We start from the raw sequence: 72089 nt of genomic DNA, 5'->3' as shown, positions 1-72089 counted from the left end.
GAGATCGTTGACTTCCAGGCACATGAAAGGGATGCTACCAAAGTAGCATGCATCATGATGGCCACCATGATAGCAGAACTCCAAAAGTCCTATGAGGACTTTTACCCTTTTGAAATGCACCAAGATCTGATGGAAAGATACCATCAAAGTGCACAAGAAGAGAGGTATGAAATCATTTGCTCCATGATAACAACCATGATGAAGGATAGAGAGTCCGTCATGAGCCACATGCAGAAAATGCAAAGATATGTGGATTGGTTGCTGAAGCTTAATGTGAACTTCCCTGAGGAGCTTGCAATAGATATCATTTTTCACTCCTTACCATCGTGCTATGATCAATTCCGCATGACATATCACATGAATAAGGAAGAGATCACACTCAGCAAACTTCAGGGACTTCTCAAGACCGCAGAAACATGTTTTAAGGGGAAGTCCGTGGTTAACTCTCCTACTCCAAACTCCGCCCCGGTTTTGGCAATCGGGAAAAGTCGAGGGAAGAAAAGAAAGAGCTCTTCAAAGGGTACCAAGGCTAGTACCCTTGATGGCTCTTCTTCAAGTGGAACCAAGAAAGGTTTTATCACTCCTTCTTCTGACCCAAAAGAGGTTGAATGCTTCTATTGCCATGAAAAGTCACATTGGAAGCGGAACAGCCCAAAGTACCAGCAAGATGTGAAGGATGGGAAAGTTAAACCCAACCATGCTGGTATTTACACTATCTTATCTAATAACTCACCCCATTCTAACTCTTGGGTCCTTGATATTGGATGTGGTATTCATACCTGTTCTGATTTGCAGGGACTAAGAAGAAGTGAGAATGTGGAGCAAGGAAGAATAAACTTGATCATCGGGAATAGGAAAGCTCTACATGTCACCAAGATTGGAGTTTATACATTATCACTAAGTAGTGGGTTTAGTTTAGATTCAAATAAATGTTGTTATTCGCCAAAAATGGCAGGATACATTATTTCCTTTCATGCATTGTATAAACAAGGTTTTACCTTTTCATTTGATAATGAAGTTGGTTCGATTAATGATTTCTTTAATAATGTTCTTTATTTTAAAGCATTACCTTGTGATGGTGTGTATGAAACTATATCTGTGGTTGATAACTTAGGAAATAATGTATTGTGTATTGATTATGTTAATGATAATAACTTGGATAAAGCATCATTATGGCAATGTCGTCTTGGAAATATAAGCATGAAACACATAGGCCAACTCCAAAAGGGTGGAGTCTTGGAGTCATTTGAACTTAAGTCAGATGATAGTTGCGAATCATGCTTACTTGGAAAAATAACATAGTCACCCTTCACGGGTTCTTGTAAGAGCGGTGAAGGTTTGTTGGATCTTGTACACACGGATGTGTGTGGGCCCTTCAACCATGCCACAAGGGATGTTAATCGTTATTGTTTGACTTTTACTAATGATTACAGTAGATATGGATATGTCTACTTAATCAAGCATAAGTCATAGACATTCGAAAGGTTTAAAGAGTTTAAACAGGAAGTCAAGAATCAATTTGGAAGGAACATTAAGATGCTTCGATCTGATCATGTAGGTGACTATATTAGTTCAGAGTTCCTCGACTATCTTAGGGAATGTGGGATTGTCTCACAATTGACACCTCCCAGGACTCCGCAGTTGAATGGTGTGGCTGAGAGGCGTAATCGAACCTTGTTGTACATTGTTCATTCCATGATGAGTCGAGCTTCGCTACCAATCTCATTTTGGGGGTATGCCTTAGAGACTTCCGCCCATATCCTTAATCCAGTCCCTACAAAGAAAGTTTCCAAAACTCCTCATGAGATGTGGACTGGTAAAGTACCCAAACTAGACCACATCAATATTTGGAGTTTCGAGGATTTCTTGTGATGCGGGACTCATGATAAGCTCGAACCTCGAAACGAGAGGTGTATTTTCATCGGCTATCCACAGCAATCCTTTGGTTACCTCTTCTACAGACCTAGTGAAAATGTGGTCTTTGTAGCTAGGAGGGCATTCGAGAGAGAGAGAGAGAGAGAGAGAGAGAAAGAAAGAAAGAGAGATAGAGAGAGAGAGAGAGAGAGTTCATAAGCCAAGGAAACAATGGGAGGCAAGTTGACCTTGAAGAAATTCAAACCCTAGCACTCAACTTGAGGAGGAAACTCATGTTGAGCCAATTAACAAGGCTTTACCTCTGAGGCATTCCACAAGGGTTTGGAATGCACCTGAGCATTACTATGGATTCCATATTATTGCGGAAGGTGATACACTTATCAGTGATGAGACACTGATAGGTCTGGATGAACCTAACAGTTATGCAGAAGCCATGGTAGGCCCTGATTCAGCCAAGTGGAAAGAGGCAATGAACAGTGAGATACAGTCCATGTATGACAATCAAGTTTTGAACTTGGTTGATAATGTACCAGGTAATGTACACACTTATAAGTGGATCTTCAAGAAGAAGACCAACATAGATGGTAATGTACACACTTATAAGGCACGACTGGTTGCAAAGACTTTCTCACAAACTCCGGGAATTGATTATGATGAGACCTTTTTCTCCAGTGGCCAAGATTATGTCTATTAGGATTCTGTTAGCCATAGCTGCATTTCATGGATTAAAGAAAGCACCTCGCAGATGGAATCTTTGCTTTGATGAGAAAGTCAAGGAATTTGGCTTTTCTAGGAGTGAAGATGAATCTTGTGTATATGTCAAGGCTAGTGGGAGTATAGTTAGCTTTTTGGTATTGTATGTGGATGACAAACTACTCTTAGGAAATAACATCCCAACTCTGCAGGAAGTTAAGTCCTGGCTTGGGTGGTGCTTCTCTACTAAGGACCTAAGAGAAGCTGCCTATATTCTAGGGATAAGGATCTTGAGAGACCGGAGTAAACAACTAATTGGACTTAGTCATAGTACCTACTTTGCTAAGGTGCTGAAGAGATTCAGCATGCAGGACTCTAAGAAAGGAGAGTTACCTATCCAGAGTAATGCCAGATTGAGTAAGACACAAAGCCCTAGTACTGAGGCTGAGATAGCAGAAATGAGTCGAATACCTTATGCTTCGGCTATAGGATTGATCATGTATGTTATGATGTGTACTCAACCTGATGTAGCCTTTGCCTTGAGCATGGTTAGCAGGTATCAGGGGAACCCTGGCAAGGCACACTGGACTGCGGTAAAGAAGATTCTCAAGTACCTACAGAGGACTAAGGACTGGGTCCTTACCCTCGGTGGGAGTGAAGACTTGAGAGTTGTAGGGTATAGTGCTGTTAGCTTTTAGAATGATATGGATAATTTCCGCTCTCATTTAGGCTGGGTCTTTACCCTAAACGGAGGAGAAATTTCTTGGAAGAGTTCCAAACAAGAGACAGTGGCTGATTAAACTTGCGAATCAAAGTATATAGCAGCTAGCGAGGCAGAAAAAGAGGCGATATGGCGAAAGAACTTCATTGGAGACCTTGGAGTTGTACCAGTTATTAAGGAGCCAATGGAAATTTTATGTGATAGTGAAAGTGTTGTTGCCTTAGCCAAGGAACCAAGGGATCACTGGAGATCTAGACACATCAACAGAAAATACCATTTCATCAGACATCGAATAGAAGAAGGAATTCTCGTGGCAAAGAGGGTATCATCGGATGAGAATCCAGCAGATCCCCTCATGAAGGGACTGACTCGGGTTAAGCATCTCCAGCATGCTTGGAGCATAGGGCTGAAGGATGATATTAGATTTAGTAGTTAGATAACCTCAAAATTTGCAAAGTGTAATTGACATTAGATGATGAATAAAAAGTGTTTTATTTATGAGTAAAGTGTTGCTATCTCTTGTCGATCCTTTACTATATTTCTTTTGCATGTTTTGACTTCCAGAATAATTATGTTTGGTATATCATATTATTCAGACCTCCACGGTCGATCAAATGTCAGAAGTAGGTATCAATCAAGACTGTCATGATTGGTTGCAGAGGTTTAAGGTGTTGGACATGGCTACAAGAATCATGAATGCTCATAAGTTCTGAACATTGGACTCAACCCACGCTCACTGGAATCACTTCATGGAATTTATCTTGAGTGATCGTGAGACGGTAATATCATATAAGTCTTCGAACCTAGAGATATGATTGATTACTTATGAGTTGGTTATGCATTTATTGTACGAAAATGCATTGGTAACTCGATGTTATAAAACGTGCTCTTGTGTATAATTCAATGAGTGGTACAACAAACATATGATTTGAAGATTATTTGTTCCTTTTTGGATTAGATGCTGATATCTGGGCCCCTCGATGATTTTGTTTTGACCTATGTACCAGGCCCGGTCAGAACTAACTTGATGTGTTCAATTAAGTTCTTTGTCAAACAAATTGGCAATCGGGAAACAAACTGTTGGACAATAAGTAAGACATTGTTCCATGTATGTTTTTTCGGATGATATCTCGAACAGAGGATTATATGATCACTTATCTTAAATGGCGTATCATCATCTTCTCAATTCTGAGATACCTTGAAAGAGCTACGATTGCCGTTCGGTTCCTGAAGTATTACAATTATAGTTATTAGACTTATCCAAGTGGGAGACTATTGGATAAGGTGTCTAAGTCAATAACTATTTCTGGAATGTACTTGACGCGACCCGGCATGGTCCATTTGGGTTACATGGCACCAAGCAATTGGATACACTAAATGAGAGAAATAACACTTGTGGTTTATTAATATATTATAAGTTCTAATATATTAATAATATTATTTAATTAGTTTGATCAAGAATTAATTTATAATTAATTAAGTGATCACAAGATAACTAATTAAATATATGGGTTGATTATGTAAATCATCCATAACTTGTATAGTGGGCTAAGAGGCTCCATGGATTATCAAGTTGGGTTCCACCCATAGGATGCTCCATGGGAGTTACAAACCAATGGGTCATGGAAATGAAGAGTCATGACACATTAGGGTTTACATGGTGTAACCCTAGATGTGTCAACACTATATAAAGAACATATTCTCTACCAAAATTGGCTACACATAAGAAACAAGAGGGCTAGGCCGATTTTAGAAGTGTGTATTCTCTTAAAAGTCATTCCAAAAGCATTTGGTGTTGTGTGAAGCATTTGAGGCATCACACTTGGGGTGCTAGGATCAAAGGGTGTGAAGGATCATAAGCAACAACAAGGTATCTTATTCTATCTTTCATTCAAGTTAAAAAAATCGTTCCCCGTATATGCTAGATAGGAATATAACCTTGGAATTCAACTTTGCATGATAATTAGAAAAACATAGATCCAAGGTTATTAGGGTTGCATGTACATTTAGGAAGTGTTAGAATGCTCAAAAGCCATTAAACACGTTGGACACTTACTTATCCAACAAGAACAATGACTCTGAACGAGGTAGATTTCGAAAGCAACAAACATGGATGTAATAGTGACATCTACCTAGACCCTTCTATGACATTAAAGGGATTGTATGAATAACTCCCTAGAGTGAAAATAGGGAATCAATATTTCATGTCAGCTCATGTGCAGAAAGATATCATGTTAAGTTCTCACCTACACTTTTAAGGACACAAATTTTACCGAGTAGAACTAATATGTGTAAATTGTGGGCATCAACTATGCTTATCACTCGACTTGAGAATCAATACAGGCGTTTCTCATAAGTGTATGTTACCAAGAGATGATGTAGTAGTTAGAAAGATTAAAGATAAGTTATTTATGTAAATAGTGAAATTGGGTATTCTGAGAAGAATTGTCCAAGGCTTAACAACCAGGAGGTAACAGCTCAAGTCAGAGCAATCTCAATAAAAACAAATAATGAAATCTAGGAGCTATCAGTAGTAACTAGTGTGTCACTCATTAACCACTCCTATGATAGAGTATTTGTATTTCAGGTGTGTGTTGAAATATTCGTGAACCTTAAAGTTGAACCTATTTTACGTTATGAACCCAATAGATTGGACAAAACCAGTAAAGTAGCAACAACTAGTGAGCTATCCAAAATCTACTCGCAAAATTTTTATAAATTTCTTTCTAAAACATATCCAATCATATTTTCATGTCAATATCGTGTGTATGTCAACCTACTCTTACCAAAATTGGTGAATTTAAGAAGTCTGGATTGCCTTGTATCTGGAATTTTTTATTTGGAATATATCTTCGTTGCTTGACGGGTAGAACTGTGGGACTGGATAAAGCTAGATTGTAGGTGTATGCTAGGGTCGCAGGTATCTATTATGATTTGTCAGTGGATTATGCAACTCAACTTTGGAATGAGTTTGTGAAGAGTATAGGGATTACAAATGTTGTAGATGGGATTTCTTGTGCTTGATACTGGAGTCTCATTCTGCAATTTTTTTATAAGAAGAAATGCATTATGCTTTCTAAAGGTAGCATTATCCAAAAACTGTCGAAGATAATTCAGACATGTTTCCGGCAGTTGCTCGTATCCCAGATGCAATGTTGAGCAAAGTTAATCCAATGAATCTAATATTGGTACCTTATTTGCATACTATCAATCCATAAATTCATACTAGAGTTTTCTTACCACAATCTAATGAAGGTTCTTCGAAGAAATGCAGACGATCGAAGAAGGATGATCATGATAGTCCTAAGAAATTTGTTAAAACGTCTCCAAAGAAAGTTGTTCAAGAAGAAAAATCTTTAAAGAAAACTCCCAAGCCTTTTGTAAAATAAACTAAAATACCTTTAATGGAAGTGATACCTACACAATCAAGTTTGTTCAAAAGGTTGAAGAAGATGACTCATAAACCACACCATTCACCTAAAAGGTCAAAAAAAATGTTACCATCATTTTACGTTCAACCCTCAGGTTAATCGAAAAGGGGTTGTCTTTCGCAAAATTCCAACACTAGTCTCACCAGCATCGAAGAAAATGCTTGGAGAATACATGGCCAAGCGAATTTCAAAGAAGCAAAAGAAAAAGAGGAAATTTGTTATCAGTGAAGAATCAATGGATGAGGAAGTAGTCATTGAATCTCCATTTGGAGATAATAATATGGGTATTCCATCAACGACGAGGAATTCTCCAATCAATTTGAATTTCGAGGAGATTGAAAATTTTGGTGACTCTGTGAAAGCATCTATTTTGGACACAACCACTAATTAAGGTGATCCTTCGCAAATATCCACTCCTGAGCAGACAATAGTCATACCACTCGAAGTTTTGCATATTGAATCAGTTATCGAGGAGGTTCGAACTTCCGCATCCCTGTAAAAATATCTAATATGGACACAAATGTCGGCATGGGTGATGGAGTGTCGAATAATGAAGCCCAACTTAATCAAGATCAAGGTACTCCGAATCTTATTTTTCATCATCTTTCAAAACTTCTATCGTTGATACTTCAACTTCTCTACCACCATTTCTTTCAACCATCTCTACATCTGCTAACTCACCCACTTTCGAAAACATCATCAATCAACCAATAATCTCTCTGTTTTCGTCTCAATCTACTGAGTACAAAACTATTCAAGAAGATGATCAAACTGAAGATAATGAGTTTGAGGGCACTATTGCTGAAATTGAATTTGATCAAGCAGAAGAGGATATTCCTGATAATATGTTGATGTCTGGGAAATAATTCAAAATCCTCGATAGAAAGATCAATTCTTTGCTACAATTACAAGCTGATGCAGGAGGAAAACATTCAGTTTCCGGCCTAGAAGTGATGTGATGCTGAAAGCTCAAGAGTATCATCTTCAAGATAAACTTGATCAAATGGACAAATGAAATGATTTACGAGTCAAAGCTCAATCAGAGTCCTTTAATGGAGCACTTCTAGATTTGAAGGCTATTGCAAAGGAAAGGCATGTTCTGTTTAATCAAGATGTTAAGAAAGTTCATGAATATGTTTACCATAAAATTGAAGAACTTTGTGAAGACATGGCAAAGGAAGTTGCAGCATTAGAACACAATTCTTCCTCTCTTCACAAGAAGGTTGGTATTATTGATGATGTTGTAACTAACTATGTTACTTTGTATGAAAATTTACTTTCGAAGGTTGCAACAAAGGTCGATGAAAATGACACGAGTCTTGGCAAGATTGATAATATTTTGGTTGAATTGAAGGGGTTGGTGGTGAAGTCCATATATGTTTCCTCTTCATTAATAACTCTAGAGCTTCTTTCTAAAAACTTTAATTATTGGATTCCACGATCCAGAAAGAGCTTGCACAGCTTGCAAAACTCATAACATGATGCCAACTACAGCCCCACTTCTTTCCAAACGGGTGTACGGGGGAGAAAATGGGGTGTTGGCATTGGTTCAAGATTTAGTGTTGGAGGAAGTGCATCGAATAAAACAGATGATGATGCGAAGGTTGTTGGGAAGGTTTTGTCTACTCAAATTCCAACTTCCTTTCTCAAGGTGCCTACAATTTCATCCTCTACAACAACAACTTCTATACCAATTCCCAAAGGAACTGTAATTGGGTCTGCTAAGGGAGGTTCAAGTTCTTCGAAACCACCTCCTTCTACTGAAGAAATGTTAAATAAAGGGAAGGGAATTTCTATAGAGACATATAAGGAAGAAAATAAAGTAGCCATCAAACAAGAAATGGAGAAACAACGACAAATTCAAAGCATTCTTCGACAGAGCTAATGATCCTCCTAGTCTAAACAAATGTGATCCTTCGAAACATTATACTTACGAATATATCGAAGCTTCAGTTGTTACAGCAGAGATGCATGACTTTAAGAAACTTCCAAAGAAAAGTTATGATACAGAGAACACTAAATTTAATAAGTTGACTTTCCTATCAATCATATGATGTTTCTGGAAAAGCAATTTGTGATAGCTGATAAGTTCAAAGATAAAATTTTATTCAAGCAGATGAAGTATAGATTCCATGTTGTACTTGTAATAAGGGAAGAGGAAATCCGGTCCTTAGTCAAAATAGTTCGGGTTCTCAATATATCGAAACACATTTTGTTTGAGGTTATGTTGCAGAATTTTTGATATAATGTAGTCCGAGCCAACAATGTTACTTTTAATTTCTCGGTTGTAGACTTTCCCTTGATGAACCTTCATGATTTGTTGGTCGTTATGGAGATCTTGAAGTCGGTTGATGTGTCCAAGTTGCAAGTGACCAATAAAAAAGATTTTTTACTTGGGTTCGCGTATATAAAGATTTTCATTGATGGATACTATGGTGCTTTAGCTTTAACTGAAATTAAGTTAGCTACAACATTGGGAAATCAGATTTCTGTTCCTAAATCATTAACGAAGAACAAAGTAAGCTTGAAATATTATGAAGATTGGGAGATTTGTCTGAAACCACTGAGAATTGTGTTTGTTGTTAAAAATAAGAAGGGAAACAACACAAAGTTTTTATTCCAAAGTGTGTGATGTTGAGACATACACTTCTTCTCATTATACAAATCTCTTTGTTTGAATGGATAGTTGTCCCAAGAATTGTTGGGTTTTGAGCATTCTAACACTCCTAAGTGTACATGCAACCCTAAATACCTTGGATCTATATTTTCTCTATTATACATGCAAATATGAACATCCAAGGTATTATCCTAATCTAGCATATAAAAAAACAATGAATATAACAAGATAGAATACATACCTCTTTGATGTAGAATGTCTTCATGAAGCTTGAGTGCCTAGTGCCCCAAGTGTGACACCTCAAATGGCTCACACAACATCATATGCACTTGGAAGACTTAGAGAGAAACACCACACTTCTAAAATCGGCTAGCCCTTTCTTATTATTCATAGTGGCCGATTTTCCCAAAGAATATGATCTTATATAGTTGTTACAATTAGGGTAAACCGTAATTGTCATGACCTTCCATTTCCTTGGATCCATGGGTTCAAATACACCATGGACTATCCATGGAGCATCATATGGGTTTTAGACCAACTTGATAATCCATGGAGCATTAGCCCACTATACAAGTATGGATGATTTACACAATCAACCCATATATTTAATTAGTCTTCTTTTGATCACTTAATTAATTCTAGCTTAATTCTTGATCAATACTAATTAAATAATCCTATTAATATATTAGAACTTATAATATATTAATCAACATTAAGTGTTATTTCTGTCATTATAGTCTATCCAAGTGCATGATGCCACGCAACCCAAATAGACCATGACGGGTCGGGTCAAGTCTTACCAATTATAGTTATGGACTTAGACATTAATCCAACAGTCTCCCACTTGGATAAGTCTAAAACTATTATTGCGTATTACTTCAAGAACCAACTGGCAATCGTAGCTCTCAAAAGCTTCCGTCGAACTCTGACCTCGTAGATGAACTCTGACCTTTGTCAATGACTTGTCCATTAGATAAGGGATCATATATTCCTCCATTATAGATATCATATGGACTAAGACATGGATTGTAAATCATTCTCTTTGTCCATTTGTTGTTTCCCGATTTCCGATTTATGACGACTGACTAACTGAAGAAATCAAATCAGTCCTGGCTTGGCCAAGTACTCACATCTATCATCATTAAATCATCGAGGGGCCCACAGATATCGCTTTTATCCCGAAGGTAAAAGGAATGGATAAACTTCGACTCATATGGCTTGTTCTGCTACTTGTTGAATCATACAGAAAGACACGTTTTATAACATTGAGTTACCAATGTGGTTTCGCGCAATCAATGTATAACCAACTCATATCTCTAGGTTTGAAGAATATAAGATATTATCGTCTCATGATCACTCGTGATAAAATCCATGAAGTGATTCAAATGAGCGCGGGTTGAATCCAATACTCAGAACTTATGAGCACTCATGAGCGTTGTAGCACAACTTTGTCCACCAACTTGGATCTCTACAAGCCAACCCATGACAGTCTTGATTCATATCTACTTCCAACATATGACCGATTGTGGATGGTTTAAATAACTTAGTCATTCTGGAAGAATAACCTAGTTATTATGGAAGTTAAAACATGCAAAGTGAAACACAAGAATAAATGAATCAAATATGGTATCAAACCCTGTGAATATAAATAGACCACTTCTATTTATCACCATACTGATTACTCATTATTCATTGTTTCGGTTTTATCAACTTTATACTTGAATTAAAACACTAGGTATCCCATGCTCCAAGCATGTACACTATGTTTTCCTAACAATAGCTTTGCCATACACAAAGTATGCACTCTATGTCTAACTATGATCCTTACTTTGTGAAATAACCAGTTGACCAAACTTTCAATGATTCTAATTTCACACTCCCAAATCGAAATCTTTTAGATTTTAAACTTAAATGCACCACCCTCTTGAAATAAGTGTTTACAAAGTCACAAAGACTTGTCAACAACCATTACAGGGTATTCCAATGAAGACCTACTCCATGGACACAAAGCCTTATGTTCAAAGTATGCATTGCTTTGAACATGCTTCTTGCACTAAGTTCTTTCTAATCTTACACAAATTGCTTCTATCTATAGAGACAACTCTATTTCCCATTTTGACTACTACTTTTGAAAAAAAGTTGCCTCTTTTTAGTCTATGTCAATATGGCCCTTCCAAAATTCACACTATACTTCCAACTATCCTTGAGCAACCAATATTTGGTAAACCTTAGATTGTCCTCGACAATTGCTTAATCACTTTAGTCATATCCAATTCTATACATTTTCCTCCTTAATGCCCCAAGGCATTTAGAAAATTCATAAAGAATAAATATTATAGCACATGTAATTGATCTTGTACCCAAAGTAAATGGGACACGATTCATGATGTTTCACATAAAGACATGGTTCTAGACCAGTCTTATGCCATAATAATTTTGAGAACGCAATATATAGAATTTTCTTAAGTTGAACCAATCGAACATGAAATTCATATATATATATATATATATATATATATATATATATATATATATATTCTTGACTAATGGTGATTAAAATCTTAATATAAGCTCTTTAGAATGATTATAAACTCAATCTAAGCATTTCATAATTGAAATGAAGTATAATTTCCTCTCCCTTAAATATAGCAAAACAACATTTTCAACCCTTGTAACCTCACGAATTGAAACTTTTGTTTTCTATAATTAATATTGCTAACTTGCAATACTTATCATAATTATCATTCTCCCACTAACATGATGATTATTAGCATAACACTTATACTCCCACTATCTTTGACATGTACTCAAAACTCAGCCATTGACTTTTTTACCAAAGTTCGGATTTCTGATACTAGATTGCTTTGATAAGACTCTATCAAAATCATACACCTTATCTTAGATAGCTCAAAGGTGTGTCTAAACAATTTCAAAACTATGAAAAGGGATTCCGTAATCATAGTCTTAATTGTTTAGACCTTTGCTATTTCTCATAAGTTCATGTTAGTGTGCCTATTAACAACTTTGAGAATGCACAGATTACTATCTACTTACAAATCTACTTAGTGGAAGTGTTTCCTCACCATCATTTTTCATGAATTGGAGAGAAACCTTATGACACTTAGATTTTTATGGTGTATGAGTTCCTACCCATATGAATTTGTCAAAACCTTAGTTACAAGACATGGATAATGACAAATCCAAACACATATGGATTGAACTTGTGCAATCTTAAGTTCTTTCCATTTGGCAGCACAAGGGCCTGTCATTGCTTCCAAGTAGCTGTGCAACCAATTGAGGACTCTAAGAACTAATATGCAAAGCCAACTTTAAATGGAATGGCCACAGAAATGTCAACACAATAGGTTATACACCTCAAGTCGTGTGCTAGTGAAGAACCTCATGTTTTATTCTTGATTAGTTATTGAGACTTTCAAGACCTTTAAGACTCCCACTGTCCTCTGGACATATAAGACTCTCTTGTCAAATATTCAAGGGATAGTGAAAATTATTTATCAAGACAAACACTTCACTCAATTGGCCTAAGTTGGTCTCTGTTGTATCCAAAACATCACAATTTACCAACTTCAAATGTACAAAAGTAGGACACTTTTACTCTTACATTTGACACGTGTTTCTAAACCTTTCTTTAAGATATGTCACTCAAGTTACATTCTTAGAGTATAACTCTAAGGATTGTTTTGGAACGAAGTATGAATCATCTTCTTGATTTAACCACTTCAACAATTCATAACTCCTCTTCTTAACAATCAGAATGCACTTAGAGGATGAATTGCGATAAGGTCTCAAAATCATTTAGATGACCTTAAAACATGATACTAAAGTACTCTCCCATCTTTTTAGATTTGAGAAACTTTTATCCTTCTGCTTAATTTGATTCTTCTTATTCGTTCTGTCATACATTGAAAATTTTCCAATGTTTCAGAATTATACTTAAGCTTATAAGTATAACCATATTTACTAAACCTTAGTAAATCATGATGAATAGTCTTATCCATCTTTTGTGGTGGACTTTGACAAGTGCACATGAATGTGTACTCGATCCTTTAGTCCTTTATTTGAATCACACATCCATGTGAACAAGTAATTAGTCTTAATTTTCCAATGCTTGAAAGTTCTCATTCATCATACTATACAACATGCATGATTCCAAGTTTCGGTTCAATTGAAACTTGGGTGATGAGAATCTTTCCTTATTTGGTAAATTTAGACATTACCACAAATGAAAGAATCAACTTCATATTTCCAGTCTTGCTATTAATGGAATTTCATAAGTAACAATAATTTCCACAGATAACATTGTAAGGATATTTTGAAATAAATAAAATCAGAAATTTTCCTTTTATTTTAAAAACTTTGCGGAAAAACTAATCCTTACAATCCATATGAAAACTTGTTGTTATCTATTCCTAAGCAATATCTCATAACTCCTAAGAAGTAGCTCAACAATCCGATCTTCAAACTATGCGATAGAAATCCATCTACGCAATCAGATTCAGCATATTCTTTCTTTAAGTTTCTTTACTTTTCTTTGATTCTTAAAACACCAAGATCTGAACCAGTCAAATCATGTAATAAGAATCTCCAAATAGGAACTTAATAGAGTTAGACAACGGACTTTACCTAAAATAAAGTCAAACTCATTGACTTTACCATCCTTAGGTAAGTTTGGCAGCTTCGTAACCAAAGCCTCTTCCTTTGGCAATAGAAACATATGGACCCTTAGGTAATAGTACATGAGACTATCTCATACTTAGCCTTTCTCTTTACCATTTTGTCAACCAAGTTGACTATGGCCAATCCCTTTTCATTGGGAATAGAATGCATTTCTAGATTTCCCGTGTCACTATTTTCAATGTCCATAAAGTTTTGGGAAGTTGATCTCCTAATCACATTTGCTTTACTAGCCTTCCAAATCATTGTTGATTCAGCAGTACAAAGCAAATAGATAAGATCATTAAGGGTATTTTCATAGTATGGTTCATAGGAGTCCTAAAGGAACTCACTATGTGACTTAGAAAGTGATTGAACCACCAACTTTCTCAAGACTTTGACACCCAACTCTCTCGGCTTGTTAATATGTGACTTCATCTCCAAGATGTGATCACACCTAGACCTTGTCTTGCCAATAGGGCTTGAGTGACCTTAAACTTTTCAATAAGTTGTGGGTTAGGGAGAATAATTGGAGGAGGTGAAAGAAGTAAAGTTCCAAGAGATTTGGGAAGATCATAGATGTCTGAACTAGACATATTTTGGGAGATATTCAAGTTTAGTTGATTAAAAGTCCTTAATATAACACCCAATATGAAATATTAAGGCTAGGACCCTACAAAATATTTTATAACTCGGAAGAGGGATGCCGTAATCCAAGCTATAAGATATTTGAAGGTAGGTGAATGACGATTCACCAATTTCCACCATGGAAAAACGAAATAATTTATTAAGTTTTAATTGGATTTGAAACTCGTAGATCTTTTGAGATTCATTGAACTTTTCAATGGCATGTTCCAATCTCGAATGTGCCCTTCAGGTTTTGTGACTGGGATGCCGAGGATCACAAAACAAGGTGTGAAATAACCATGCAAATTACTTGGTACGCTTAAATGTTTATCACCCAACCGATGTGTCAGTAAACCACACACACACCACCGGCCTATGATTAAACTTTAAGAAAACCCTTTGCCTACCTTGTTAAATCAAGCCAGTGTTCCGGTAAACCACACACGCTCAACGAACCGACTTAAGCAAAGTGCAAAGTGTAATTTCATGGGTTAGCACCTTATTCACATTTTCCTAAGTAACTAAGATTAGGAATTATAAGTGTTTAGTTAATTACTACTTATCACTAATACTTTTAATGAAGGGAGAACTTATAGTCTTTATCCTACCCATTCGGCTAACAACCCTCCACCAGTCAAGGAAGTGGTGGGTGAGAGTGGACACACATTAAACTGCCATTTTATAGGCAGTAACCTTATACCCCCCTTATAGACCGGCTTCGTGAATGAGGCCTACTAACGGTAAGACTGACTTTACACTTATACAAATATATACATATTATTAACTTATAGTATTATAAAGTATAAGGGTTGAATTTTAACTTTTAAAATTCTAACGGCTTACTTGGAATTAAAGTACTCATAAGTGAAACTTTCACTACTAGAAAAACATCCTTTTACGATGCGCAATACGTGTCGTAAAACGCTCAGACGACACGCAAATGCGTGTCAAGAAAGGCCATGTCATAACGAGAGACGGCACGCTTTTGCGCGTCGTCTACAGACGACGCGCATTTACGACACGAATTTAGGACACGCATTTACGACGCACATTTACGACGTGCAATGCGTATCAAGGAAGCCCCTGTGAATATAAATAGACCACTTCTATTTATCACCATACTGATTACTCATTATTCATTGTTTCGGTTTTATCAACTTTATACTTGAATTAAAACACTAGGTATCCCATGCTCCAAGCATGTACACTATGTTTTCCTAAACAATAGCTTTGCTATACACCAAGTATGCACTCTATGTCTAACTATGATCCTTACTTTGTGAAATAACCAATTGACCAAACTTTCAATGATTCTAATTTCACACTCCCAAATCGAAATCTTTTAGATTTTAAACTTAAATGCACCACCTCTTGCAATGAGTGTTTACAAAGTCACAAAGACTTGTCAACAACCATTACAAGGTATTCCAATGAAGACCTACTCCATGGACAGAAAGCCTTATTTTCAAAGTATGCATTGCTTTGAACATGCTTCTTGCACTAAGTTCTTTCTAATCTTACACAAATTGCTTCTATCTAGAGACAACTCTATTTCCCATTTTGACTACTACTTCTGAAAAAAGTTGCCTCTTTTTAGTCTATGTCAATATGGCCCTTCCAAAATTCACACTATACTTCCAACTGTCCTTGAGCAACCAATATTTGGTAAACCTTAGATTGTCCTCGACAATTGCTTAATCACTTTAGTCATATCCAATTCTATACATTTTCCTCCTTGATGCCCCAAGGCATTTAGAAAATTCATAAAGAATAAATATTATAGCACATGTAATCGATCTTGTACCCAAAGTAAATGGGACACAATTCATGATGTTTCACATAAATACATGGTTCTAGACCAGTCTTATGCCATAATAATTTTTTTATTTGCCATATTCTCAAAATTTTACTATGAAAAGGGATGTCGTAATCATAATCGAATTTTGAGAACGCAATATATAGAATTTTCTTAAGTTGAACCAATCGAACATGAAATTCATATATATATATATATATATATATATATATATATTCTTGACTAATGGTGATTAAAATCTTAATATAAGCTCTTTAGAATGATTATAAACTCAATCTAAGCATTTCATAATTGAAATGAAGTATAATTTCCTCTCCCTTAAATATAGCAAAACAACATTTTCAACCCTTGTAACCTCACGAATTGAAACTTTTGTTTTCTATAATTAATATTGCTAACTTGCAATACTTATCATAATTATCATTCTCCCACTAACATGATGATTATTAGCATAACACTTATACTCCCACTATCTTTGACATGTACTCAAAACTCAGCCATTGACTTTTTTACCAAAGTTCGGATTTCTGATACTAGATTGCTTTGATAAGACTCTATCAAAATCATACACCTTATCTTAGATAGCTCAAAGGTGTGTCTAAACAATTTCAAAACTATGAAAAGGGATTCCGTAATCATAGTCTTAATTGTTTAGACCTTTGCTATTTCTCATAAGTTCATGTTAGTGTGCCTATTAACAACTTTGAGAATGCACAGATTACTATCTACTTACAAATCTACTTAGTGGAAGTGTTTCCTCACCATCATTTTTCATGAATTGGAGAGAAACCTTATGACACTTAGATTTTTATGGTGTATGAGTTCCTACCCATATGAATTTGTCAAAACCTTAGTTACAAGACATGGATAATGACAAATCCAAACACATATGGATTGAACTTGTGCAATCTTAAGTTCTTTCCATTTGGCAGCACAAGGGCCTGTCATTGCTTCCAAGTAGCTGTGCAACCAATTGAGGACTCTAAGAACTAATATGCAAAGCCAACTTTAAATGGAATGGCCACAGAAATGTCAACACAATAGGTTATACACCTCAAGTCGTGTGCTAGTGAAGAACCTCATGTTTTATTCTTGATTAGTTATTGAGACTTTCAAGACCTTTAAGACTCCCACTGTCCTCTGGACATATAAGACTCTCTTGTCAAATATTCAAGGGATAGTGAAAATTATTTATCAAGACAAACACTTCACTCAATTGGCCTAAGTTGGTCTCTGTTGTATCCAAAACATCACAATTTACCAACTTCAAATGTACAAAAGTAGGACACTTTTACTCTTACATTTGACACGTGTTTCTAAACCTTTCTTTAAGATATGTCACTCAAGTTACATTCTTAGAGTATAACTCTAAGGATTGTTTTGGAACGAAGTATGAATCATCTTCTTGATTTAACCACTTCAACAATTCATAACTCCTCTTCTTAACAATCAGAATGCACTTAGAGGATGAATTGCGATAAGGTCTCAAAATCATTTAGATGACCTTAAAACATGATACTAAAGTACTCTCCCATCTTTTTAGATTTGAGAAACTTTTATCCTTCTGCTTAATTTGATTCTTCTTATTCGTTCTGTCATACATTGAAAATTTTCCAATGTTTCAGAATTATACTTAAGCTTATAAGTATAACCATATTTACTAAACCTTAGTAAATCATGATGAATAGTCTTATCCATCTTTTGTGGTGGACTTTGAAAAGTGCACATGAATGTGTACTCGATCCTTTAGTCCTTTATTTGAATCACACATCCATGTGAACAAGTAATTAGTCTTAATTTTCCAATGCTTGAAAGTTCTCATTCATCATACTATACAACATGCATGATTCCAAGTTTCGGTTCAATTGAAACTTGGGTGATGAGAATCTTTCCTTATTTGGTAAATTTAGACATTACCACAAATGAAAGAATCAACTTCATATTTCCAGTCTTGCTATTAATGGAATTTCATAAGTAACAATAATTTCCACAGATAACATTGTAAGGATATTTTGAAATAAATAAAATCAGAAATTTTCCTTTTATTTTAAAAACTTTGCGGAAAAACTAATCCTTACAATCCATATGAAAACTTGTTGTTATCTATTCCTAAGCAATATCTCATAACTCCTAAGAAGTAGCTCAACAATCCGATCTTCAAACTATGCGATAGAAATCCATCTACGCGATCAGATTCAGCATATTCTTTCTTTAAGTTTCTTTACTTTTCTTTGATTCTTAAAACACCAAGACCTGAACCAGTCAAATCATGTAATAAGAATCTCCAAATAGGAACTTAATAGAGTTAGACAACGGACTTTACCTAAAATAAAGTCAAACTCATTGACTTTACCATCCTTAGGTAAGTTTGGCAGCTTCGTAACCAAAGCCTCTTCCTTTGGAAATAGAAACATATGGACCCTTAGGTAATAGTACATGAGACTATCTCATACTTAGCCTTTCTCTTTACCATTTTGTCAACCAAGTTGACTATGGCCAATCCCTTTTCATTGGGAATAGAATGCATTTCTAGATTTCCCGTGTCACTATTTTCAATGTCCATAAAGTTTTGGGAAGTTGATCTCCTAATCACATTTGCTTTACTAGCCTTCCAAATCATTGTTGATTCAGCAGTACAAAGCAAATAGATAAGATCATTAAGGGTATTTTCATAGTATGGTTCATAGGAGTCCTAAAGGAACTCACTATGTGACTTAGAAAGTGATTGAACCACCAACTTTCTCAAGACTTTGACACCCAACTCTCTCGGCTTGTTAATATGTGACTTCATCTCCAAGATGTGATCACACCTAGACCTTGTCTTGCCAATAGGGCTTGAGTGACCTTAAACTTTTCAATAAGTTGTGGGTTAGGGAGAATAATTGGAGGAGGTGAAAGAAGTAAAGTTCCAAGAGATTTGGGAAGATCATAGATGTCTGAACTAGACATATTTTGGGAGATATTCAAGTTTAGTTGATTAAAAGTCCTTAATATAACACCCAATATGAAATATTAAGGCTAGGACCCTACAAAATATTTTATAACTCGGAAGAGGGATGCCGTAATCCAAGCTATAAGATATTTGAAGGTAGGTGAATGACGATTCACCAATTTCCACCATGGAAAAACGAAATAATTTATTAAGTTTTAATTGGATTTGAAACTCGTAGATCTTTTGAGATTCATTGAACTTTTCAATGGCATGTTCCAATCTCGAATGTGCCCTTCAGGTTTTGTGACTGGGGTGCCGAGGATCACAAAACAAGGTGTGAAATAACCATGCAAATTACTTGGTACTCTTAAATGTTTATCACCCAACCGATGTGTCAGTAAACCACACACACTCCACCGGCTTATGATTAAACTTTAAGAAAACCCTTTGCCTACCTTGTTAAATCAAGCCAGTGTTCCGGTAAACCACACACGCTCCACGAACCGACTTAAGCAAAGTGCAAAGTGTAATTTCATGGGTTAGCACCTTATTCACATTTTCCTAAGTAACTAAGATTAGGAATTATAAGTGTTTAGTTACTTACTACTTATCATTAATACTTTTAATGAAGGGAGAACTTATAGTCTTTGTCCTACCCATTCGGCTAACGACCCTCCACCAGTCAAGGAGGCGGTGGGTGAGAGTGGACACCCATTAAACTGCCATTTTATATGCAGTAACCTTATACCCCCCTTATAGACCGGCTTCGTGAATGAGGCCTACTAACGGTAAGACTGACTTTACTCTTATACAAATATATACTTATTATTAACTTATAATATTATAAAGTATAAGGGTTGAATTTTAACTTTTAAAATTCTAACGGCTTACTTGGAATTAAAGTATTCATAAGTGAAACTTTCACTACTAGAAAAACAGCCTTTTACGACGCGCAATATGTGTCGTAAAACGCTCAGACGACGCGCAAATGCGTGTCAAGAAAGGCCATGTCATAACGAGAGACGGCACGCTTTTGCGCGTCGTCTGTAGACGACGCGCATTTACGACACGAATTTAGGACACGCATTTACGACGCACATTTACGACGTGCAATGCGTATCAAGGAAGCCCCTGTCATAAAGGAAGACGACACGCATTTGCGTGTCGTAACCTTACGACGCGCATTTATGACTCGCATTGCATATCATTAAAGCCCCTGTCAAGAAAGGGTATGTTATAAATGAAGATGACACATACTTTTGCGTATCGTAATTTTAAATGTTTAAAAAAAATATTATTTATAGATTTACTAATTTTCAAATTAAATTTGCATTTAGTGTCTGATAATAGAAAATAAAATATCATATACAAAACATACAATACATTGCATAAAATTTAATGTCAAACAAATAATCGTTCAATGAAAAAATAAAACAAATCAATAGTAGTTGTAATAGAATTTTACAAACTAATTATATACAATAAATATGAAAAACTTGAAATCCCTAAGATTAATAGTTCTAACAGAAGCTTCACGTGAGATACATACAGTTGGACCAGTAAGCAAGGATCTTCCCGAATCCACAATGGCATCCAAAGAACACGTACACAATATCTTCTGCTACTGTTGAAGGTTGCCATGATAACTGTTAAGATTTAAGCATAACAAAGAAACCAATCAGTGACTACAAGAAGTTAGATAGTGACAAATTCAATTTCTCAAAATTATCACAATGATAAATAAAAAAAGGAACCAAAGGTCTCCCTATCTCAACATCCTTTGAAGCTAAAATTCATATGTGGGAACCATTAATCACGATAGAAGCCATAGAAGAAGTTAGATAGAGACAAATCCAACTTCTCAAAATTATCACCAAACCCCATATAGGACTTCGTCTTAATAATCTCATCTTAAGGAATTATAGCCCTTCTCAAAGTCAACCTTAAAAAACAAATTCTTATGATGACACTCCTTGGCTCAACCTGTAATCATCCAGTTTAGCATTTGGAACATCCCTAATTACAACAGTAAAAAATGTACCTTACTAGAGCAGCAGCCAGACTTTCGACATTTGGAGCATCTAAATTGGCGGTTAGTTCATCAAGTGCAAGTATTCCACAACGAAGCAAGCACCTGAGATCAATTGAAAATGGATTTTTCGAAATTCCTTCAATCCAAAATACAAAGGGAATGGGCAATTAGAGATGATGGCACACCTGTTGACCTGCACTGCACCTTCCTCGCATTTCAAGCTCAGCATCACCAGCTTGCATAACAACCTGAACTTACATTTAACCATAAAAATTAGGGTTGGGTTAAAATGTAAGATATAGGAACATAATTTCATTTAATTTTATGTTTAAAAAGTTTACCAATTTACCTCGTACCTATAAGACCTACTAGCACCACATTCAACATTTGAACGGATAGTAATGTAATCAATATCCTAACCTCTGTATGTTTTCTGCCATAGTTCTCTTAAAAGGGGCTGAACATGGAAGCTAACATCAACATGGGTTCTGGACAAAGTCGTTTTCTTGGAGGTGTTGTAGCAACCTTAGCAAGTGTTATCATGTTCATTGATGAAGGGCTTACTGGTAATTTTGGCTGCCGTAGGAGGGAGTGTAAGAGTTTAAGAGGAGGCAAACAACAATAACCATATAAGTTACAAAATCTATAACAACAAATATGGATAGAGAGAGAGAGAGAGATACCAGGGTATGCCAAATTCTATCTCTACTGATCTCATCACCTATGAGGTCTATTCGACAATCTTTATATGTTTTAATCCATTTCATATGTCCTAATTTTGCTTCATCAAGTTCTGCTACCGACACCAATTTGAAAAGGCCTTGAACTTCAGACAATTTGCTACAACCTTGATACATAAATTTCCTCAATCTAAAGCGATGTGATTCGAATGTTATCACCTTCAATGAAAAGCACCAATATATATACAACTCTTCTAGCGTACTTGGGAGACTAAGGAGGGATTTAATATTTGGACAAAAAGTTAATTCGAGTACCCGAAGCGTTTTAAGATTAATGTTACTGGGAAGTTTTTTAAGCATATTATTGCCTAAATTTATGTAAAATAATGGTTGGCCACTAAAAACCAATGGAACATCATTGTTGTTCCCAAGGTCGCAGTTGTTGAGAAACAAAAACTTTAAGGAGTCTGATAAGGAAAACGAGGACTGTTTTGGAATTCCTCCACCAATACATAAAGTTTTAGCCTTTTAAGTAGATTTATGTTACTCCTGTTCGATGAAACCTTCCATAGATTCTTACACCCAGTAAAGTCCAATAGAACAAGACTCTCAAGGCCTCCAATGGTTTCACAAACGTGAGTCAGACTGCTACAGTTCCAGTGAATCAAAGTCTCAAGATTGGGAAGCCATGAAAGTTTGTTGATACTAACAAGTTTGCAAGACTCTTTGAGATTCAGAATCTTCAACGAATTAAGAACCTATTCCAAGAATAAAAAGATTAATTTATCATTGTTCATTCACATAAGAACCAATATATAGGTAATAAATCTTAAAGCAGGACCATATATATATATATATATATATATATATATATATATATATATATATATATATATATATATATATATATATATATATATATATATATATATATATGGTTAGGTTCATGTGAGACGGCCTAATTTTGTGAGACCATGAGACACATGTTTTTATTTTTTTTTTATTTTTTTATTTTTTTTTAGTTAATTCAACTTCCGAAAATAATATTTAAAATTTTTTTTTTTTCCATTTATTTTGCATTTTAAAATTATTTTTAGAGTATGCACAGTCTAATATTCTATTTAGAATATTTCACGTATTTTTCAAAAAAAAATACATTTTTTTTTTATTTTTTTATTTTTTTTATTTTTTTAGTTAATTCAAGTTCCGAAAATAATATTTAAAAAAAGACTTTTTAGATTTTTCCATTTATTTTGGATTTTAAAATTATTTTTTACAATATGTCAGTGTAATATTCTATTTAGAATATTTCATGTATTTTTCAAAAAGAAAACAGGATTTTTTTTATTTTTTTTTAGTTAATTCAATTTCCGAAAATAATATTTAAATAAAGAATTTTTGGATTTTTCCATTTATTTTGCATTTTAAAATTATTTTTAGATTTGGTCTCACGGTCTCACAAAATTAGAATGGTCTCAAATGAACCTGAACCTATATATATATATATATATATATATATATATATATATATATATATATATATGAGGGGGAAAGAGTGATGAAGCTTCAATTAAAAACGGGGCATGCTGCATGAGTTTGAAGGTAAACAATGTAAGCAAAACATAAACAGGTTAAAGGACACTTGGGTCAACATTCACATAGAAACTGTCGAAAAATGAGAGGATATAAAGTCAATAGCAACATTGAATTCCTACCATTGGATGTTCAAACGTTTTCAAGTTTCGATAAGTCATATCTATAGCTACCAAGGTGCTCATCAATAAGCCGGAGGGTATTTTAGAAAAATAACATCCATGCCAACACAACCATCTTAATTCTGGAAAATTCTTGTACAACCCCGTGAGTTTCACATATTTGAGCTGGAGCAATTTTAGTTTATCCATCTTTGCAAACGAATCTGTTTTACAGATTAATGGCTGCAAAATTAGCATCAAGTGGAAGGATTAATTAGTATCCCTCATATCTGACATCAAATGCTTTGAAAATTAAAGGTAAAATTTGTTTAATTTTTTTTCCATTTTTTTTTTTGCATATGTAGCCCTTTTCTTAAACATAACTGAATTATTTTTCATTACCAATGTTAAGAAGCAAAAGATAATTGAATAAATATTTTTCTTAAAGAGTATTTTTGAATTAGGAAAACTTATAGTAAGACTTTGATCTTACACATAAGACTTTTAATGCTTCTTCTCTATCTAGTATCGGGATCCGTAGAACAGAAGTTTAATCATCTTTTAAGCTGATAGAGAAATGCAACAAACTGGAAGAATCCATATGTGATATGACAGATATTTGAATTTACTTCTGTTACTCCAAACAACAATATCCCATGTGATTTGTACTCTTTTATTGCGGTTTTAATTTGGCTGAATTAACCGTGACATAATCACAACATCTGATGCTATTCTGTGATTCTGTCAGTTACACATAGTACAAAATTTGGGCTCACCAATACTTCTTCTTATGAGTGAATCTCACCTTCAAGAGAGAAAGAGCATCTGCAAATGTTTTCTCAGAATCATCTGAGAACTCCATGTAAATTGGGCAAACTCCTTGATACAAAGCCAATTTCTGTTGTACCCTTTTACTATTTTTAGACACACATTATCCAAATTCAGTAACAAAATCTATAATTAATCCACCTTGAAATGCTTGATTAAGACTAGAAAGTGTGCCCCCACTCATTAAGCTTGATTCGGTTCTTAACAACACTGTGAGCATCACATTAACTACTTTTAGAGGAAACTTACAATTTGACAAAATAAATAAATAAATAAGAATATAAGTCCTAATACATTAAGGCAGGTTTTAGCTTAACCCATTAAGTCAATAAAGAAAGACGGCTTACTTTCCATGAGTAGTTTCTCCAGAAAGCATGACTGCATCAGCACCCTCTCTAACAGCAATAACAATGTCTGAGACCTCAACTCTTGTTGGTGTGGGATGAACAATCATGCTTTCAAGCATATTTGTTGCAAAAATTATAGCTTTTCCCATGCTACGACATGTCCTGATTATCTCTTCCTATAATTTCATTCAACTTAATTAATTAATCCACTGTTTTTTACTATCTATCCTAAAACCCTTTCTTCCCAACTCTTGTTGGGCGATCAAATGAAAATAATATTAGCTAATCATGTTCTTGATAAAGAAAATGTCTTCAATACTCTATGATCTTATTAGAATATCATAAGTATTAGTAAATTTTGGTAGCTATCCACTTGCATGTGTTTGTTAAACAGCAAATCTAGAGAGGTGAAACTCAACAGTATATCTTACTACTTACTAGCTAGCTTAGCTTAGAGGAGGTGTTCTTATCCCAAACATTTCTGATACCAAAATTTATTATCATATACATATATGGTAGCTTGTTCATCAAGATAGACGGTTGAGCAACTAAGTGTTCTGAAATCTGGAAATTTAAAAAGCAAACAACGAGTGTACTCATTCATATTCACACAACATTATCTTACAAATCAAACACGTGAATGGATGTTCAAAGCATGGCTATCAACCCATTTGAAATCGACTTGGGGGCAATTGTCAATTTCACATGGCCCTCCTTCACATCCACTGCAGGAGAGCAGTTAAAGAACCCATGTGGCTGCAAAACCAAAACATTTATATATTTTTTTTTGTTTTTTGTAAATAAAATAAACATACATAACCAATTAAAAAAACATTCATACCTGAAGCATATACCCAATCCGTACCACTGGGATCACATACCAATCTTCCAACCTAGGACATGAGTTATCCCAAATACATACCTGCAAATTTTCATATAAGAAAATATTGTACGAAAAGCATGCACAAACTGATTAAAAAAACAAGGAAATATACTTAGTCACCAGAGAACATTGTCTGTTTCTTCAAGAGATCGATTTTGCTGGACCCATGAAGCCAGACCTTCACCAACACACAAGTTTTGGTTGGGAAATTCTCCTCCAGGGAAATCCTCACCACAAGTATACGGTGAGATCCATAAATTATGTTTTAAAAAGGCAGCCCTTCTTACGAACTTGGCTTCTGAACCTGCTAAAGGCAAGTAGTTTACCGGATGTAAAAAGTCTTCAGCAAGTACTTCTCAGTATCAGGAAACCATGGAAAAACGTTTTTTTTATATTTGTTTATTTAATTTTTCTTCCAATACGTTTTTCAAACGTGAAGGAATATGCTTTTGATACGTTTATTTAAAAGACATTAACAATTCTTATTTGATTCTAGAATTGTTTAATTTAAGTCGGACATTTCATCGAATGGCTAGAATGCATAAATTTTCTTTATGAATAGATGAGAATCAGAGCATGGAAAATGAAATTAAACTAAATCGATGATAGGATTGTATAAAGTAATGTAACAGATCTATTCTTACCTTGGAATCGATGCCTATCCAGAGAAAGGTTAGAAGGCTAGTGAACAATGTTAAAGAATCTCAACAGATGTCGAACCCTAGAATGCTAAAGAACATGTTAAGCTCTAGAATGGTCACGAATGGTTGAAGAAATATGATGTAGGAGGTAAGATGTTGAGATATGGATTAAGCTTGTAGAACCCTAGATGGAATCACCGACTCTTAGCGACTCTTCTGGAAGTGAAAACTATGGCAGCCGCACCTCACACACAATGTGTGTGCGTGTGTGTCTTTTTCCTCCTCTTTTACATTCTATGTGTCTTTGTTCCTAACTCGCAAAGAAATGGTGAAAGATCACAAAATCTTCTGAAAGTGAAATTTGTGTCTTTTTTGTCCTTCGATCGTGAGAGAGAAAAATGGAGAGAAATTAAGATAGAATGGTTTGCAGATGATCGTGAGAGAGAAATGGAGAGAAATTCAAGTGGGTATTCAAAATTTTTGGGATTTCATTTCCCGCCGTATCTATTAAACGCGCCTTTCATTAAAAATATAAAGCGACATCTATGGAAGGCGCACATTTAAGATACAGCGCCCTCCGTGTTTTTAATTTTTTTTCTTTTGACACTGGTTTAAGGGCACCCAATAATGCGTGACCTAAATCCTTAAATTTTTTTAATAGATGAGACTTTTTTAATATCACTCTCTTTTGCGTAACATAAATCATCAAGTGTCGTAATTTGCGCGTCGTAAAAGGGTTTTTTTCTTGTAGTATTTTCAAATTCCAAAACTTGAGGGCAAATTTGGAAACTATTCAAAACTAATTAATTCCAAAACTTATTTGTTTAAAGTAGTTTTAATTAAAAACTCTTCAAGTTTCATAACTTGATGACAAGTTATGGAAGACTTTAAACTATTAAAGAATGTCACTTTTCTTTATTTTGTAACTTATGGAACTAATGTAACATCCCGAAATATCAAGAGTAGAGTTAAAGGGCTAAAAGAGTAAAAATTGGGAAAGAGTAACTCGGCGAGTAGAGTCGCGACTTGGTCGCGTGTTAAGTGGCCGACTCGGCGAGTCAGTGTAATGGACTCGGCGAGTAGGCGCTGAGTGCAGAAAACCCTAATTCTCGGGGTTGAGCCTTATATAAAGATCACTATGTTTTCCTCCCAGCCTCTTTATCACCCCTTGAGCCCCAGAAAACCCTAAATCACGGAGAACCACCATTGTTGAGTGAATTGGAGCTTGGAGAAGTAATGGTTGAAGGAATTTTGGGAAGATTGAAGGCTTGGAGCAAGGGGCTTTGCTTGGATTCGAATTGCATTGCAGTTGGGGCATCACTTAGAGGTAATATCTCATTATTGACCTGTTGTTATGTTGTTTCTTCATTTTGGGGTTTGTGAGAAATTGTCTATGGATGAAATGGGAAGTCTAGAGGTTAGATCTGAGGTTGCTACCTCGGATCTGGAAGGGAGAAGAATCAGAGAGCATGAAAGTCCCTGTGTTGGAGTGTTTAGTGAAGCTTACATGTCCTAAACCCTAGCCCAAATGTGCAAACGGCTTAGATATCTTTGGATTCACGTAAAGTTTGTCACTTTACGTGATGGATGAGTGGTAGGAGACTACATCTATGTTTTGGATCAATTGCATGGCCTAAGATGCTTCTGTATGGATTCAGACCGGTGGTACTCGATGAGTCACATGGGGCGACTCGACGAGTTGCTTGAAGATGGCCTGGAACTCGACGAGTTGGAAGAACAACTCGGCGAGTAGGTTGAAGATAGCCTTGGACTCGACGAGTCCATTTGGACTCGGCGACTCTTGTCGAAGAGTCCCAGATATTCTCTGGTTGAGTCGAGAATCGGTGAGTCGAGGGATGACTCGGTGAGTCGTGTGCGAGTGGACTCAGAGTTGTTGGACTCGGCGAGTCTCGGGGTGACTCGGCGAGTTAGGTCGCAGATTGAGTGAAGTTCTGATTATGGGAACTCGACGAGTCACAGGGTTGACTTAGCGAGTAAGGTCAGTCAGGGGTTGACTTAGACTGAGGACTTTGATTTCGACCAAGGGTTGGTCGTTGACTTTTAGGGTTTGGTCAGCGATGTGGCCTTTGGGGCCAAGAGAGAGGTAAAATAGTCTTTTACCCATAAGAGGGTGTTATGAGAGGATTTATTCTAGTCTCGAGAGTTATATTCATGAGAGTATTTGCCTTACGTGTTAGGCGGTGGCGAGTTCGAGATTCAAGTGTGGGGATATCTGCTTTCTGCTTGCCAGGTGAGTCTTCTCACTATACTTTACCTTGAGTAGGTAACCAGAGTTATGTGATCAGAGTATTTGTATGCTATATGTACGTGATGTGTTGTACTACATTATTTCTATGTGATTTATGATGTGCATGTTTATAGAGTTGGAACCGGAAGGTTCCCAGAGTTAGAACATGAGGGTTCACAGAGTTTGGGTACACAGACCCATAGAGTTATAGCCTCGAGTGGCTAATATATGTTATGTGTGGTATTTTGGGGAACTCACTAAGCTTCGTGCTTACAATGTTTTGCGTGATATTTTTCAGGTTTCTTTCAGTATCACGGGACGGCACTGGCTTGATTGTACACACCAGAGAAAGAGTTATATTTTGGAGGATCCTGGTTTTCTGTGCAAGTGAAAATGGAGTCATGTTTTGTAAATCGACTATGAATGAGATTTTAAACAAGTGTTTCTAAGAATAAAATGATTATTTTAAATGAAAATTTTGTCTTGAAATTTACGGTGTTACAAGTTGGTATCAGAGCCTTGGTTTGAGGGATTCGGATGCGCCTTCGGGTAAATCTGGACTCAAACTGAGGAAGTAAGAAAAGTTTTAAGGAAATAATTTTCTAAAAATGAATAAAAGATCAAAGAGAAAGCAAGAAGGAGCAGTGTGTACAATCAGCCAGAGCCCGAACGGTGATTTCCCAAAATACCCTTATTTTTGTGTTATGAGATATGTATGATGCACTTTATGAGATATTATTGCATGCTAGAGATAGGCTAGGTATTTCATATGTTAGGACTAGAGTGGCCTGATTTGTGATGCCTTAGCCTAGGACTCGTTGTTATAGGTGTTATGCTTTTGAGTATGTGATGAGTGAGAGTATCCAGTTAGAACCCATGAAGGGTAGAGTTACAGAGTTCGGTGGTACTTTCGACGATGAGCCGAGAAGGTGGAGTTATCACAGAGAGGGAGTCCTATGTATTCTTCGATGCTCGAATGTTGCTTGCTTTGTGCTTTGTGGAACTCTCGATGATGGGAGTCAGCTACCAAGTGAATATGACGATATTCAGGAAGTAGATGGCTGGCATCATTAGGAGCTCTTCAGTAGCTGATAGCAAAGAAGTGGGAGGACAACGGAAGAGCCTAGGGAGTAACCCTATCCAGATGAGTGTGCTTGTAGAATAGAGAATTTCGCTGGGGAGCGAGCACGCGCGATGGGATTGGTGAAAGAGCAGGTCGAGCAGCTATTTAGAAGCTCTGGGATGGTCCGTGTGGAAAGTATGGGTAGATGTGGCAGGTAGTATGGGCCCGTACTACTGAAAGCAGAGGACCCATACTTGATACAGGGAGTATTCTGAAGGTTCTAAGGAGCAGATTGAGGAGTGATGTTATGGTTTGAGTACCATACATCGGAGCGGATTGAGGAGCGATGTTATGGTTCGGGTACCATACATCAGGGCAGATTGAGGAGTGATGTTATGGTTCAGGTACCATACATCAGAACAGATTGAGGAGTGGTATTATGGTTTGAGTACCATACATCGGAGCGGATCGAGGAGTGATGTTATGGTTCGGGTACCATACATCAGGGCAGATTGAGGAGCGATGTTATGGTTCGGGTACCATACATCAGGGCAGATTGAGGAGTGATGTTATGGTTCGGGTACCATACATCAGGGCAGATTGAGGAGTGATGTTATGGCTCGCGTACCATACATCAGAGCAGATTGAGGAGTGATGTTATGGTCCGGGTACCATACATCAGAGCGGATTGGGGAGTGATGTTATGGTTAGGGTACCATACACCGGGGCATATTGAGAAGAGATGTCATGGAATGAGTACCATGGTTCGTAGTGAATGATGTTTGTGGTTCTCCGGTTATTCGGTCACGAGTAAGTTCGAAGAGGCGTCCCTTGAGAGGGAGATCAAGAGCCCCTCAGAGTATTTTAGTAAGGAGTCAGTGAGAAGGGAGAATTTCGATCTGAGTTGGGCGATCAGTCGATAAAGGAAATGTCACCTCCTATGATCTGGGAGGTACTGATTATGCTCGTGTGAAAAATATGAGAAGCATGATGTTTTGGTTTTGGGTTTAGGGGTAAACCCTGCAGGTCGTCATTGATGATGATTTCCCACCAGAGTATCAGGTAGCATGTGTGCCGCGAGGCAGTGATCTATCATGAGCAGATAGTCAGTTGAGACTGGGATAGTCGAGGGCCACGCTATACCTAATTGAGTTTAGTCGGGTGTACGGTAGTGGTATCAGCGGGGAGTTCAGTCGAGTTCAGCGGTGCCGAGAGTTTTCTATCCATGGGGTGTTGAATTTGGGAGTGAGTTCCTGTTCTTGGGATGATCCCGGTGTTGGAGCGTTGGTTAATGAGTTGAGGTGAGGGGTACGATGATTTTATGGTTCAGTCTATGAGCCAGGGATGTTATCGAGTAGTTGAGTTGTTTGGTACTAAATTGGTACGAGATTTGGAACGACTAGAGGCAGACGTGACGAGAAGTACTTGAGGAGTTCACCAGAGGTTCAGAGTATATGAGGTCGATTCATTTCCTTAAGGAGGGATTATCGGGCGTTGTGTAGCACTTTCCGGGGGCCGGTGCGATTTTGCTGGAGAATATAGTTATGGGTTAGTTGCGTGCTATTTGGTGATGGTTCGAACCCTAAGTGGGGGAGAACCGGGTGTCGTATGTAAGAAAGCAGAGATTTGTCAAGAGCAGTTATAAGTGGAGTATAGAGATATGCGGTAAGAAATCATGAGACCAGAGATGTCGGTGATCGAGGAAAGGGGTCAGACTGAGTTAATGCGGGAAGTACTTGTTTGAGAAGGATGAATGTCTCCACGACAGGTGTTTATTAGTCAGGGATCTGGTATTGGTCAGTGTTGGGGCAAGTAGATAAAGAATGATTGGGCAGCCAACTCCCGGGTCGGTATGCGTATCCTTGTTTGGATTTTGAGCGGCGGGAAAAAGGGTTTCGGAGAATCATCAGCGTATTTCGTAGCGTTAGCGTTTCTTCGTATTGCAATTGAGAAATTAAATACACCGAAGTTGCAACTTGGGAAAAATGAAGATCTAGTTATGGGGTTCAGAGGGAATGTATTATTGCATCTATATGGTGCTTGGAGCAGGAGATCTGTGGTTGTGGCAGGATCTTGTGATGTTCGGTGGGGGTGTTCCGAGGTATCCGGGTATTGATATCTTTATTTCAAAGTTATTTGTGAATCTTGAGTTGAGACGACTTGTGGTATATCACGTATCTATGGATCTAGTGAGAGCCTTCGAGTATGGGCATCCAGGGAGATTACTTGGGAGAGTGGATCTTTGCAAGGGTGGGCATCTGTTATGACGATTGCCTCCAGAGTCTGTGATGAATATTCGAGACGAGTATGGGTAGCCACCTATGATAGTCTGTGGAGCACGAACTAGTGGAGTCAGAGGGTGTTGTGATACTGCGGGGAGCCGTAGTACTCACTAGTCAGAGGGTGTTGTGATACTGCGGGGAGCCGTAGTACTCACTAGTCAGAGGGTGTTGTGATACTACGGAGAGCCGTAGTACTCACTAGTCAGAGAGTGTTGTGATACTGCGGAGAGCCGTAGTACTCACTAGTCAGAGGGTGTTGTGATACTGTGGGGAGCCGTAGTACTCACTAGTCAGAGGGTGCTGTGATACCGCGGGGAGCCGTAATGCTCACTAGTGTTGGGTTTTGAGCATTCTAACACTCCTAAGTGTACATGCAACCCTAAATACCTTGGATCTATGTTTTCTATATTATACATGCAAATAAGAATATCCAAGGTATTATCCTAATCTATCATACAAAACAATGAGTATAACAAGATAGAATACATACCTCTTTGATGTAGAAAGTCTTCATGAAGCTTGAGTGCCTAGCCCCAATAGTGTGGAAGCCTCAAATGGAATCACAATCATCAAAACACTTAGAATAACTTGAGAGAGTTCTACACTTCATGAAATCGGCTAGCCCTTTGTTTCTCTCTCTAGTGGCCGATTTTGTCAAGAATAATATCTTTATATAGTGTTACAATTAGGGTAAATCCTTAATTGTCATGGCTTTCCATTTCCTTGGATCCATGGGTTCAAATACACCATGGATCATCCATGGACCATCCTATGGGTTTTAGCCCAACTTGATTATCCATGGAGCATTAGCCCACTATATAAGTATGGATGATTTACACAATCAACCCATATATTTAATTAGTCTTCTTTTGATCACTTAATTAATCCTAGATTAATTCTTGATCAATACTAATTAAATAATCTTATTATTCTTATTATTAATACACTAGAACTTATAATATATTAATAACCATAAGTGTCTTATTTCTCTCATTATAGTCTATCCAAGTGCATGATGGTATGCAACCCAAATGGACCATGCCGGGTCGGGTCAAGTCTTACCAATTATAGTTATGGACTTAGACATTAATCCAACAGTCTCCCATTTGGATAAGTCTAAAACTATTATTGCGTATGACTTCAGGAACCAATTGGCAATCGTAGCTCTCAAAAGCTTCTGTCGAACTCTGACCTTGTAGATGAACTCTGATCTTGTCAATGACTTGTCCATTAGATAAGGGATCATACAATCCTCTGTTCTCATGATATCAGCCGGACAAATACATGGAACAACGTCGTACTTATTGTCCAGCAGTTTGTTTCCCGATTTTCGATTTGTTTGACAAAGAACTTAATCGAACACATCAATTCAGTTCTGACCGGCCGGTACATAGGTCACAACAAAATCATCGAGGGGCCCAGATATCGCTTCTATTTCTAGAAGGAACAAATAAACTTCGACTTATATGCTTGTTCTACTACTTGTTGAATTGTACACAAAGGCACGTTTTATAACATCAAGTTACTGATGCGTTTACGTGCAATCAATGCACAACCAACTCATAGGTAACAACTCATATCTCTAGGTTTGAAGATTTATATGATATTATCGTCTCACGATCACTCGAGATAAATTCCATGAAGTGATACAAGTGAGCGTGGGTTTACTCCAATACTCATAACTTATGATCACTCATGAATGTTGTAGCAACCATTGCCATGACTAAACCCATTTAGCCATCTACAAACCCGATTCATGACAGTCTTGATTCATACCTACTTCCAACATATGAACGACTGTGGAGTGTTTAAATAACTTAGTCATTCGAAAAGAATAACCTATCTATTTTGGAAGTCAAAACATGCAAAGTGAAACACAATAATAATCGAATCTAATATGGTCTCAGAACCCTTTTGAATATAAATAAAACCACCTTTTATTTATCACCATATTGATTACACATTATTCAATGTTTCAAATAATCAACTTAAGACTTGAATAAAAACAACAGTCGTCCCATGCTCCTAGCATGTACACTTTGTTTTTCTAAACAATAGTTATGCCATACTCCAAGTATGCTCACTATGTTTGTCTATGATCCTTACATTGTGATGTAGATCAATTGAACATGATTCCAATGATACTCATTTCACAATACCAAATCCTTATTGTAAATGCAAGAATTCCAAATTTATGTCATTTACTGAAATCTGTTAGATTCTAAACTTATATGCATTGATCCTCTTGTAATGATTATGCACGAAGTCAGAAAGACTTGACAACAACCATTACAGAGCATTCCAGAGGAGATCAGCTCCTTGGGAACATCCTTCTTGCATTAAGTTTCCTAATCTTACATAGATTGAATAATTTCTAACTTTGAAACATTTCCAGATCCCATTTTGACTATCACTTCTGAACAAGAGTTGCCTCCTTACAGATTATGTCAATATGGTCCTTCCAGAATTATCACTATACTTCCAATTGTCCTTGAGAAACCAATCTTTGGTAAACCTTAGATTGTGCTCGACAATTGTTTAATTACTTTAGTCATATCCAGTTCTAGACTTTTCCCTTCTAAATTCCTTAAGCATTTGGAAAATTTAGAAAGGATGAATATTATAGCACATGAAATCGATCCTATATCCGAAGCATATGGGACACAATTCATGATGTTTGACATAAATACATGATACTAGACAAGTCTTTTGCTGCAATATTTTTATTTGCCATGTTTTTCAAAATTTAACTATGAAGAGTGATGCCGTAATCATAATCGAATTTTGAAAATGCAATATATATAGAATTTCTTCAAGTTGAACCATTCCAACACAAAATTCATATATATTCTTGACTAAAGATGATTAAAACCTCAATCTAAGATTTAGAATTGAAATGAAGTATAATTTCCTCTCCCTTAATTACAGCAAAACAACTTTTCAACCCCTACAACTTCACGGATTGAAACTTTGTTTTCTATAATTAACATTGCTAGCTTGCAATACTAATCATAATAATCATGCTCCCACTAACATGATGATTATCAGCATAACACTTATGCTCCCACTAGCTCTGACATATTTTCAGAAATCTGCTGGACTTATGAAATTTAGATTCATACATCCTTTCTTAGATAGCTCACATGTGTGTCTAAACAATTTTCAGAACTATGAAAAGGGATGCCGTAATCATAGTCTCAATTGCTTAGACATTTTCCATTTCTCACAAGTCCATGTTAGCGTGCCGGTTAACCACATGCGCTCCACTAACGACTTTTGAAAATGCAAATAACACAATTGCTATCTACGTAAAATCTACTTAGTGAAAGCGTTTCCTCACCATCATTTTCATGAATCGGAGAGAAACCTTATGACACTTAGATTTTATAGTGTATGAGTTCCTATCCATGCGAATTTGTCAAAACCATAATCACAAGATAAGGTTAGTGACAAATTCAGCCTTACATGGATTAAACTTATTCAATCTTACTTTCTTGTCACCTTGGTAGCACAAGGCCCACCAATGCTTCCAAGTTGAACTCTGATAACTCACATGCAAATCCAACTTATTTGAAGTAGGTACAGAAATGAGAATTATGTCAACACGATAGGTTGCAAACCTTAAGTCGTGTGCTAGTGATAAATTATAGGTTTCACTCTTGATTAAATCTTGAAACTCTTTCAGGATCTTTAAGGCTCCCACTGTCCCCTTGACATATAAGTTTTCCTAGTCAAGAACCATTCCTTGACAAAACAAATATTCAAGGGATAGTGCAGATTCTTATCAAGACTAACACTTCAAACAATTGGTCTTAGTTGGTCTTTGTCTCATCCAAGACATCACAACTTACCAATCTCAAATGTACAAGAGTAGAAAACATTTTACACTACATTTGATAAGTGTTTTAAACCTTACTTTATGTCACTCAATGTTACAATCTTGGATTATGACTCTAAGAATTGTTTTGGAACGAAGTATGACTCATCTCCTTGATCTTAACCAATCTAACAATTCATGACCTCTCTTCTCAGCCATAACAATGCACTAAGACGTCCTTAGAGTATGAATTTGTGATATGGTTTCTAAATCATTAAGATGATCATAAAACTGATACTAAAGTACTCTCCCATCTTTTCAGATTTGAGAAACTTTTATCTTTCTGCCTAATTTAATTCTTCTCATTTGTTTTGTCATACATTGTAACCTTTCCAATGTTACAGAATTATACTTAACCTTATAAGTATAATCATATTTACTAATCTTTAGTAAATCATGACAAAACAATCTTTGTGGTGGACCTTGACCAGTGCACACTCAGTGTACCTAATTCCTTAGTCCTTCAATTGACTCACATATACATGTCATCAAAGAATTAGTCTTAATTTTTCAAAGATGAAAATTCTCATTCATCATACAATACAACTTATATGATTCCAAGTTTCTGTCCAATTGAAACTTGGGTGATGAAAAACTTTCTTCATTTGGTAAATTCAGACACTACCACAAATGAAGAATCAAATCCACTTTCCAATATTGCTATTACTGGAAACATATAAGCAACAATTTTCCACAGATGCCATTGTAAGGATATTTTTAAAATAAATTAAATTAAAACCCTTTTTTTTCTTTTATTTTAAAACTTTGCGGAAAAACTTATCCTTACAATCCACATGAAAAACTTGTTGTTATCTATTCACAAGCAATATATTATAACTCCTAAGAAGTAGCTCAAGAATCCGATCTTCAAACTACGCGATAGAAATCCATCTACGCGATCAGATTCAACATATTCTTTCTTTAAGTTTCTTTACCTTTTCTTTGATTCTTAAAACATCACCATGTGACCCAGTCACATCATGTATCAAGAATCTCAGAATAGAAATTTAATAGAGTTAGACAGTGGACTTTACCTAAAGTAGAGTCAATCTTATCGATTTTAACATCCTTAGGTAAATTATGGCAGCTTTGCAACCAATGCCCCTTTCTTTGGCAATATAAACATATGGACCCTTTGATAATGGTACACGGGACTATCTCAGACTTAGTTTTTCTCTTTACCATTTGGTCAACCGAGTTGACTATGGCCGATCCCTTTCCATTGGGAAGAGAATGCTTCTCTGGATTTCCTGTGTCACTATTGTCAATGTCCATCAAGTTTTGAGGAAGTTGATCTTAACAAATAGATAAAATCATTAAGGGTCTTGTCATAGTCTTTTTCATCGGTGTTCCAAAAGAACTCACTATGTGACTTAGAAAGTGATTGAACCACCAACTTTCTCAAGACTTTGACACCCAACTCTCCCGGCTTGTCAATATGTGACTACATCTCCAAGATGTGACCACACCAAGACCTTTACTTGCCAATAGGGCTCGAGTGACCTTAAACTTTTCAAGAACTTGTAGGTGAGGGAGAATAATTGGAGGAGATAGAGGAAGTGAAGCATGATGTTGAGGAACATCATCTTCAAGAGATTTGGGAAGATCATAAATGTCTAAACTAGACATGTTTTGGGAGATATTCAAGATAGTTGATTTAAAGTCCTTAATATGACACCCAATATGAAATATTAAGGCTAGGACCCAACAAACTATTTTATAACTTAGAAGAGGGATGCCGTAATCCAAGCTATAAAATATTTGAAGGTAGGCGAATGACGATTCACCAATTTCCACCATGAAAAACGAAATAATTTATTAGGTTTTAATTGGATTTGAAATTCCTAGATCTTTTGAGATTCATTGAACTTTTCAATGGCATGTTTCAATCTCGAGTGTGCCCTCTCAAATTTTGTGACTGGGATGCCGAGGATCACAAAACAAGGTGTGAATAACCATACCAATTCACTTGGTACCCTTAATATTATCACCTAATCAATGTTCCGGTTAACTACACACGCTCCATTGATCTATGAAAAACATTAAGTCACCCTTTGTGGTCCTTACTAGTCCAAGTTAGTGTGTCGGTTAACCACACACGCTCCACCAACGACTTGGTAAGGTACAAAGTGTGAATTCCATGGGCTAGCACCAAATTCACATTTTTCCTAAAGTAACTAAGATTGGGAATTATTAAGATTTTAGTTACTTTAGTATTTATCATTAATACTTTTAATGAAGGGAGAATTTAAAGTCATTGTCCTACCCGTTCGGCTAACGACCCTCCACCGATCAAGCAAGCGGTGGGTGAGAGTATACACCCATTAAGTCACCATTTTATAGGCAACAACCTTATACCCACCTTATAGACCGGTTTCGTGAATGAGGCCTACTAACGGTAAAACGACTTGTTCTTATACATGTATATCATAATTAACCATTAATGTTATAAATAGTATAAGTGTTGAATTTTAACTCTTTTAAAATTCTAAGGGCTAACTTGGAATTAAAGTATTCATAAGAGAAAACTTTTCAAATTCCAAAACTTGAGGGCAAGTTTTGAAACTATTCAAAACTAATTAATTCCATAACTTATGTGTTTAAAGTAGTTTTAATCCAAAAAACTCTTCAAGTTCCATAACTTATGGAAGACTTTAAACAAATAAAAGAATTAACTTTTCTTTATTTTTATAACTTATGGAATTAATTAAGGTTACACTTTATTTATTTATTTATTTATTAATGAAGTGACTCTTGAATTTCCATAACTTGAGGACAAGTTATGGAGTCATAAAAAAAAATTCAATGACACAAGACTCTTCATTTTGTAACCATTACCAACTTTTATGAGTTTTATGAGTCTTTAATGTGACTCTTCATGTAACTTGAGGACAAGTTACACAAACACATTTTATACTCAAATCTTAGATTAAAATGGATTGAAAACAACTATTTCAATTAACTTTTCTATTAATCTAAGCAACTCATAAGAACAAGATAATTCATATCAAACTTCTTCATGTAATTAGTGTAAACCTTAAACTAATACAAAACATGAATCTATTGACAATTATCTTTGAAAATGGATTAGCATGAACATTACCACATTAAAAAACAAGTTTATAAGTTCAAAAACAACTTAGGGTAATGTTCCTAGTCCATTTCTAGCCAAAAACCTCGAAAATATGTTGTCTGGGGTCCAACTCGTCGAGTGCATGAACAAAACTCGGCGAGTTGGATGCATTTTGCCTTGGACTCGTCGAGTCCCTTCATGGACTCGGCGAGTCTGCTGGGCTGACAGCATCAAAACTCGATTTTTCAGCTCCATTTGCAAGTATAACAAGAAAACAAGCCTAGGCTCTGATACCACTGTTGGGTTTTGAGCATTCTAACACTCCTAAGTGTACATGCAACCCTAAATACCTTGGATCTATGTTTTCTCTATTATACATGCAAATAAGAATATCCAAGGTATTATCCTAATCTATCATACAAAACAATGAGTATAACAAGATAGAATACATACCTCTTTGATGTAGAAAGTCTTCATGAAGCTTGAGTGCCTAGCCCCAATAGTGTGGAAGCCTCAAATGGAATCACTATCATCAAAACACTTAGAATAACTTGAGAGAGTTCTGCACTTCATGAAATCGGCTAGCCCTTTGTTTCTCTCTCTAGTGGCCGATTTTGTCAAGAATAATATCTTTATATAGTGTTACAATTAGGGTAAATCCTTAATTGTCATGGCTTTCCATTTCCTTGGATCCATGGGTTCAAATACACCATGGATCATCCATGGACCATCCTATGGGTTTTAGCCCAACTTGATTATCCATGGAGCATTAGCCCACTATATAAGTATGGATGATTTACACAATCAACCCATATATTTAATTAGTCTTCTTTTGATCACTTAATTAATCCTAGATTAATTCTTGATCAATACTAATTAAATAATCTTATTATTCTTATTATTTATACACTAGAACTTATAATATATTAATAACCATAAGTGTCTTATTTCTCTCATTATAGTCTATCCAAGTGCATGATGGTATGCAACCCAAATGGACCATGCCGGGTCGGGTCAAGTCTTACCAATTATAGTTATGGACTTAGACATTAATCCAACAACTAGATGGCAAGAGAGTGTGATGATGGAATGTTATCCAATCAGTGTATGATGTGGAAGAGTTTTGGGCTTGAGTAGCCCTAGTATTGAGTTTTTGGAGCCTGGATATTGGACCGGGGGCGAGACTGGGGTCCCCGTCTCTGTCAGGGAATGTGGTGAGATGCGCAAGGGATATGCGCAGCAGAAACCAGAGATCAGAGTGGAGACGATCCTTGGTTGGATTGTACTTTCTTGCATAAGGAAAAGAGAATTTTGTGGCTTGCGTGTCACGGGGCCGGGATAGTGGTCACGGGGAGGAAGTTAGTGGGATATTTGGATCATGATTTGGGTGACCTTTGGAGGCTCAGCTGTGGAGTCAAAAGCTGACATGGTGACCAGTCTCGAAGAGGGATATGAGATAAGCTAGAGCTTATCATGGTGATGTCTGAGGACACCTCAGAGGGAGTGAACGATTCAGACGCTCAAAGACATGCTTCGGGCATGTGTATTAGATTTCAGAGGGTGTTGCGACACGTATTTATCCTTGGTTGAGTTATCCTATTTCAACAGCCATCATTAGTGCATTGGTATGCCACCCTTTGTGCTGTTGTATGGGAGGAAGTGTCAGACCCTCATTTGCTGAGGAAAGTGCCGATTCGCGGAAGTGGAAGTTGTAGTGAGAATGGATGATTTGGAGTATGATGGTCGAACATTGTGTCTGTGACAGTGGTATGGAATGACATCATGATGGGATGTCTACTGAGGATGCGGAAGGGATTTTGCGGGGGTAGAGCCAAGAGTCTCAGGATGGATGTAGGGATGGAGTCTGGGACTCCCAGATTGATTCTGATCAAGGGCCGTGTACGTAGTGGTGGTGTCTCCTGGGGATGTTAGAGATGTCATCAGTGCGACGGGTTCTCCTAACCCGAGAGTGCGAAGGTTGGTGCGGCTTGGGTACTTGATTGCAAGAAGAGGACTCATGAGAGTTGCTCTGGGATTGAAGAGTGGGCCTTTCTGTCGTCACGGATTAGATAGAATGGGATTCGGATCGGGGATCCGATGGTTCATGGCTTCTAACCCTTATGGGTCGAGTGATTGTTGAGATTTGGGTCAGTGATGTTTCATGGGTAATTCTCGGATCGTTGAGTGTGGTTGTCAGAGGGTACATCTGGTGCCCGGTTCGAGACAGTGGTCAGGACACCGTAAGGAAAGGAAAAGTGTGTTCGAGTTTCGATGGGTATGCCTTGTGAGATCTGGTCCGATTAAGGCCAGGTGGCACGTTGTGGGAGTATTTCTGGAGTTGAGTTGTTGTAGGCTTCGAGGGCGAAGCCTAATTTAAGTGGGGGAGAATTGTAATATCCCGAAATATCAAGAGTAGAGTTGAAGGGCTAAAAGAGTAAAATTGGGAAAGAGTGACTCGGCGAGTCCATGTGCGGACTCGGCGAGTAGAGTCGCGACTTGGTCGCGTGTTAAGTGGCCGACTCGGTGAGTCAGTGTAATGGACTCGGCGAGTAGGCGCTGAGTGGAGAAAAACCTAATTCTCGAGGTTGAGCCTTATATAAAGATCACTATGTTTTCCTCCCAGCCTCTTTATCACCCCTTGAGCCCCATAAAACCCTAAATCACGGAGAAGCACCATTTTTGAGTGGATTGGAGCTTGGAGAAGTAATGGTTGATGGAATTTTGGGAAGATTGAAGGCTTGGAGCAAGGGGCTTTGCTTGGATTCGAATTGCATTGCAGTTGGGGCATCACTTAGAGGTAATATCTCGTTATTGACCTGTTGTTATGTTGTTTCTTCATTTTGGGGTTTGTGAGAAATTGTCTATGGATGAAATGGGAAGTCTAGAGGTTAGATCTGAGGTTGCTACCTCAGATCTGGAAGGGAGAAGAATCAGAGAGCATGAAAGTCCCTGTGTTGGAGTGTTTAGTGAAGCTTACATGTCCCAAACCCTAGCCCCAATGTGCAAACGGCTTAGATCTCTTTGGATTCACGTAAAGTTTGCCACTTTACGTGATGGATGAGTGGTAGGAGACTAGATCTATGTTTTGGATCAATTGCATGGCCTGAGATGCTTCTGTATGGATTCAGACCGGTGGTACTCGACGAGTCACATGGGGCGACTCGACGAGTTGCTTGAAGATGGCCTGGAACTCGACGAGTTGGAAGAACAACTCGGCGAGTAGGTTGAAGATAGCCTTGGACTCGGTGAGTCTTGTCGAAGAGTCCCAAATATTCTCTGGTTAAGTCAAGAATCGGTGAGTCGAGGGATGACTCGGTGAGTCGTGTGCGAGTGGACTCAGAGTTGTTGGACTCGGCGAGTCTCGGGGTGACTCGGTGAGTTAGGTCGCAGATTGAGTGAAGTTCTGATTATGGGAACTCGACGAGTCACAGGGTTGACTCGGCGAGTAGGGTCAGTCAGGGGTTGAGTTAGACTGAGGACTTTGATTTCGACCAAGGGTTGGCCGTTGACTTTTAGGGTTTGGTCAGCGATGTGGCCTTTGGGGCCAAGAGAGAGGTAAAATAGTCTTTTACCCATAAGAGGGTGTTATGAGAGGATTTATTCTAGTCTCGAGAGTTATATTCATGAGAGTATTTGCCTTACGTATTAGGCGGTGGCGAGTTCGAGATTCAAGTGTGGGGATATCTGCTTTCTGCTTGCCAGGTGAGTCTTCTCACTATACTTTATCTTGAGTAGGTAACCAGAGTTATGTGATCAGAGTATTTGTATGCTATATGTACGTGATGTGTTGTACTACATTATTTCTATGTGATTTATGCTGTGCTTGTTTATAGAGTTGGAACCGTAAGGTTCCCAGAGTTAGAACCTGAGGGTTTACAGCGTTTGGGTGCACGGACCCATAGAGTTATAGCCTCGAGTGGCTAATATATGTTATGTGTGGTATTTTGGGGAACTCACTAAGCTTCGTGTTTACCGTGTTTTGTGTGATGTTTTTCAAGTTTCTTTCAGTATCACGGGACGGCACCGGCTTGATTGTACACACCAGAGAAAGAGTCATATTTTGGAGGATCCTGGTTTTCTGTGCAAGTGAAAATGGAGTCATGTTTTGTAAATCGACTATGAATGAGATTTTAAACAAGTGTTTCTAAGAATAAAATGATTATTTTAAATGAAAATTTTGTCTTGAAATTTACGGTGTTACAACTAATTACGGTTACACTTTTTTTATTTTTTATTATTTAATGGAGAGACTCTTGAACCTCCATAACTTGAGGACAAGTTATGGAGTCATAAAAGCATTTAATTATAACTAGACTCTTCATTTTGTAACCTTTGCTAACTTTTATGAGTTTTATGATTCGTAAATGTGACTTTTCATATAACTTGATGACAAGTTACAAAAAACACATTTTGGAATCAACTCTTAGATTAAAATGGATTGAAATCAACTATTTCACACAACTTTTCTATTAATCTAAGAACAAGATAATTCAAATCATCAATCTTCAAGAAATTAGCATGAACGTACAAACTAATACAAATCTTGAAATTATGACAGTTATCTTAGAAATTGGATTAACATGAACATTACCACATCAAAAACAAGTTTATAAGTCCAAAAACATCTTAGGGTAATGTTCCTAGTCCAATTCCAGCCAAAAAAGTCGAATTTATGTTGTCTGGGGGTCCAACTCGTCGAGTGCATGAACCAACTCGGCGAGTTGGATCGTTTTGATCACTTTTAGGCATGGACTCGCCGAGTCTCCTGATGGACTCACCGAGTCTGATGATCAGACAGCAAACAGCTTCGATTTTTTGAGCAATTTTGCAAGTATAACAAGAAAACAAGCCTAGGCTCTATGTTTTCTCTATTATACATGCAAATACGAACATCCAAGGTATTATCCTAATCTAGCATAAAAAAACAATGAATATAACAAGATAGAATACATCCCTCTTTGATGTAGAATGTCTTCATGAAGCTTGAGTGCCTAGTGCCCAAAGTGTGACACCTCAAATGGCTCACACAACATCATATGCACTTGGAAGACTTAGAGAGAAACACCACACTTTTAAAATCGGCTAGCCCTTTCTTATTATTCATAGTGGCTGATTTTCCCAAAGAATATGATCTTATATAGTTGTTACAATTAGGGTAAACCCTAATTGTCATGACCTTCCATTTCCTTGGATCCATGGGTTCAAAAACACCATGGAGCATCCATGGAGCATCATATGGGTTTTAGCCCAACTTTATAATCCATGAAGCATAAGCCTACTATACAAGTATGGATGATTTACACAATCAACCCATATATTTAATTAGTCTTCTTTTGATCACTTAATTAATTCTTGATTAATTCTTGATCAATACTAATTAAATAATCCTATTAATATATTAGAACTTATAATATATTAATCAACGTTAAGTATTATTTCTCTCATTATAGTCTATCCAAGTGCATAATGCCATGCAACCCAAATGGACCATATCGGGTCGGATCAAGTCTTACCAATTATAGTTATGGACTTAGACATTAATCCAACAAGAATAACGAAAAAGAAAAAGCTAAAATTCGAAGGTTGTCAACTGATACGCTGAAATTCGAAGAGTTCTTCATCAAGCTGCTCAGAATTTGATGATATAATTCGTCACTTATCAAAAAGGGGGAGAATGTAGATGTCGAATATAGTTATGAGGTGTCGAAGGTCATAGATAGTTTTGATAGTTTGTTATTTTATTATAACGACACTTTATGTATCGAAGCTTTTAGTGTTCAGTCCCTTACATTTTTTTTGTGCTTTCATGATCTCTATAAATATGGGATGTGTACTAGAGATAGAGAAGAATATTCGTTATTTCTGTCTGAAAACTCTTTGTACTTTTGTAAGCATAATTGAGCCAAACATGTATTATATAGATCTCGTGTTTATTAATTTTACTTTACTCTGATTTTATAATTCATACTTGATTTCATTATAACTACTATATATATATATATATATATATATATATATATATATATATATATATATATATATATATATATATATATATATATATATATAATTTTTGTTTTCAAATTTAAACATTAATTTTATCTTTTTACTTCCCAAAAGTAGATTTTGAATTTATTTATTTATCTATTTGTTTTTTTTTTTTAAATCATATTTTACAAACACATGTTTTATCGAAAAGTAACTACTAAAAAGCGAGGTCGAATAAAATAAAATAATATATAGTATTTTTTAGAAAAAATTTAGATTTAACCGAAAAACAGGATATATATATATATATATATATATATATATATATATATATATATATATATATATATATATATATATATATATATATATATATATATATATATATATAGTATTCTCTAATGCTAACCAAAAGAAAAAAGTGTAATAACTTATTTATTTTTGTGGGAAAACTACGATAAAGTTCCTACAAATTGGTCTTATAATCGAGTTAGTCTGTATATATATTTTTTTATTCAATTAAGTCCCAAAAACCGGTAATCATATTCAATTTAACCCCTTGATTCGGGCAACAAATCATCCAACTTTTAAAAACTACATTTTTGGCCCATATTTCAAAATTTATTACAAATTTGGTCCAAAATTTACACTTTTGGCCTAGATTTTAATTTTTTTCATAAATCTGGTCCTCAATATACCCTTTTGGCCCAAAATTTAGAATTTTTTATAAATTCATCCTAATTTTAGTTATTTTTACAACTTCTTTTCTTCAAAAAAAATTTGAATGTTTTTTCTTTATGAATTCGAATGTTTTGCGTTTGGAAGCATAGTAATTAATAAAAAAAAAAAAAAACTGTAATCTTTTAGTTATATTTAACATTAAAAATAGATGTTCAGTACTTTAATACTTATACCAATGAGTTTTATTAATATTTTCTTTTTTAACTTGTTTAATATGTTAAACAATATATATTTTTTGTTCTATGTTCAGCATAAAAACCTATGATAAATAAAAAAAGAGTTAAATGCAAGAAATAATAGTGTGCTTAACTTCATTGATTTTTATTATAGCATTGTATTGTGAACAACCTACCTAACCATAAACCAAATACAAAGATTTTTTTTAAAGTACAACGAAGATATTAAAACACAACATCATTACGTAGACTTTTTTAAGTACGTTGTCTTAGTTAATAATAGCTCAATAAATAAAAGTGGGTCATATTTGTAAACGTTTCAAAGTTTATCAATAGTGTCGCTAGGTTTACAAATGACAGAGTTTTATGTATTGTTGACATGGTACATTTTGATTGTTTCTAGAGAATTTCCAATAACATAAGATATTAAGTATGTTTCTTTTTGTCTGTAAAAAAATGTTTTTTGTGTGTTATAATGCTACGATGATATTGTTATACTACTACATTGACATAAAGGACTTATTGTCAACAACAATGCGCTTATTAGTCCTTTTTGGCTTTTAAACTTAATAATATACTTCAAAAAAAAAATGATACTAAAAGTTGTTTTTCACTAATTTAAGTCTCTTTATTGTGTGAAAATAATGTTTATTTGTGTGATAACAATGCCACAACATGAATGACCTATTGTTAGCACTATGTAACTATCGTTTTAATGTAAATTATTATATTTTCTACCTAAATTCATAGTATACTTCAAAAATAATAGAAGATAAAGATGAGTACATTTTTTAGAAGAAAAAAAAAGTTGTAAAAATAACTAAAACTAGGATGAATTCATAACAAAATTCTAAAATTTCGGCCAAAAGGGTATATTTCGGACCAAATTTGTAAAAAAAAAAAAATTAAAATCTGGGCCAAAAGTATAAATTTTGGAGCAAATTTGTAATAAATTTTGAAATCTGGGCCAAAAATATAATTTTCGAAAGTTGGATGACTTGTTCACCGAGTCAAGGAGTTAAATTGAATACGATTACTGGTTTTTGGGACTTAATTGAATAAAAAAAATATATAGGGACTAAATCGATTATGAAACCAATATGTAGGGACTTTATTGCAGTTTTTCCTTATTTTGCTTGGTTGTTAGGAGACCTAAATTGAAGATTTTATTTTAATTAATAATTTAATTAAAAAGGTTGTATCTCAAGGCAATACATATACCCAAGACATACGAAAGAAATAAAATTACACGTATTTAGGGCAATACATGAGACCAATGTTAATCAATTAAAGTTAATGTGCAAGTGATGTCCAGCCTAGCTGGGTTGATGCACCGGGTTTTATACCTATGTGGGGCGTGAGGTCGGGAGTTCTATTCCTTTAAACTACCTCTTGTGGTGCCACATGTGGGGAATTTTTTCCTGGAAATCCCTATGGGGGCTGGGTTTGCCCTGTAAAGGAGCTCGAACCCGGGGTGCTCGTTGAAATATTGCGAGTAGGTTGCACTTAATTCGTTTGCCGTTTCCAAAAAATTAAAGTTAATGTCATCTTATTATCTATTAATTTTGATCTTTAAATAAATGTGTTCTCTAATTGTTAAACTTATTTTAATATTTTTTCTATAAATTTAATTAATTTATCTTCGTATTTTTAAAATGTTTTATAGATCATCTAATTTAATTATTACTTTTTTTTAAAAAACAAATCATTTATTAATAAGAAAATATCTAATACAATTATATCATGTCTTTATTTATATACCTAAAATATTTTTAAATTATTATATTTTAGTTATAATAAATTAAAACTATATTATATATATATATATATATATATATATATATATATATATATATATATATATATATTAAAGATATGAAAGTTTGGAATAGTAAACTTCCTAAGTGTTTGACAAGATTGGTTACTAAAGTTATGTATATTTGCTCATTTTTTTGTTATTTTTTTTTTTGTCATTTTTGGTTCTCCAACTTATGTTGGTTTTAAAAACCTACTTACAACATTGATTATTCACCTTTATGCTTTTGTTCATAAACAACCGTTTCACTTTCGTTTGAATTTTTCATAACCTTCGCCTTTTATTACATATTATTAGTATTTAGTCTTTTGGCAGAAATGGTCCGTCATTATTATTATTATTATTATTATTATTATTATTATTATTATTATTATTATTATTAGACAAAATTACAAGATTGGTTCCTGTGGTTTACCAGATTTAACACATTGAGTACAACGATGCAAACCGAAATAATTCTTTTACTCATAATCTGATTTTTTTTATTAATTTATATTTCTCCTTTTAGTTTTAAATTAATGTTTTATTTATTAGAAAATACTCACCCAATACCACAAACCACCCACCAGCTGCCATCACCACAACCACCACCACCACCAAAATTACATAAATGGTCCATATGGTTTATCTGTTGTCACAAATTCAGTTCCTACAACCTTAAAAGACCAAATTACCCTCACATTAACGGACAAAAAACAATCGTCTATATATTCCGGATTCGTTTTCCGGCTGCTACCATACATGACAAAAAGTTCAATTTGTGAGACAATTTCTTTATTTTTCTCATTTATTGCAAGAAAATAATGATTTAGATTTTCTTTACTTATTCCTTTACTAGATTATTTCAATACAATTTAATATGCTATTTTACTTTACAAAGCAGTATTTTCCGATCCTGACAACGACGGGGAATCTTTTCTAATTATTTATTAAATGATATATGTTTAAAATGTAAATAGTTAACTATACAAGTTATGATATTATATAAACCACTTAATATATACTTATCCGTCAAAAGAAAAAAATTGTTTGACAATACACTATAAAAAAACCTTCGCTATATATTCATAGAACACACACGCATGCACGTAGGAAATAAATTAAAGATGAGTAAACACCGAAATTACCCCTACCATCGCTCTATAAAAAGCTGAACTCAATGTCCATATCCAATATCCCCGACCCCAACACGTTTCGATATCTATTCTAATTCTCTCTTTCAAGTCCCCACAAGGCGTCAACTTCTGACCGAACTGGCTAACCCTCAAGAAGCTCTGGAGGATTCCAGCAACGAGAGCGTGGTTCTCCAGCTCTACCATGCCCTAAGTTCTCGCGACGTTCGCACTGTTCGTAAGCTCTTAGCACTTGATCTCGAGTGGTGGTTCCATGGCCCTCCGTCTCACCAATATATGATGCAACTGCTCACCGGAACCGGAACTGACAACACCCACTCTTTCGACTTCGTTCCTCTTTCCATTGACGCGTTTGGATCTACTGTCATCGTCGAAGGCTGCGATCAGGATCGCGAAGTCTCCTGGATCCACGCCTGGACAGTTAACTCGTATGGCATAATCACTCAGGTACGGGAGTACTTCAACACTTCCCTCACTGTCACTCGTTTCGGTAGTAACTCCTCCAAATCTGACGCCATTACTTCGCTCCATTGTCCTTCTCTTTGGGAGAGCACTCTCTCTAATAGGGTTGGAAAATCTGTCCCGGGTTTGGTATTGGCCATATAGTAAAGGGGCGGATTCCTTTCGTATCAAGTACGTTTCGTGTTGTGTGCATGAATAAAACAATAATAAGCTAAAGTCAAGAATTTAGAGCGTGGTGTGATTTCCTATGGGTTGACTTATTACCGTGGTGTCTTAAGTCTGCGAGGATGTAAAACGTCCGGCTGAGATTCGTGGGGATACAGTTTGGTTACAGCTTCTTTCAAATTGGGTGTGTTTGGTTATTAGTTTCCGTCTGTGTGGTTTGTGTTTGGGATTTATATTGTAATCGTAATCAAAGATGGGGATATACTTGTATTCCTATTCTTGGTTATTTTCTGTTGTTTTAATAAAAATGTTTTATATTGATTTTCTAATAACGGTTGAAATGTTGCAATCTTACTTAAAATAAATAAGAGAGTGATTAACATTGAAATTTTGTTCGTTTTGAAACAAACAGAAATTCACGTTCAAGTTAATTTTAAATTATCCAAAAAAGTTTCACAAATTTGTTTAAGCTTTTTAGTTTGTCTAGTTCTCATGATTTTTTTTTTTTTTTTATGGATAGTCTATATGAGCAAAATTTATATATAAAGGGTTCTTATGATTAATTTTGTTAACAAGTTAATTTTCACAATATCTTTTGTTTTTTTTACAGAAAATCTATAAAAAAAAAAGTCCTAATATACTATAAATTTTTTTAATAATGTCTTAAATTTTATTTTCATTTTTTAAAAAATCCTGACTTCTTCACTTTTTAAATAGAAAAAGTCCAAGAAACCGGTTAAATTATTTACTTTAGCTATTTTTGGACTGTTCAGCAGTTAATGAAATCAAATTGATAATTTTTTGAAAATAATGAGATTTTTTTTTGCAGATTTCATCAAAATTTGTAAATAATGGATAAACATATTTTTTACGTATATATATCTATTTTAACATATTTAAGTGTTTTTAAGTTTATATATGTATATGTGTACGTATTCTAAATTTGTAAACATATTTTTTTATTTCTTTCTATGTATTTTTAACCATTTTACATGCTTATTTATGTATTTTATGTGTTATTTTTTATGTATTATATATATATATATATACATATATATATATATATATATATATATATATATATATATATATATATATATGCATTTTTATGTATTTATGTATTTTTCAAGTTTTTTATACAGATGTTTATATATTTTAAATATATAAACGTATGTTTCACACATTTATATGTATTTTTTTAAAGTATTTTACATATTTTTTTGTATGTTTTTATATGTTTTCTATGTATTATGTATTTATATGTATTTTTGCATATTTATGTATTTTTTATGTTTTTTATATAGATGTTTATGTATTTTTATGTTTTTTAAATGTTTGATCGTATTGTTTTATGTATTTATGTATTTTTTTTATTTCAAGTCGTTTTCACTATTTCAACTAATTTGGATAAAATCTTTGAGTGTGTCTAGATGATTTTACTACATATCAATATATGTGTGTGTGTGTGTTTGTGTATATATATATATATATATATATATATATGTGTGTGTGTGTGTGTGTGTGTGTATATATATATATATACACACATAAATAAATACGTTTACATGTTTAAAATGCATAAAAATACGTAAACATATACATTTAAAAACTTAAAAAAATACAAAAGTATGTAAATAATAGCATGGTTGTAAAAACCAGGCTAGGTGGCCAATTAATCGGCGCCTAGATGTTTGCGGCCTCCACCCGCCAACGAATAGGTGTTAGAGGGTTAATTAATCAACCTTGGTCAATATCGGTCAAAATCGGTCCAATTCGGTCCAAATTCGATTAAATCAGACCAACTCGGACACCAATATTGATTCCAATCCACTCTAAAGTCATTGGCCCAAAGGAGCCAACAACCCAAAGCATAGATGCTTTGCGTTTCAAAGGGTATGGTCGCTCCTTTTCATACAATATCTCTACCAATTATTTTGTTGCACCAACGATGTGTGATGTGGGACTAGAGATTGAATATATCTTGATCACGTCTTTGTAGTTCACGTAATAGGTGGTTGAAGGTTTGAGCTTCAGTTTTCAATGGTGATTTAGCTTCTCAATTTTTGCTAGAGTTCCTTACAATTTTTCCATTCCATCGCATTTAGTCTAACTCTGGCTCCTCCAATGACTATGACTCAGACTACTTTACTACTCGCCATCGTAGTAATTGTCTCTGACTTCTACCATCATCTCTATTGTTCCGTCTGTTACCATTCTCTTCTACCACGAAGATGTTTCTGGGAACTGTACTCGAAGTGTTGGGAGTATAATATTAAGGTAATTCTTTACTGAGTTCTCAAAGTGTTAGCTATCGTCTCAGACTTCACACATATTTCAAAATTTGTATAATTAAATCAGTTTCTCAGGTTCATGGTTAAGGTTGAGTTCAAAACTATTTCACACTTTTTAATGATGTTACCGTTGTATGAGATTACCGTTTCTTAGGTTTATTGTAGTTGAATGTCATAGGAGGTTTCTGCAACTGAATGTCATAGGATTGTTCGACATCAATTAAATCTGCCTTTACACCTATTTCGAAGGATTGACACACATAAGGTGTTTGATGAAAATCCTCACGGGGTTCACTGTTGGTCTTGGCGAAAGGAGACATAAATGTTGATTAAGGACTTCAATATGATGAATCTTTTTGTTAATTCCTTACTTTGCTCTTGATTAGTATCCAATTCCAGGCCATCAAAATTTGAAACCCCTACAAGCCATGAACCGGACTCTGATGATAAAAACTGAAGTTGGCAAGACTGATATTGTTAAGATCTTGGTAAATAACAACCATAAGCTTTTGTATGCTGAATTGCAAGGAAGGAAAATGCCTTTGAAAGTGGATGTCGCCTCAATTTCTTTGATATCTTAACCTAAAATTATGAAACGTTGAGTTATTATTTATTTATTGGTATTGTGAAATGTTGAGTTGTTATAATTTTACATTTATTAATGATATATATAATGTTATATTCATAGAATTAATGTTATAATTATTAATTTTTTAATAATTAATGGTCCCCGATTAATCACCGCCTAGCCGATTAATCTCTTGACACTAGTCCACAGTCAAGCTACCGCCAAGCAATTTCTGCAACCTTAAAAATAGATATAAGTACGAAAAAGATACGTTTATACATTATATATAAGTTTTGAAGAAATCTGCAAAATAGTCTCATTATTTTGGAAAAAATAACGATTTGGTCCTATGACCTGCTGAACAAGTCAACAAGCGTTAAAGTGAATAAATTAATTAGATTCTTGAACTTTTCTATTCAAAAAGTTCAAAAAATCGGGACTTTTTTATTCACAAAATAAAATTTATGACTTTATTAAAAATTTTCCAAAAAAAATTAGAATTTTTCTGTAGATTTCCCTTTTTGCATATAGATGATACTCTTTCTCTCTCTCTCTCTCTCTCTCTCTCTCTATATATATATATATATATATATATATATATATATATATATATATATATAAGGTATGAGACCCATATATTATATGAATTTATTTAAAATAAAATTTAATATGAAATTCTAAACGTTTGAAAATTTTTGAATTTACAAAAATTTTTTGAAAAAAACAATCTAATTATTAAAATTAATTTTTTTTACTTTCAAGTATAAATAAATATTTTAGACAAATAAACAAAAGAAACTAATGAGGCATTAGTTTAGTAATTATGAAATTAGTGGAAAAATTCATTAATTAAATAGAAAAACAATAAAATGACATGTAATTACTATATGAAATATAAAAAAACGAAAAAATCATAGAATGACATGTAAAAAAATTAAATAAAAAAAATATGAAGAAAAAATAATATGGCATAATCTATTAGAAGATAACAAGTAGCACAATCATTTTTATTTATTAGAGAGGATATATATATATATATATATATATATATATATATATATATATATATATATATATATACACACACACACATATATACATACATACACACACATACTATTTTTCTTCATAATAAAACCTACAATCTCCTCCATCTTCATTTATGAAAATCATAACACCCAAAGAAATTAAGAAACAAGTGTAACATCTCAAAAATCAAGATAAAATTTTTATTTTCAAAACTTACCAAAAACTGATAAGTGTTTACAAAACATAGTCTCCAAAAGTTATAATTGTGAATCAGATTACCCTAATATCAAATATCATAAAATACGAAGTATGTGCACGATCAAGCATTCGCCTTGCCTCTGTCTTATGGAGTACCTGAAAACATAACAATCAAACTGTACACTAAACCTAAGTAATTTTCCCCAAAGTACCACACATAACCATACAGATAATACCATACACATGGGAGCCTTCAACCGGATGGGACTGTCTAGTAGGGCCTACAACTTATCTTAATCGTTCTCCAGGCCTTCTGCCTAACTGGTCCGTCTCTCGGGCCTTAACTTTATCCGAATTGCGGCAGATACCTCAGCCGCCAACACAATGCAGGACCGCCTCAACCTAACAAACTATAACATGTTTACATATACAATAACAATCAATAATCAGTAAATACAGGTAATCATACAGATCTACTAGTCTAAAAGATAATCGGTGAAAACAGGTAATCATACAGAACTTCTAGTCGAGCATATAGCCTACTATCATAGCATCAATCCAATATACGAGGATACATAATCTAGTAGGCTGACATTGGTGCCATCGACCCATACGTAAAGGGAGGAAAACTCACCTCACAGTGTAAAAGATAGTAGAAATGAATGTTGGTCCTGATGCCAATCCTACAGTCACCTATACAACAAACATTAACCTAATCTCAAACTACTGCTCAAAATACCCAAAATGTCGCTAAGTCAACTTGGTGAAAGCTAGGTCAAAATTCAAAGTCAACTTTTGCAGGTCGTCAAGCCATGGACACAAATCGCCAACAAAATATGGGTATTAGCCCAGTCGCCATGTCGTGGTAGCCTAGGACATGCTTTGGGTAGTAGGCTCTCAACAACTTAATGTATTAAGTTGTTGTTTTGAACATAAGGGATCCAAAGCTCAGATCTGGTCTATTCTAAGGTCCAAGTGGATAAAGTTTCCAAATTTATCTCTTTAGACCCTCCAAGAGATAGAGATCTCACTTCTTGGTCTAAAAAGGGAGAACATAACTTGACTTAACTCATCAAGCACTTTCTGTCACACCCTAAACCGGAACGGCATAAAAGTTTTGGGGTGGAGGATGTGATGTCAAGTATCACAACATATGCATTATAGTAATCAAAGCACAACAACCATTGCATTAATAATAATAATTTTACATAGGTTACATTTAATAACAACATCGAAGTAAATACAGAGAATAACATTAAGTGCAACTCGGTACAAGGTTGTCTTCACAAAAGCTCCGGGAGTGTACCTGTCTTTTTATGACCTGAGAATACAAGTTATTTTGAAAATGAGTATCAGCATTTTAATGTTGGTGAGTTCATAAGTATTTAATGACATTGTTTATAAATACATGTTTTACTTCAAAATAAACACATAAAAGATGGTGGTTTAGAATTTACATAGTATTAGCATCCTTTCTAGAAAATCCTATATTTTCTAATAAAAGTAGTCTTCTACCAAGAGTCAATTGTTTTATGTTTAAACCAAGGAATATCTCTACTATAAGCAGTATTCTACCAAGACCCAATTGTTTTATATTTAAGGAGTGATTTCCCCCGAAAATACTATCATTATCAAAAAATAGTTTATACTTTAAAGAATATGTGAGAAGATCATAAGCAAAAGTAATAGGGAAAAATAATATTTTACCTCAATAGTAATACTGTTGGCTAAAAGTAAATAAAACAGACTCCAGGTGGTATGGAATGAACCATACGCCTGGCAAAGTCTAAAGGAATGAAGTACAGACTCCAGACGGTATTAAGTGAACAATATGCCTCAGAGAGTCTAAAAGAATGAAATACAAACTCCAGGAAGTATTAAGTGAACAATATGCCTCGGAGAGTCTAAAAGAATGAAACATAGAATCCAGGAAGTATTTAGGGAACAATACGCCTCTAAGAGTCTAAAAGAACGAAATATAGACTCCAAGAAGTATTAAGGGAACAATACGCCACGGAGAGTCTAAAAGAATGAAACACAAACTCCAGGAAGTATTAAGTGAACAATACGTCTCGAAGAGTCTAAAATAGCCTTTAATCTTATGTGGATTAGATTAATAGTTTAAAGTAGGGCCTAGTATATAACTAGGAAAATATATCATGATATTTTCATATATAGAAATTACCATGATAATACTTATTACCTTAAAGCCGTGAATTATAAGGTAAATGTAAATATACTCGTAACCATACTGATTGACGATCGAATACTTGACGACCTGGTGGCGTCGGAATGAATGTGACATTTGTCACCCCTTGTCTTGGTCAGTCGAGACTGTAGCTAGCAGTCAGGATATGGGAGTGTCTATACACATAATGCCTGCTCTCCCTGCAGGAGACTCTGGTTACCAACTTGACAATGGTGGTATCTGCGTCACGAGGATGTATCTCATGTTTTGATTTCTATAAACCTTTCTTTTTACTAAAGACTATATGTTTTAGAATATAGATATAACTAAGGTGTCATTCATGAATGGTAGGGTTGGTTTCTAAACTATACCTATTATAATTTACTTGAGAGATTATCTAGATGCCTTTGCTACCCAAAGGTGATGAATTGACTAATAGAACTTTTATGACTATATATGTATACATGATATATAACTAATATTTAAATGAACTTTGGACAGATAACCGATACTCTAAACCCACATGCAAACAAGGAAAAGGAATTAAATCGAGCTAGCCTTCCTAAGTCCTTCAAACATTTCTTATATAACTATACATATACAAGCATGCATTTAACGATATAAAAGCGTAAAAGAAGTTTTGGTAAACCTTTTAAAAATCTATAAGGATTTATGACTTGATGACGGTTTATAAAACAAGATTTGAAAACAAGATTTGAAAACCTTTAACTGGATAAAGCAGCTTAACATACAAAAATCTATTTGCTAGCCAGTTATTAATCACATGTGATTGGTATAATAACTTACTAGTTCAACTTGTATCCCCCCATAAAATCATTTAAAAACATATAAAAGGGTTGATTAAGGGGTATGAACTCATTTGACGTGGGTGATTCGGATGAACGGATGGTATAGGATGCTAAGTGTCAAGTAAGGACTTGACCACACACGCGAATCCTATTTAACATGTAATGATACATTTAAGTATCTAATTATTCATTTAATAACTAATTATTCAATTCAGGACATCCTAATGCATGAAAACACTTTGCTACAGTGCTAGGAGTACCAAGGGTTACATATAAAGATAGTATGGCCTCACATTGGAGTTTACTCCTCAAATGGTGGCCCTTAGGGGTGTTTACGGTTTCAAAACCATTTCCCCCATGAGTTTACGGTTGTAAACTCATGGGAATGGTGTCATTGAGTGTTCTAAGGTCTTATCCCACTCATGGAATTATGCTAGACTCGAATCAAGGGCTATGGAAGTGACTACGGCTCAAAATGACCCTTATTTGGAGTTTACGGTCCTTGGACCACTTCTTGGGGAGTTTACGGTCATAAACACATGGGTGTACAGCCGTAAACTCATGTTTTACCCTTCCTTTCATGTTTTGGTGTTTATAGGTTAAGCATGCAAGGTTCTAGTCACTTATACAAGCCATAGAAGGTGTTAAGGGCACTTAAACACCCTTAGAATGTGTTTACAGTTTTGGGAGATCCCCAAACCGTAAACTCATATAACATGGGGATTTTGATGAGTTTTTAGTGTAAACAAGATCATATTAAGCACAAAAGAAGCTAGGGCGAGTGTACTTACGTTCTGGCCAAGAACACAAGAAGATATTGGCCAAGAACACTAGTGTGTGTTCTTGGTGTTCTTGATGAACACTTGAAGATCTATGAAAAAGATAAGATTTCACGGATGAAATCGTGTAAAAACACTAGATTAAGTGTTATATGAACGAATCTAGGAAGAAAACACTTACATTTTGGCGGATTTGATGGAAATGTAATATGATACATGAGCGAAAAACTTGGGTGTTCTTGGGCTTGGAAGTGAAAAATGAGCATAAAATGACTAAGTTTCATATTTATACCCTTTGGGGTTTACGCCCATAAACTCCATGTTTACGTCCGTAAACTCCAAACTTTTGGAGTTTCGTGACTTACGTGATATTCGGCAAACTCTAAGGTATACTTCCTTTTATTTATCCGCTGACGAATATAAAATAATAAATTCAAACGGACTTAAAACCGGCCAAAAATTTTTTGAGATGAATTTGGCTAACGTTTGATGTGCTTGATTCCGGAGTTTGTAGAAATGAAAATTTCAGGTTGTCACATCATCCCCCTGTTAGAGGGAAATTCGTCCCGAAATTAGAGTTCACGCACACACGTAGATGCAATTGGGCGACTCAAAGGATAAGGATGCTTTAGACTCAATAGGTCTTCTCGCTCCTAGATGAATTTAGGTCTTCGCTTGGCATTCCAGCGAACCTTTACTAACGAAATGCGGATTTGTTTCGGTTGCTTGACCTCTCGGTCCATGATCCTTATAGGTTCTTCTACGAAGTTGGGCTCTCATTTATTTTGATCTTGACGAGAATGGTTTCGAGAGTCGCGTCAGACAAGAACTTTTTCAAGTATGAGACGTGGATAGGTTTGGATGGATTTCACGAAATTCCAAAAGTAGTTGAAGTCAGACGTGGGTTGGACGAATTCTTATCAAGAATCTCGGATGGTCCTAAACTCATTGGGAAGATAGAGCTTTTCAGTACTTAGAACATAATGTACTTACATGGTTAGATCATCACTCGACATGATCGCCATTATGAAGTTCCAAAAGTTCCTTCACATTGGGGGTGTATTCTCCGGTTTGGTTCTTGGAAGTCTCGGATCGTCTTCAGATTCGTACTTCTCAATGGTTGGCTTTCAGAGGTTTTCTGGATCATCAGATGTATCGGCTATGTTCTGGCCTCTATTGGTTACGTGACATCTATTTCGACCTAGTATAAAATGGACCTGCACTTTTAACTCTTGAGGTGCTTCTAACGGAAACTCTCGAGGCTGGTGAGATAGGGGGTTTTACCAGATGATGCTTAGAAAATTTAAAATTTTCATTATCATCTTATAGATGCTTTCACAGCACGATCCCTAAACGGAAAGAATCATTCTCTTACTCACTTCGCTGCTTCATGGATAGCAGTCTCCGATCAGGGTTAACTTAGCTCTTAGAGATTTTCTGAAGTGCTGGACTATTTCAGGAGGTGGTTCTACCATTTTGTTTGAGATAGTATTCTTTGGAACACGTAATAGTCCCACACATTTCTAAGACATGCCCTATTCTCTAAGGTGTCGGCTCCCTCCAGATCGTCAGAAGCGCGTGTTCTTGTATAACCCATCGACTAACACCTAGACTGGTGTCAAGTTTACAATCTCTTCATGATTTGGGTTATAAGGCTTAACGCAACATACTATTATACTTTATTCATGTATTCTTGGTTGCGGAGGTGGTCATGTGGTTCTTAGTATTCTAGTATTAACTTTGGAGAGTGCAGCCTATCGTCTATAGGGCGACGGTGACTTCTCTAGCGTGAGGAGGCGGTGTGTCCTAGGCATTACTCGTCTGTAACTGGATGAACAAAGTGTCTGAGTATTGCCAGTGTTACTTACAACTACTCTTCCAGTGTTACTGAGTTTTCTCTATCTAGAATAATCTAGAGAGTATAGGGTTCCATCGCTCGAAATTTCAACTTTTCTCATCCACGCTCTCAGTGTTTAACTTGTCATAACTTTCAGGTTTTTTGGACCTTTGCTGAGATGCTTAATTTATGGGATCAAGCGTGAATGGATGGTCGTAGTCAATGCTTGACTCTTACGACTTGAGTTACTTTTCCTAACCGAGGGTGTTAGCTACTCTGTTGGCTTAACCGGAATGACCACAAATTTTGGATTTTGTGGTCATTTTAGTGGCTCAACCCTCAGTGGTTCTCTTGACACTAACTCCTTTCTTATGGGGAAAAGGATGAAGGGTCGTCTCATAAGGTTCGTGGTAGAGCTCATACTCGGATTAATCACTAATACTTAGTGTATGCAAGTTGTATATAATTTAGATTGACGGGATGTTCAGTTGTGTGGCCCCACCCCAGACCCACAACCCAAAGAGGAACAATAAGTAGGGAGGAAGCACACATCTTAAATTATATTGATTTAAATTATATACCACTCTAATGCATATACTCATTAGTACCAAGTTAATCCCATGAGTTCTTTCTCTTGATTCACGAACCTGGTTGTGAGGTGTAAGAGTCTTTCTAGGGGATCTTCTGAGTAGGCCTCGAACGGTTGTTGTCTTCTGGGATACATGCAGTGCCTTTCGCTTCCGATTTTATCTGTCTAAGGAGGGGTTGGTTAACAGCGCGTGGTACCCTTCTCCTGGGTACTTCTGAAGGTTTGGATAAGAGAGATGATTGACATTTCGCATTAGGTGTTATTATTAGGTTCAGAAGAGTCTTTATTTGATGCAGAGGCTATGGTGAAAGTTCTCTTTACACAACACTAGGAATTTTCACATGGTCGCACCAAGTCGAACCATGATTAACGGCAGTGTCGAATTTAATGAACGTCGACATGATATGGAATGAAGATCGATAGGACCATGTGCTGAATAGAGCACAAAAGTTCCCAGAGACTCAGGTTTCGTCCATGGTATCACTATCGTGGATACTTGGGTTGATAGAATTGACGCCGAACTCTAGGGGGTCCTGATGTTTTGGAATAGTTTACTTTTCATGAATGGATTTCTCACGAGGTCTCTCTCTAATCGCCTAGTATAAACTAGTCATGCGTAATTAAGATTACAAGGATTGTTGACTGAGCGACTCCGCCCTAAATCCACAACCAAACAAGGAACAGGAGATACGGCAGCATCACTCACTCGAGGTCTATTAATCTTAATTATAAATGGCCTTAATGTATATATCAAGCCATTACAGTTTTACCTGATGGATATTTGAATCTTACAATAGTGTTGCGACTTTCGCCTTAACGAGAGTGTAATTACATTTAGAATTGATTATTTAAAGTTTTCGGTTAGTTACTTAGGATTGAGAGACGTACAAAAATTCTACCGGTTTCATTGATGCTTCCCCTGGGAATTAGAGTTAGACTCATCCTGCGCCTTTGTCATTTCTTTCAGTTGGACAGTCCTTCTTGAAGTGCCCAATTTCACCACATAGGTGGCATATTGGATTGGTCCCCACATTTGTGGTTGATGTAATGAACTCAACCGGGGTTCTACAGAAGCGAGCGGTATGCCCCTTCATGTTGCACCTAACACAAAAGGGTTCTCGACAGATACCATGATGATGGTAGTTACACTTGTTGCAGCGGGGGAGATTTCTTACGTATGGTCTTCTTGGAGTCGAGGCGGAAGGGTTGACAGAGGCATTGACCACTTCAGCTCATTGCCCTTCGAAAGTTCCTTGAGTCGAGGTACTTCCCTCCTCGTTCTTAAACCTTCTTTTCAGTGGGTTTGGTTGGGGTTCTTTGGTGGCTTTACACACTGATGTTGGTTGCTGTTGTCCACTGCTTTGATCGGGATTTCGGATAGGGCTCCTACCAACATTGGCATTGTTAGCATTCAGGAGAGCCATGACAGCTATTACGACAGCTGAAACTACAGCTCGGAATGTAGCTTCATCGAATTGAAGGACCAGTGTCTTACTAGCGGGTTGGTTATGTTTCTTTGGAGGCATGGTTTTTCCTACACGAAAAGAAACACAAGCTGATGAGAAAACATTGGTTAACCCATGACGTATCTTTCTTTATTTTGATAGGCATAAATTTTCCTGCGCCTCGGATTATGGTTATCTTAGCGTCAACCTACATCCCTATGATGCAGTCTGGGTAACAGGGTAGGAGTAAGTGCATCGGAAAGCCATAAAATGGGGGTAGTTCCTACTAAGTTATCTTTATACTAGAGGGGTTCACTCTCTGGTTTTGAAAAGACCCGAGAGGAGTTCGGGACAAAGATCATAGGAGAAAAGGCTCATGAAAACTTATGGCTAAACACTCTCAATCGAGGTTTTGAGATCCGATCTATTCATATTAATTGCAACGGGAAAGACGGTTTTCCTGGCACCTAGTGTGAGTAGTGTAATCACTAACTCACTAAATTGTATTATTTTATGGATTTATTAGCATGACGATAAGGAGAAAAGACACTTCTTGGGTTCCATACACTGGCTCCCTCTGTCCACTTCTTATCCCAGACTGGAATAGATGTTGGTTTTCTTCGGGTACTTACCTAGGGTTCTCTTCTCTTGTAGACATACCGAATCTCTACTTCGCCTTACTTCTGATCTTGACCCTGAGTGTCATCACTGCCTTACTTCTAATCCTGATCCTGAGTGTCATCACTGTCTTACTTTTCATCCTGATCCTGAGTGTCATCATTGCCTTACTTCTGATCCTGATCCTGAGTGTCATTACTTCATGATGGATGACTGGAATCTCGGATATTCAGGCGAATTCCTCACCGATGTCCCTAAAAGGTATAGGCACATGGGGGTTTCAATAGTCTCGACTTTGTTTCTTTATTTCCAAATTGGAAACCTTCTCAATGAACCTCTTCTGGGTCTGAATTGACTCTTCTGCCAATCATTGAAGTGGATAAGGTTTTCTAAAGGGTTTCATGCGAGAATAGAAATGTCTAAAGAATCATAAGAGATTATTAAAACATTTCACTGGGTGATCCATATCGATTCCTGCTACAATTTCATAATGTATACGAATCATATATAAATTAGATCTGATAGGCCTTCGAATATGTAATACTACTCTATATCCACATCCAAACAAGGAAAATGAAGTAAAGCGAAACCACACATTCTTAGCCTATGAGATTGTGACAACTGTCAATTCAGGTCATTCTCGGACTCATGGATCTTTATAAAAACCATTCATGCACAACATGCCATGGCCTAGTAGTATAAATTAGGTCAAAATCTTGCATAAACTAGGATCCAACTAAGAGCTAGGACTAATATACTTAACTCTTACGATTCTAGTAAGTTGCTTAACTACAATAGGACAGGACAATACCATAATTAGAATGAAACTTCAAAATTTGTTACAATTGAAAAAGGGTATCAAACCCTAAAAATAAATTAAAATATTCTAATTTCATTCCAATATGATAGTGAATATCAAACAATGTTCCAAAAACCCTAAAGAGCCAAAATCCAAATTTATAAACCTTAAAGCTTAAAAACTTTATAAAATTGGTTATAAACTTCCTAATATCAAATTTTTATTAATCAAATTATGGATTATAATCAATTAAATAGAAATTTAAATTATCATACATTAATCATAATTTATTAGTTAAAAACAAGATTTTTAAATAAATAAAGAATTGCCTTAATAAACACTTTTATAAAAATTAGGGTTTTATAAAAATTAAGGAGGGAGTTTTATAAAGTTTGAATTTAGGAGAGAGGAGGCTTTAATGCTCACAAAATCTGGCCATCCCCTCTCCCCATGCTCTCTCTCTTCCCAAAACTCAATCATTAAGACTTATTCCCCACTCTTCCACTTCTCTCTTCACTCTTTCTCACACTCCACACTTTCAACTCTCAAACTCTCTTCCTTTCTCTCTAAACTCATGAAAATTTTCAGTCAAGAACACCTCTCCACACTCAAATCTTCATCTTCCAAGGCTAATCTTCAAGGTATACACGAAAATCTTTCACCATTCCTTACATTTCCTTCTTGTTTTTAAAGGGTTTTCTTGTATTTCTTTTGCTTCTACACCATTCTATATGAACATTCATAAACACTTTCATGAATGTCGAGTTTGATGATGATGGTGGTAGGGTTGCACCCAAGAACAACATGCATGTTGTTTAATGCTGAAATCCAAGGACCAAAACCTATGTCAAACACTAAAGTTCGGATTTTTACAAGTTTAAAAGGTTCATACACCTTATGAATTCAAGTATTTCCTTTAAAAGCATCACTATGACAAACATATGTCCATGCATGGTCTTCAAACCGTGATGCATGTGATGAACACCAAGCTAAAGAGCTTGATGATCAAAGTACATTGTTAATAGTGCATGTAAATGATTTTGTCTATAAAAATATCTTAAAGTTCTTTTCTGTTCAAATACAAATTTTTCCAGATTCCATTAAGGTAATATGAAAATTAGGAATATCCCAATAATTTTTATCATTTCCTTGATTTATTAAAATTGTTGCAAGAAAACAAGGGCATAAATCACATAAAATACTTCCAGAGGTCTATAAATCCGGAATAAATTCTTGGATGACCCCTATGGTGAATAATGACCTCTCATTAAATTTCACCGATTTATGTTGCAGTTTTTTATGATTTTCGATTTTCTTTTTGTTTGGGTGCAATAAATCACAAAACCACTTTAGAGAGTGTGAAAATTGTATCAAACAATTTTTGAAGCTCTTAACTGTGGTGGGAGACTCAGAAAAATAATTTCAGAATTTTGCATCATGCCTTTGTGTTTTTCCCAATTTTTGGTAATTATAATGGCCTAAAGATAGGAAAAATAGTTCTGATTATCCAAAATTCATGCAAATTTACCAGGAAATCATGGTGTACATTAGGAGGTTATATAAAGCTTTTGATGATTTTTATCTACATTATACTATTTTTCTCCTATTTTCTAAGGTTAAATACACTTAAATACACTTAAATACACTTAAATACCCAAAACCGGATTATACAATATGAAAACCACTTTTGGTATTTTTCCCAGATTACTTACACTGTAAATGATGTTAAACAAATTTTTACTAATTTATTTTAGATGTTTATTATTTATTCTTCAATTAATGATTATTTAAGGGGATAAAACAAGAAAAAATAGAAATACCCACTGAAAAATATCTTTTATATTTTCCCAGCCTAACTATGTATAATAACAGTTAAATAAAAAGTTTGGGTAATTTTGGAAACTTTTTTCTATTTATTTCAATTTTTATTGGAGTAAAAGCTCAAAAATCATAAAATATAATTAAACAGCTTGGAAATCCATTTTTATATTTTTCCCAGCTTAGCAATGTGTAATAACAGTAAAATAAAAAGTTTGAGAATTTTTAACCTTTGAATTCTATTTTTCGTGAATTTATGTTGTTATGAAGGCTAAAAAAATTTGGAAAATAGTTAACCATATCAAAAAGTCAAGGAAATTTTTCTGGAAAACCTTTGGTGTATTTAGAATGAAAATACAAGGTCTGTCAATTTTTGGAAATTGTTTGATAATATTTTACATTTTTAGGAATTTAAAACACCTTTAAATAAGTTGAAACACCCTTAAATTTATATTACTAAATCTGGAAAATTAATATCCCAAAGTTGTATTAATCGCATGACTTGTAGAATTTCATCATTTCAGAAAAAGTGTAACCAATTAATATAAAATCCAATATTAGAACATAAATTGGCATTTCACTATATGTAGAGTTTAGTATATTAGCATTAGATTTCAACATGGAAACTCACTAGTGTGTGTTTGATGTCGTAGGATCCCGGTATTAAGATGTTGGTGTATTCCAAGGCACCACTTGTATCTACTTGAAACATTGTGAGTATTCACGCACTCCCCGATTTTCAGTTTTTATGTTTTGGGGTGGAAAAGCATGTCTAGAAAAACTATTATTTGCATGTTGTATTTAAATTGATTTGTATCAAACATGATTGCTATTGTATTGCTATGTCTCTCTATGTATGTCTATGCAACACGGAACATGAGAACTTATCGTACTATGACCCTTCCGTTATCTCTAACCATTAACTCTTTGAGCCAATGGTCATTATGGATAGCGCTATTAGGAATTGACAACTCCTCACTCGCCCTATTACTGGAGTGCATGATACCATATTTATCTGTGGAACGATAAGCATAGATCTCGATAGAGCTTCAGTTATAGGTTTGGTTGAGACTCATTGTTTGCTCATACACATACAAACTCGTTTCTTGTTATAGTAATAACCTTGTTATCAATAATAGCAATCAACTTGTTTCTCATTAAAGCAATGTACTTGTATTTATGAAAAGCCATATTCCAAATCTTGATTTTATAAACTTGTGAACTCACCAACTATTTTCATAGTTGATGCTCGTTTTACATGCTTTTTCAGGAAATAATTAGTAAGTGGATATAAAGATTCATCATCATAGAGCATGCTGCATCGTGTTGAAGTTATTTATGAAGTTATATTTTGAACAATGTTATTTTGGAAAAACTTGTACTTGTTTCTTTTAAGCTATGGGTTGTAAACTTTTGAATATTGCTATAGTGATGTATCTTTATCTTTTGCAATGAAACCGTTATCGCTGTCATATGTTGCGTTTCCGGTTTAGCGGGGTGTGATAGAGATCCTCACTATATATAACCTTGGAAGTATACACTTTGTAATCATAGGTATATCAATAAGGATCTTTTTTAGTTTTTCACACAAGGTTATTTATGGTTCCTAAAATACCCCTATGGTATTTTAATTACATGCTTGGTTCTTATCTTCTAAACATGATTCTGGGTTTATTGTAAATCTTTTAGTATCATAAAATACTCATATAGTATTTTAAACTTTATGTTTGGCTCTACAATTCCGATTTGGTAAGTTTCAGATTTGTTGCAACACTACCATCACTCCCAAGCACACGTTAGTCGCATCTCGAATAAATATAGTTGATCAGGTTATATTTATCCCAGCTTACGATTACATAACTGCCCAAGTTTGACGGTAATGGTCAACATCCAAAGACTTTTATTCTTATTCTTCTCGTGATACTTGCTCGGTTTTTTTATTCTGGATGTTCTTTTACTTTTGTAAAATATGGTTATATTTTAAAGTATAATTCTTGGTCAGAATGTTTTATCCCAATGTATTTATAGGTTGTATATCTTTTATGATTAGATATACTGAGCTCACTATAAACAATGCTCTAATACTAATATGTCACACCCCAAAACCGGAACGGCGGAAACGTTCTGGGGTGGAGGATGTCATGTCAAGTATCACAACATATGAAGTATAGTAATCAAAGTACAACAACCATTTCATTAATAGTAATAATTTTACATAGGTTACATTTAATAACAACATCAAAGTAAATACAAAGGATAACATAAAGTGTAGCTCGGTACAAGGCTGTCTTCACAAAAGCTTCCGGAGTGTACCTGTTTAATGACTTGAGAATACAAGTTATTTTGAAAGCGAGTATCAACATTTTAATGTTAGTGAGTTCATAAGTATTTAATGACATTGGTTATAAATACATGTTTTACTTCAAAATAATCACATAAAAGATGGTGGTTTAGAATTAACAGAGTATTAGAATCCTTTCCAGAAAATCCTATATTTTCTAATAAAAGTAGTCTTCTACCAAGACTCAGTTGTTTTATGTTTAAATCAAGGAATATCTCTACTATAAGCAGTCTTCTACCACGACCCAATTGTTTGATATTTAAGGAGTGATTTCCCCCGAAGGTACTATCATTGTCAAAATATAGTTTATACTTTAAAGAATATGTGAGAAGATCACAAGCAAAAGTAATAGGGAAAAATAATATTTTACCTCAATAGTAATATTGCTGGCTAAAAGGAAAAATAAACATAGACTCCAGCTGGTATGGAATGAACCATACCCCTCGCAAAGTATAAAGGAATGAAGTACAGACTCTAGACGGTATTAAGTGAACAATATGCCTGGGAGAGTCTAAAAGAATCAAATATAGACTCCAGGAAGTATTAAGTGAACAAAACGCCTCAGAGAGTCTAGAAGAATGAAACACAGACTCCAGGAAGTATTTAGGGAACAATACGCCTTGGAGAGTCTAAAAGAACGAAATACAGACTCCAGGAAGTATTAAGGGAACAATACGCCTCGGAGAGTCTAAAAGAATGAAATACAGACTCCAGGAAGTATTAAGTGAAGACTACGCCTCGGAGAGTCTAAAATAGCCTTTAATCTTATGTGTATTAGATTAGTTGTAACACCCTGTTTATTTAAAAAATGAGTAAATAAAGTGATGATTGTATAATAACCCTAAAATCAATGATTATATAGCAAAGTGTGGGGTTCGAGGAGGAAACTGGCATAATATAAAAGTAGAGGGTTAAAAGTGTAAGTCTAGATTGGTTTCGTTATTGAGTATGAGGGCAAGGACCGCTTGATAAATTATCGGGATTTAATTTGAATAGATTTTTGGAAACAAGGGCGAAATGGTGAATTCCAGATTGAATTTGTAAAGTTTTCTAAGGGCAGGGACTATTCGGTAGGTTTTGGGATTTATTATGAAAAGGTTTATGGAAAGAGGGGCTGATTAGTAAAGCATGGGACTTAACTTGTAAAGGATTTCCAGGATTGGGGTTGAAATGGTAAAATAAGGATCGGGTTTGAAAAGAGATTGGGAAGGAGGGACTGTTTATGTCATTATGGCATAATGTTTAGTAGCCACGGGTATAAAACCTTGTGTTATGGTTAGCAAACCCTAAATCCCCCCTTGTGTGCAGCCGTCACCCCACATCCCTCCACCCGCCATTATTCATCTCCTTCTTATTTTCGGCAACGCACCACCTCTGTTGAAATCATCAACCACCGGACGTTGACACAATCTACCGATGAAGACGGGGTTGTGTCACAACCCACCTCGCTGCCAATGAAGAATTGATCGTTGCTTTCTCTCTCGCCATTCTTTTTCTTCTTGTTCGCTCAATCCGCCGCTGTTGGCTCGTCGCTGTTTGCTCTGTTCAACGCCGCCACTCCAAAGGGGTTGTCATGTTTGTGTGGGTGGGACTTCTGTCGTGTAGGGCCGTGAGGAACCACCATGGCAGTCGGCCATGGTGGCTTCTTCCATCAAATGCCGCCATTAAAACCCCCTTAATGATTTATGAAGAACTGCTCGGTGGGTGTTCATCTTGGTGTGTGTGTGTGATGTGGTGTGTGGATGAGTATGTTTTTGAAGTTGTTTGCTCATTATATGGCTAGAAAAAAATCAAAGAAGTCTACTGCCACCACCATGAGGTGGTGGCTGCCACCGTCTACCAATGGAAGCCATCACTAGGGTGGCTGTGTGTGTGTGTTAATTAGTTAGTGTGTGTTTATCCTTGAGTAAATCATTGTAATTGTAATTTCCAAAATATTAATGAAAATAAATTCAAACAACCACCGTAAGGTGGTGGCCGCTGCTGTGAGCCGCCATCGACCACCACTACCCGAGGTGGTAATGGGTGGTGCCCCGCTAGTAAACCCTAATGGGCTTAGATATTGGTTTTGGGCCTATTGGGCCATGTTTGGGTGGAAAACCCTAATTATGAGTTTTCGGCCTTAGACTTATCGGCCCACTTATGGGCCATTGGGATTGGATTGTGAATTAAGCCCAAACTATTCCATGCCATTTATCTAGTAGAGTAAAGGAATTAATGGATCAAGTCCTTAATGGACTAATTGAGAAAATCCTAATATTGGAGAATTTATCAGGACACACACGATACTTATTTAATAAGTGAAATATTAAATAACAATCATTGGCAGAAATTAACCTAAGCAATAATGGACTTAATGGATTAAGTCCTTAATGGATTAAGTCCTTAGTGGGTTAAGCCCTTAATGGGTTAAGTGAGAAACAATTAACCCTAATTATCATTTGATGTGAAACCCTAATTTCACTTGGGCTTGATGTTGGGCCATTTAAGAATAATCAGATAGACTAGAGTAATTAGTTGGGCTCTAGGGTAAGGCCCATATGAAGGATTGGGCCTAATTTGGAAAATAGGGCCATAGATGGGCCATAGTTGGGCCTATATGGTTGTATGATATTGGGCCCTTAGAATGAGACATGTTGGACTGGACCGGACAATTGGGACTTAAGGGAAGTCCATGTAGAGGTTTGGGCCCAATTTGGAAAATTGGGCCATATGTTGGGCTTTGATCCCTAGTTGACTTTGGGTCTATGGATTGGGCCTTGGGCTTGGGTAAGCCAAGCTAGGGGTACTGTAGTAATTACCCAAAGTATTTATACTTATGTGTTAGAACCCCATTATTAATTGGGTGTTATTTTGGTGTTGACAGTTCGGGAATCTATCATCCAGCAGCCAGGTTGAGTCTGCGGGACTTCAACAATATAAGATAGTGTCTACAGGACGTCAACACTGTGAGATGAGTTTCCTTCCAGTAGGAACGGGTCTACGGTGACAATGCCGACTCGTTTAGTTAGCAGTAGTTCCGGACCTCGGTCCGATGTAGTAGTTAGATTGCTTGATGTCTTTATGATTCAAGCATGTTTTGTGTTATGTGTTCCAGACCCTGGCCTGATGCAGTATGCAATATACGTGTTCATGCTAGTTGATATGTTTATGCTATGTTATGTTCAGTCAGTTTCGGACTTCGGTCCGATGTAGGGGATAGGGTCCCAATCACTTCCGGACTTTGATCTAATGCAATTAATTCCGAACATTGGTCCGATGGAGTTAGTTTCGGACTTCGATCCGATGTAGTTTCCGGAATTCGATCCAATGCAAAGGGAAAGGCCATGGTTAGTTCCGGTCTCCGGTCCGATGCAGTTTCCGGACATCGGTCCGATGCAGAGGGCAAGGCCCTGGTTAGTTTCCGGACATCGGTCCGATGCAGTTTCCTGACTTCGGTCTGATGCAGTGGGCAAGGCCCAGTAGATGCTTTATATGTTATTGTATGGTATGTGGTAGTTCTGGGGAGCTCACTAAGCTTTGTGCTTACGGTTAGGTTCAGGTACTCAGTTTTCAAAAGAGGAGCTCGGGAAGATTGCAGTGCACACACCATTTGTTCATCCTGGGATGTTTATACTCTGATATACTTAACAGTTGTTAAGATATTTTGAGATACATTCTTTATGATTCTTATATGACGTTTGATGAATATGGTTTTATTACTAATTTAAAACGAAATTTTCAGACTGTATTTTTGGGATGTTTCATTCATAGTTTAAAGTGTGGCCTAGTATATAACTAGGAAAATATATCATGATGGTTTCATATATAGAAATTACCGTGATGATACTTATTACCTTAAAGCCGTGAATTATAAGGTAAATGTAAAGATACTCATAACCATACTGATTGACGATCGAATACTTGATGACCTGCTGGCGTCAGAATGAATGTGACATTTGTCACCCCTTGGCTTGGTCAGCCAGGACTGTAGCTAGCAGTCAGGATATGGGAGTGTCTATCCCGTATAGATCTATACACACAATGCCCACTCTCCCTCCAGGAGACTCTGGTTACCAACTTGACGACGGTGGAATCCGCATCACGAGGATGTATCTCATGTTTTGATTTCTATAAACCTTTCTTTTTACTAAGAGTATATGTTTTATAATATAGATATAACTAAGTTCTCATTCATGAATGTTAGGGTTGGTTTCTAAACTATACCTATTATAGTTTACTTGAGAGGTTATCTAGATGCCTTTGCTACCCAAAGGTGATGCATTGGCTAATAGAACTTTTATGACTATATATGTATACATGATATATAACTAATATATAAATGACCTTCGGACGGATAACCGATACTCTAAATCCACATCCAAACAAGGGAAAGGAATTAAAGTAAGCTAGCCTTCGTAAGTCCTTCAAACATTTCTTATATAACTATACATATACAGACATACATTTAACGATATAAAAGCATAAAAGAAGTTTTGGTAACCCTTTAAAAAATCTATAAATAAGGATTTATGACTTGATGTCGGTTTATAAATCAAGATTTGAAAACCTTTATCTGGCTAAAGCAGTTTAACATACAAAAATATATTTGTTAGCCAGTTATTAATCACATGTGATTGATATAATAACTTACTAGTTCAACTTGTATTCCCCCCCATAAAAGAATTTAAAATCATTTAAAAGGGTTGATTAAGGGGTATGAACTCACCTGACGTGGGTGACTCGGATGAACGGATGGTATAGGATGCTAAGTGTCAAGTGAGGACTTGACCACACACGCGAATCCTATTTAACATGTAATGATACATTTAGGTATCTAATTAGTCATTTAATAACTAATTATTCAAGTAAGGACATCCTAGTGCATGAAAACACTTTGCTACAGTGCTAGGAGTACCAAGGGTTGCATATAAAGAGAGTATGGCCTCACATTGGAGTTTACTCCTCAAATGGTGGCCCTTAGGGGTGTTTACAATTTCAAGGCCATTTCCCCCATGCGTTTACGGCCGTAAACTCATGGGAATGGTGTCATTGAGTGTACTAAGGTCTTATCCGACTCAAGGAATTATGCTAGACTCGAATCAAGGTCTATGGAAGTGACTAGGGCTCAAAATGACCCTTGTTTGGAGTTTATGGTCCTTGGACCACTCCTTGGGGAGTTTATGGTCATAAACACATGGGTTTACGACCATAAACTCATTTTTGCCACTTCATTTCATGTTTAAGGTTAAGCATGCAAGGTTCTAGTAACTTATACAAGCCATA

The 72089-nt window shown here is 35.7% G+C and overlaps 1 protein-coding gene and 2 long non-coding RNA genes across 3 annotated transcripts; 1 reads left to right on the top strand and 2 right to left on the bottom strand.

Moving 5' to 3' along the window:
- Nucleotides 1–20895: 20895 nt before the first annotated feature.
- LOC145039156 (uncharacterized) lies at nt 20896–21711 on the bottom strand. The gene is made up of 3 exons (XR_013679760.1): nt 21604–21711; nt 21428–21520; nt 20896–21032 (listed from the first exon to the last, which is right to left on the bottom strand). It is a non-coding gene; the product is annotated as an uncharacterized LOC145039156 (long non-coding RNA).
- Nucleotides 21712–23822: 2111 nt separating this feature from the next.
- LOC145039154 (uncharacterized) lies at nt 23823–26960 on the bottom strand. The gene is made up of 7 exons (XR_013679759.1): nt 26495–26960; nt 25963–26154; nt 25809–25889; nt 25593–25723; nt 24968–25143; nt 24286–24830; nt 23823–24035 (listed from the first exon to the last, which is right to left on the bottom strand). It is a non-coding gene; the product is annotated as an uncharacterized LOC145039154 (long non-coding RNA).
- A 21955-nt stretch (nt 26961–48915) lies between these two features.
- Nucleotides 48916–49847, top strand: LOC145039153 (wound-induced protein 1-like). Its single transcript, XM_078987264.1, has one exon. The coding sequence runs from the start codon at nt 49165–49167 to the stop codon at nt 49492–49494; it is 330 nt and encodes a 109-aa protein (XP_078843390.1). The 5' UTR covers nt 48916–49164; the 3' UTR covers nt 49495–49847.
- Nucleotides 49848–72089: the final 22242 nt, after the last annotated feature.

Source organism: Lactuca saligna, chromosome 4 (assembly GCF_052625555.1).
Source record: "Lactuca saligna cultivar CGN05327 chromosome 4, ASM5262555v1, whole genome shotgun sequence".
NCBI classification, from domain to species: domain Eukaryota; kingdom Viridiplantae; phylum Streptophyta; class Magnoliopsida; order Asterales; family Asteraceae; genus Lactuca; species Lactuca saligna.
Note: the sequence above shows the minus strand (reverse complement) of the source record. Positions and strands in the feature narration are given on the sequence as shown.

Coding starts and splice junctions, on each gene's coding strand:
- LOC145039153 (XM_078987264.1), top strand. CDS start 49,165: ATGATGCAACTGCTCACCGGAACCGGAACTGACAACACCCACTCTTTC.